A 72,089-nucleotide genomic window follows, 5' to 3' on the forward strand; every position below is an offset into this window, starting at 1 on the left:
CATATATACATGGAAGAAGTAAACACCTTATGCACTGACACTGTCTCAGTGTTTCATATGCAACAAGTCAACAAGAAAAAAATCCCACTGTTTACATCTTATTCCTTTTTTCTTCACCTTCCTTTTTCTGTTACAATTCAGGATTGTATTTTATACATAGAACCCCCCCCCCCCCTTCCAAAAAAAAAAAAAAAAATCCATCTCTGAGATTGTTTCTGATCAGTCGAGAAATATGTCTGTGAAGGTTCTTAGTCATCCAGGTCATCATGGTCTAAAGAGCTTGGAAAGGAAAGCGTCTACGCTTTCCTTAGGTCAGTCAAGAAACACAGACTGGAGGTCATCTATAAGTCAGACTTTTTTTACTGAATATAAAATGAAGAGAGACGTCTCCAAAGCTTCCAGGTACAACCTCCATAAACTGCACTTATATTATTTATAAGTGTCTGAAGCTACATTTGAATCGACACAGATGAATAAAGTGCTTATGAATCCAGAACCATCTGTATCAACTGTTGAGAAAACTGGTCACATGGTGGTTATATTGCCTTTTCCCAGGAATTACTTGTAGTGAATTGTTACTGAATTTGCACAACAAAAGAGAGAAACACAAATGTATAGTTATGCAATGTAAAAATTTAAAGAAGCCCAAACTCAAAATATTTAAAGCCTGCAGCTCTCTTCCTCACAAAGCCCAACAACTTCTAAAATGTCTTAATTTTCTGTTCCAAAGATTTCTTCCATCAGGCTAAACATGATTAAAATGTGTGTAATGGAACAAATACAGTGTTTGATTATAATGCAACAGATTTTAAAGCAAAGTCCTGTGGGTATTTAAACTGTAACATATTAGTAGAAACTGATAACTGCTCTTGAAAAATAGGCACCTCAGAAAATAAGATGAAAACAGACATTTTTTCAGGAGAAAAAACTAATATATGTACAATGTATGAGACAATTTACCTGATAGATTTAACATTTACAATAGCTAAGTGAGAAAAAGTATGAAACACCACAGTAAGTCCATTATTCTGAGTCAGCACAGAGGTGGATACTAGAGTCAGGCTTCACTCTAAACCCAGCATATACAGGTTCAGTGAAGGTGGTGTTGAAGGTGTGCAGGTGGATCAGTTTGTCAGAGGAGACACTGTAAAAGGACACAGTTCCTGCAGAACAGTCCACATACACTGCTACTTTCTGAGAAACAGCTGAGGGGAGAAGAGGAATAGATCTTCCAATGTAATCATGATTTCCATAGTAACGTATATCATCACGACAGTAGAGACTCCAGGATTGGTAAGTCCTTCCAAACCTGCTTTCATCCTCTTCTCCTTTCCTTCTGATTCCTCCGTAAGCTACAGCAACATGAACCTCTCCACTCCACTCAACCTCCGAGTAACAGCGACCACTCAGACTGTTGGTACACAGCAGCTGAGGCCACTTATCAAACCTATGATCATGATCAGGATACAGCTGGTCTTCTTTCACATGTGTCACCTCCTTCTTGTCGTCAGACAGTTTGAGGTTCCTGTGAGCTGTGTTTGGATCCAGCGTCAGATCACAGAAATCTAAAAGGGCCAATAAGACACAGTGCATAACCATTTAACTCTAAGAACTCATTAGCAAATTATTCATTAGAGCCAATGTGTAACAGTAAATGTGGTCCTTATATTTTGTGTCTTTATTTATGTGGTCTGTAGCTTAAACATTCAAGGATGCAGGCAGTGTGATGATGAGCGTAAATGAGAAAAAAGAAAAAATTTGTCTTAAAAAACAAAATTATCAACAATATTTATTTGAAAGGGAAGTGAATTAGAATAAATATTAACATTAAAATACAAGCATACAGGCTTTGCATTTACATTCACTTCACTTGCATTAATGTCTAAGGTGCACCATCAACACTAAACACAAACATGAAAGCGATGTTATGTAATTTATTTTCATTTTATGTGCACATTGAAATGTGTGTAAATATTTTGCTGGGCAACCAGGAGTGCCACAGTTGTTTTACATCGATTTCTACACGGTGAAAATATCTCCTGTGGTGATTCTAGATTGAAATGGTCACATTTTATTTTTCCCACACATCCCCACATTCTCTATATGATGATAGGAGAAGCTGTGATACTGTTGTGGATTTTTATGACATATATATCATACACTGGACATATACTCACATATACACTATGTAATCATATATACATGGATACTCTCTTTCTCTCTCTCTCTCTCTCTCTCTCTCTCCCTCTCTCGCTATATACGTATATATATATATATATATATATATATATATATATATATGCACCAGAGTGTTTATATAATGGAATCACTGTTATAAGCCTTTAACCTGCATGTCTAAAATCACAAGACCCACATCTTTAGATCAAATATTATTCACAAGTATATTAATGAAGTTGGTGCTACTTGTTGAATGAGCATATGTGATCAATACTGTCTGAAATGTATTGATTATGACCAATAAGTAACCTTTGATTGTATTATGGCCAATGGTAACTAGTCCAAACAAAGGGTTAAATAAACTTGGCCCCGCTGAGCTGCACCTGGAAGCCTCTCTGCTGCCAGAAAGTGATGAAGCACTCATCTCTATCCCATGAAAGTAAACAAAACTTGCCGACCTATGAGTGCACCTGGGATACTTTTGCCCATCTCCGGTTGCCAAAATTGTGAAAAACCCTTCTTTAACGGGTATAGCAGCCCACCCCTGGCAGCGAACTCTACTTAGCTGTCAGGAAGATTAATTGTTTTATCTTTGCTGTATGTTTGATATCTGTAGTTTTCCGGAGTATTGGTCATAAAACTGTCATAAAGGACCCGATAAAAATGATTGATGTTGGGAACAGTGCTCGGAGAGTTATGGAGCAGTGCCAGAAGGTTATGTAAGACAAGTGTCGGAGATTTAAGAAGAACAAAGGGCAAAATTGACAATTGACTGGGGAAAAGTATTGACAAACATGTTATATCGATAATTGGGGTTAATGTTGACATTTGTAGAGTTGAGAAAATACATATTAGGCTAATTTTTGATATTGAACAGGGAAAAAGCAAGGAATGGAAAAATACCCAACATCAGGAGGAGGGGTCCCTGACCCTACATAAAGAGGAGGGTCGAGATGTCCCGGGCTGCAGTGTATTAATAAGGTGATGGGTAAAAATAATCTTCTTTGTAGTTTAGTGTTAACACAGCCAAATTTATACATTTGCCTGTCAGTGGAAAACAGGTCATCATCACAATCAGTCAGCATCACCAGTGCATTTAAATTATGTTCTTCATCCCAGTACATTAGCTAATGCTAGTTAACACTAATGAATTACAACCTGACTCATGAAGCCAAATTTTGTTTGAAGTAGATCAATAATTTAATTAATCTAAACTCCCTCCCTCTCTGGTAACTTTTATTTTGCACCAAACATTATAAACTAATCATGAGGTTGGTGCTGTTACAGCTCGTCCTCTATCCAATTTTACTGCAGGCAAAATTATTTCTGAATAGAAAATCCTAGTTGACTGTGTGGTCTCATTTCTTCACCAGATAATTAAGAAATGGTTTAACTGGTTTTCACATTAGTTTATAGAATAAGAACCAATATGCAAAACTTTGTGATGTTTTAAGATTGGATCAAAAATGAGTTTTAGTTGTGGAATTTAATTAAAATTCATAATTAAAGATAATTAGCAGAGATGCATAAAAAATGTGACAAAATGTAGAACACAGTGCAGCATGATGTACAGCTAATAAATCAAAAACACACTTACATTTTCTTAGACCTGGTCTCATCCACTGGTCTCCTTGAGGCTCCACACTGAAATAAGCACATTATCATTTCGTGCAAAAACATGGCCTTTATATTCTCTGATTCATCTTTTCTAGAGAAATTATCTTGTGCTTTATTTGATCTCACAATAAAGTGAAAATGATCATACTTTCTCATTTACTCATTTAAGGTTTTATTTTTGTTTTTATGTATCAACTCAGTTAGAAAAATTATTTGGTCTGTATCAGGTGAAGTGTATAAAAGATGTAAAAAGCCAAAATCCTGTATAAAGAACACTCTGTATAAAACAGTGCACCCCTGTAGAATCACCTCAACAATGAGTAGTAATTGAATAACTTAAGAAGAATCATTTACAGAAGAATTGTGTTTTTCACATGACTATATCTGCACTGCATGAAATAGCAAGTGCTTATTTCATTTTTATTTGACACTAGGAAACTCAAAATCCTGTTTCAAAGCTTACAGTGGATCAGCATTTATTAGCATAAAGGTACACAGTAAGCTCCAGACTGAGAAGACAATCTGACCCAAAACACTGGCAAGGTATAACAATAAATGTGGTAAGGAGGGAGCAATGAAACAAAAGTGTAATATGATGTCATGATGGATTTTTTGGAGTTTGGAGTTTTGGGATGTTTGGGTTTTTTCTGGTTTTGTACTTTTGATTATTCTTGGTTTCATGATTATATATTCTGTATTGGTTTCTTACTTTCTTGTAGCAGCATTTCTTGGTTTCAGTCTGGTTTATTTTCTGCCTCCCTGTGTTTCTGTCACTACAATGTGTTTGTTCATTCTTATAATCACATAGGTTTTAAGCTATTTGAGTCTGAGTCAGCTTCTGTCTTTGTCATTGTTGTTCCAGCATTGGTGGGAAATACCCTCAAAGTCTGGTTGGCTTCCAAGGTTTCTGGGAGTGTGTGACATCCAGCTTGTCCTACACAACATCAAACAAAGCTAGAAGCTGGTGAAGAATTAACTTTTATTTCCAATTTTTTCAAAAATAAATATTTAAAAACATTTATTAATTTTTGTGGGCTAATTCTGACCAGTCACAACAAATCTGAGCAAACATGTCATTCTGTGCAACCTCTACACCATTAAATAAACTTTCCTTAACTTTATTTACCACCTGTACTACTGTGGATGACAGATATTTTGAAATGGCCACGAACTTTTACTCAGTCTGAGTCTGTGGTTTTGGTTCCACTGAACCTGCACATCTTTCTCCTGTTGTTTATGAGATGTTTCCACCAGAAGTGTCAGTGGGAATAACAGAGCAGGAGGCATCAGAGCAGCATGAGCATCATGGAAAGTCTTTATAGTTCATTCATCATCATGCAAATATGCTGAGGATCAGTGATGGGAATAACAGCTTTACTAACGGTGTTACTTTTTCAGTAACAAGTAATCTAACTAATTCCTATTTCTATCATTGCAACGCCGTTACAGTTACTAACAAGAAAATGCAGCGTGTTTGGAGTGTGCAGTTAGTGTGTTGTCTTGCATAGTTAGTTTGTAGTGTAGGTGATAGTTTTGTATTGTGTGTCAGAACAATGAGGCGACTGCTGAATGTCACAGGTGCTGCCAAAAAGCCACCAAAGGCAGATTACAATGTAAACAATTTCTATTTGCATTTAAAGTTATGAGATATGATTCATTAAACATGTTTGTGGTTATTACAATAAAAAATATACGTTTTTTCTACTCTCCTGATTTTATGTTTTTTGTGTGATTTTAGATTAATTGTGTTAATACAATATGCCAAAATAAAAAAATAAAAATATAGTAAATTCAGACATGTGAGGTTGTGCTGAAAAGAATGATACCAAACAAGGCAAGACAAACAGTTTTTAAAGGTGAAATGTGGAGGGAAAATCAAAAGTAGTCAAAAATGGCCAGTTACACCCTGGACCCCAGAGGGTTAAACATTTTTTTAAGTAACACAATAGTTACCTTTCCTAGTAATTAGTTACTTTTCTAATATTGTAACTCAGTTACTAACTTGTGGAAGTAACTAGGAACTATAACTAATTACTTTTTCAAAGCCCAACACTGCTGAGGATATTGTGTGTTCAAAGTCAGCTATCCAGTTGTGTGGTGACTTCACTTAGAGAACACTGTGTCGAGCTTGTCTCCTGCTTCTACAATCTAACACAGATATCTTTGTATTTATTTTAACCATGACTTCAATTCCTTCTGAGTATACTGTGACAGTATGGTTGTAAATATACACTGATTTTTTTGTTTATTTAAATTGGCAAAAAGAGTCGAATGTCACCCTGTCAAAGTTAATTGCCTGTCCAGTTCATTCAGACTGCTGCCGACACTGTCATGGACCTGGGGCTTCGATCCAACGTTTGTGTTTGGACTCTAAGTTCTGACTGATTTTTATTATTCTCTGATTTTTATAATTGAGAGTTTTGATGGTAGGTGTGTTTGATTTAGTGCTCCTGGGTTTCTTCATTACTTATTATGAAATTGTGCTTTTTCTGCTTTTCGTGTTCCTGGTTATAGTAATTGCTCATTTTGATTCCTGGAGTTTCAGATTGTTCCCAGCTGTCTCCATGTTTATCTACCTTTCTGTCTCTGTCAAGTTCATGTGTCTCTGTCACAGTCTCGGTATCCTGTTATTTCCTGTTTTATTTTGACAGTTCCTCGTCTCGTGTGTGTCACGTTCAGTTTTGCTTCCCCAGTCTCATGAATTAATTTCTGTTCAGCTGCGTTTCCCGGGTGTGCCCACTCGGCCCTAATATCCATCTCACTCTGCTCTGTGTTGCCCCCTTCCTCGTGGTTCATGTAATCTCTGTTAGCCTGCTTGGTATCAGTTAATGTTGTTCGTGATATTGTTTTTGTTTGGTTGCTTTGGTTATTTCCAACCTAATTAGCAGTGTTGGGTAAGTTACTTTAAATTAGTAACTTAGTTACATTACTAGTTACTTCTATCAAAAGTAACTCAGTTACTTCAAGTTACTCGTTACTTTCAAAGTAACTAGTTACTAGGGAAAGTAACTTTGGTTTTACTCAGAATTCTCTTGTTAATGTGTTGCTTCTGTAACTGGATACCCAGCAAGATTGCCAGTCTTCTAGCTTGCTTACTTGCCACAAGTGCATTGTGCCACCTACCAACAGAAAGGAAAAAATAATGTGCACATTTCCACGAGAGAAATCCCACGCCTGGACCATCGTTGACCGCTGCCATGATTCTAGCCTGCTTTTTACATCAAACACAAAAACTGCAGTCGTGGTGCTTTTGATTGTACTCAGAACTCAGAAATTCTGCCTTCTGAATAGGAAGATGTAGGTAACACCAGACTGCAGATGAGCTGCACACAGAGCTGGACTGGGACAAAAAATCGTCCCGGGCATTTTGACTAGAGACCGGCCCACCATTATAGGAAAAATCATAAAGCCTTTGAATGAAAATAAACACTGTTGTGACAGTGATGTACACTGTTCTGATGGTATATATGTATCAATCTATCAATCGTTTGTTGTAAGACTCAGATAATTATTTTTTTAAAAGCGAGACATTTTAAATGAGAATAAGAAAGAAAAGTATTTCTTTGTGCCCCCCTTTCCCTGTTAATGCCCTACCTGGCCCCCTGGCAACACTTTGCTAGACCCGCCCCTGCACAGTTACCAGCTGTCAGCTACTCAGAAAAGGATCCTGGTGTTATTTGTCTCTCAGAAACAGTTCATAACTTCCCTTCAACTCATTCATGTCACCTAAAAGGTAAACCTGTTTCTCCATCACCTGTTCAGCTCTGATGATTCAGTAAGGACATCTCCTGGTTTCATCTGCATGTTTCCCTCTCACCAGATAACCAAACTGATATCATGACCAGCAGCTTTTACAGCTGTGGCTCCAACAAACATCAGCTGATACTAGAAATTAATATTAAATAAATTCTAACAACAGCTGATCAAGCTTAAACGTGCTGCTGTTGTTTAACGGGACATCCGCTGGTTTCCTCTTTCTGGCGTAAAGTGGGCGATAAATAAACAAGAGAGAAAAGCCGATCAGCTGATCAGTGATCAGTTTCATGATTGAAGTAGAAACAGGAGAGGGAGGGGGGAGGATGAGAGAAGAAGAGGCAGCTGTGCAGCGTAAACACAGAATAACTCCAGCTTTGTGTCTTTTTCATTGTAGCTGAATTACGGGACAAACTGTGTTCCTTCTCAGCCCAATACAAAACGCATAATATTTTCTCTGAATACGAGACGATTCTAATAATTAACCGTATGAACAAAATAAAGTTCAACATCAGTAACATAGCACCCACACAGCTGTATAGAAACTCCGTCATGCTAGCTAGCACCCAGCACGAGTTATTGTAACTGACTGTAAAATGTCAGCATACCGAAAATAAACTCCACCTAAACTTGGTTTATATCTGACTCCGATAGACTGCAGGTCATAACTTCTTGCCTGAAGTTCAGTTCACCTGACACTCGGACCGGCGGCCGCTTCGGGTCTCTCCTCTTGCCTCCACTTTCTCTCATCCACCTGCTGGCCTCCACCACTTGCTAATGTTACTGGATCTGTGGAAGCTCCGCGATAGCCACCACACGAAGTAACGAGTAACGAGCCTATCTAAATCCCAGTAACGAGTAACGCGTTCCTGGTTTTGGCATAATAACTAGTTACCGTGCTCGTTACCACAATAATAACGTACTTACTGTAACGCGTTACTTAATAACGCGTTAGTCCCAACACTGCTCCTAACTAACCATCCTCTGAGACTGATTTAAGACTTATGTTATTACCGAGCGGCAGCACGTCAAAGTTTTTTCCAATCTGCTGATGTTTTTCGCCTTTTTGCTGGCTCCATTATGTGCCTCCAATGTTGGTGCACGCTTGTGACGATCCCCAGAATCACCTCAGATCTAGTTCACGCAAAAAACTAAGTCCTGTGTCTTTTCAACAGCTCAAATCACATAATGAGGCAGTGACATCATTTCAAAGAAACAAATCCTCATTTGTCTTTGGTCTATGGGCCTCTTTGGGCCTCAACACAGGCTTCATTTGGACACGCCCCCTGTGCACAACACAGCAGATAAATTTCATCATTACATTAACTGCAGCTAATTGCATATTACTGTGACATATGTAGTTTGTACCTGTAAATCCAGGTAGTTGTGGTGTTGCTTGTGTTGGATGCACATTTGCTGTAACTGGCTTGGAACCAGCTGTAAAAATGCATCATGTTGACTTTGCTGTTAACTGGTCTCATCATTAGGAGGCGCTGTTTGTATTTGTTCTGTGAAAGCTGTAACAGTGACAGACTTGGTTAAATTAAGGTGTATAAGTCATTTAGATTCTTGCAATTACACAGTGGTTTATTTGGCTTCATGAACACATGATCAGATTATAGAGCTCATATGGAATCATGACACAAACATGGTTTTACCTGCTTTTAGTTACAGGCTTTGTAATTCAAGCTGAGGATACAATGGTGTGATACAAAGATTTACAGCACACGAAGCAGAAACATTCAAACCATCACCATATCTGAACTAAATCAAAACAAATATCCTGCTACAGTTTAATAATGAACCAAACCAGCAACAAAGAGGAAGAAACCAAGATGTTCCTGACTCTGGTAAAGGAGAGGAAATGAAACACAGACTGCTCTCTGCACATGTCTAACCTGCAGGTAATAATCTGTTGGTCATTTTTCTCCCATTTCAAACCCAGAGACTGTAAACACTGAGCAGAAACACAGAGTTCACCCCAGAAAATCTACATGTGCAGCTAAGAAGTGACTTTAGTTTTAAACTTTAGTGTTTTATACAAATAAAATTAAATGTCTCATTTTCCCTCTGACTGACCCACTCGTGCTGCCCTCCTGTGGTCATAGCTGCAGACATGTCACAGTCTTCAGTCTTTCCCCCTGAAGCCCACCTCTCATAGCACAGTAGGTTGTCATTGACCCAGAACCAAAAACCCAGAGTGCAGGAGTAGCGCAGTCCCAGCCACACGAAAGGAGTCGAGGCGTTTTTGGCTCTTTCCTGGACCCATCGCTGCTCCTCAGGGTTGCTGATTGAAACCAGGTTATGGTGTTTCTGTCTGCAGTAATTCAAGGCTTCCTCCCAGGTTTTATTTTCCCTGATCAGAATCAGTTTATCTGCCATAAAAATCAAGGAAAACATTAAATCAGTTAAATCTGGAGTAAAAATATCGTGATGTTTGGTCCAGTTTCACTGGAAGAACAAAAGAAAACATTTCAGTGATTTTTCAGACGAATCAGCCGCTCCAAAGAGAAATCACTGTTCCAACTGTCAGCTAAACATCTTCACCTCTGACACAAGTTCAACATACATGCATAAATAAATCCTCTCAGTGATTCCAGCTGTTCATCTATTGGACAAACAGCTGAGATAAATCTGTTTAAACTCACCATCATAGCAGAAGAAAGGCTTTCTTTGGTCACATCCAGCAGAGCTCCATCTTCCTGATCTCTCTAACAGAGTCGTAGCACATGTCCTGTTGTTTAGTCCATCATTAAATGAGTCCATGTCCCAGTATCTGAAAGAGAAGTTACTCCCATCTGACCACCTCCAGCTGTCTCTGAACAGGCCGATCCACAAGGCTTCAGACTTCTGCAGATTCTTAAACTCTTCACTGTATATCTGATCGAGTCCACTGGCCAGGTCGGTGTGATGCTGTCTGCAGTAGCTCTGAGCCTGAGTCCAGGTCACAGACGTCTCATTCAAATGAAAGGTTTTATTGCCTTTCATCGTTTCTGTCGAGTCAACAGAAAAACACAAAAACATCTTTATCAACTAATTCGTCTCATTCTTAAAACTCTTTTTCAGAGACATATGATATAACACAGATTATAAACTAGATTATAACATTTTTAATAAATATTGTATTATTATATTACTGTCCACAAATTCTCACCGTTATAGCAGATGAACGGATATGTGTGAGTATATGGAACATCTACACACTTCTCTGATTTCATCACACAGTTCTCAGGGTATTCAGAATCATTTGGCTCTCCATCTCCCCAACAGCTCTTATTTTCAGTGTATTCCTCCCCTGGCAGAGACCAGTGCCACGTCCTGTTGTCTCTTCCTGGCTCGCTGTACAGTCCAATCCAGGCTTCTGTTTGATTCTGTGCAGAGTCTTGAAGTCTTCTCATGTCTGTCAGGTCAAACACTTTGGCCAGGTCTGTGTAGTTCTCTCTGCAGTATGCCCGTGCTTCATCCCAGCTCATCTCTTCTTTAATAAAGTGATACTCATACAGCTGACATGTGATGAAGACACACTGACCTAAAACAGAAGAAATACTGTTGAATATCTGCTGATATCAACTGATATAAACTGATATCATGACCAGCAGCTTTACAGCTGTGGCTCCAGCAAACATCAGCTGATACTAGAAATTAATATTAAATCGATTCTAACAACAGCTGATCAAACCTGCTGCTGTTGTTTATCCACTGGTTTCTTCTTTCTGGCGCAAAGTGGGCGATAAGCAAGAGAGAAAAGCTGATCAGCTGATCATTGATCAGTTTCATAGCGACAGGAGAGGGAGGGGGAGAGAAAATGAGGCAGGCGCTCCATATATCGGTTGTTAAGCTTAACGCGGGAATGCTTTACAAACATTCAGAGATGAACTTACACACTTGCTTTACTTCTCTGGGATAGTTTTCTCTGAGATGAAATGCTGGTTTGGAAGCACGTAGCGAGGCTCCAAATGCTCAACCAGACCACCGACAGGTCTCGTACACCACAGCCACTCTGTCACGTGACGCATACTGCCCCGACGTCCTTAGGTTATAAGCTGAGTTATCCCATGTTGCAAGTTTTGTGAGGTGCTTTTAGAATAGAATAGAATTCAACTTTATTGTCATTGCACATGTCACAAGTACAAGGCAACAAAATGCAGTTTGCAACCATCCAGAAGTGCTTTAGCCATGATATAGATATATTACAAAATATATATTAGCAGTAATATAGATATATAGAAATATTACAGAAATGGGTCTGTTATAGGTATGAGGGTACAAAATATGGGTCTATTGTGGGTATGTTACAATGTACACGGTATGAAGGTATGTTATGAATATGCTATAACTATAAGTATGTACAGGCTATGAAAAGGATATAAATAAGAAAACCATACAGAAATATGAAATATGCAAGTTATAAACAGTTGTAAACTGTTTTAGAATTGTAATTATCTTATTTTACAGAATAATTGTCTATACAGCATTTACAGTAGTGCAGTTAAGATAAGTGAAATATGTGGATAATTTCTACAGAGGCTATATAAAGTGCTAGTGGTTGTGAGTGGTGGTTCAGTCCATTCTATTATTGTGTGTATGAGGGTACGGTTGTCCATTGTTTTGTTTTTTTCTATTGTGTGTGTGTAGGTGGTTGTGGGTGTGTGTATGTTCAGTCCACAAGTTTAATGTGAGTCAGATGTCAGGAGGCAGAGTTCAGGAGTCTGACAGCTGTAGGGAAAAAGCTGTTCCGGTACCTGGTGGTCTTAGTCCGGAGGCTCCTGTAGCGCCTTCCAGAGGGCAGGAGGGTGAAGAGTCCATGTGATGGGTGACTGGGGTCTTTGATGATTTTCTCTTGGAAGGTTGGCCACCTAGCTTTAGCATCAGGGGGATATACACTGCAATGAGTATGATAGAAGTGAGTTCTCTGGGGAGATAATAATTTGTGATAGTTACTATATCAGATTACATTTTCCATTTCCAGTAATCCAGTAATTTAGGTCAGGATCGGACAGTACTGATACGTAATATCGGGTCTAACTCTAATCAGTTTATGACCATTAATATGCAAATTGACAAACTATGGTCTTTAAGAACTGAAGGATACTTTTAGCACTGTAAACATGATAAAAGAAGAACTGAGAACCTCAGAGCTACAAACTATACAGAAACTAAACAATCTCATAAGAACTCATAAGTACAAGAAACCCAGACATAAACCACTCAGAGAATCTAACCCAACTTTGAATATCATTTACTGACAGTCCAAAGCAGAAACCCGGCTCACTGACCCAGGACTGTGACAGCAGGTCTTTGTGGTTTGTCTTCCAGCTTTTCAGAGCTACAGACTGAAGTTTCTGTCCGTTCTTCTTTGCAGAATCTTTGCAGTTCAGCCAGATCAGATGGAGAGCATTGGTCTTGCCATAAATTTTCAGCAGTATTATAATCTGGACTTTGTTCTAACACATGAATATACTCTGATCTGAAACCACTCCATTGTAATTCTAGCTCTATGTTTAGGGTCATTTATCTGTTGGAAGGTGAACCTCCACCCCAGCATCTAACTGTCATGGTCATTGTGAGTTGCTAGGTTTTTCCACTGGTGTCAGGTTTGTTCTCTATCCACCCTTTTGGCTGTGGAGTTGCCAGCTTCTCACCTGGGGCTCATCTACAATCATTAGCAAGAGAGCTTCTTAAACCGGTGCTGCCTGCTACTCTTGACCAGCTCGTTCTGCTGTTCACACCTAAGCTTCTCATAACCACAGACTGAACTCACCTACTGCCGTGATCTCATTCTTCTGCTGTGGTTCTTCCATCTTACCTCCTTGCCTGCCTGCCCTGACAATTCTGGACATGCTGGTAACATTCCCGCGGACAACCTCCCCAGGGCCGTCCGACCTGGACCTCCAAGTAAGAAAACACCATCTCCGACATACTCACCTTAGCCTTCTGATCCTTACCTGTCCAGTAACCTCTTCTCCCTCTGTTGCAGAATTCCCTGTTCCATTGTTCACTTCCTGAGACTCCCACGAGATCCATCTCTCAATGGCAACTGCCTTTCATTCTGGTTTCTGCTCTCCACTGCAAAACCACAATCCCTATGTTGATGTACGGGAGGGGGGTTGTAAAATAATGTCTTGTAAATAGTTTATCTGCATGCTGCATTTTGGTACACTCTTTGTGTGAGCCATGGGTTCATGAAGGTTCATGACACTAATAGGTTTGTTTTAAGGATATTTAGCTCCATCCATCATCCCTGCCGAGGAAATCCTGGCACCACCATGCCTCACTGTGGGGATGATGTGTTCACGTTCCTATGGAATATTAGGTTTTTCAACTACTCTTAGTGTTTATTTCCAAACACTCCATCCTGCACAAAGTGCTTAACAGTGTAGATGCCACTAAAATAAATAAATTTCACAACAATGATGCCATAAAATATAGAAAAACAGAAATAAAATCAACAACAACAACTAAGGCTGTTAAAACCAAAACATTTTAGTCAATGTGTGTTAAAAGTCATAAAAATGTGTCTTTAGTAATGATTTAAAATGTTCCAGCGTTTGTGCAGATCTAATATTTAGAGGCAGACTATTCCAGAGTCTGGGACCTGGAGCGGATTCAGAGCGGATTCAGAGCGGACCTGCCACAGAGCCATCTCTGTGGCAGGTCCGCTCTGTCACCACGAGATTTAAGTTTAGACTGTGGAATAGTTAAGGTTAGTTTTAAACTGCACGTCGTGGTTTTTTCTGAAGCATAAATAAATAGGAGCTCAACAGGTCAGCTGGGGCTCGGCTGTTGAGTGATTTAAAAACAAAAAGTAAAATTTTAGATTGGATCCTGTAAGGAGCAGGAAGCCATGTAGAAAGGCCCAAACTGGGTTAATATGCTCAGACAGCAGACGAGCAGCTGCATGTTGGTCCAACGGGTGACAATAAATAGAAGCCTGGTCTAAACCAAAGCAAGTTTAGTTTGGTCTGAGAAGACCGCCTTATGCAGAGCGAAGGGGGCTGAATGCAAATGCATCACACACATTTTAAATATTTAATGGTAAAAACTTTTGAACACCATGGATAATTTTCCTTCCACTTCACAATCCTGGGATACTTAGTGATGGTTTATCACACAAAATCCCCCATAACACATTCAAGGTTGCCGTGGTAACATGATAAGCATGGAAAAGTAAATGGGATAAATTGTTGCTGCTGTCCCTTAAAATAGTATTTTAAACTGTCTGGACTTCCGTAAAGCTCAGCACTGCATGTTTAAAAGCATTTGTAATCCTTTATTTAGGATTTTTGTGATGCTACCGCAGAATTGTCATTTCATACGCCGGCCATGTCTGTCCTGTCTATAAGAACTGAAAATAAAATAAAATAAATAATAACATCAAAGGTCGATCAAATGGACCAGTATGGCAAGGCTGTGATGATCCACTTGGTAAAGTAAATGTGTTGACTATCTTTGTTGGCCTTCAGACAACAATTCTGATGGTTAAAGAATCAAACGAGTCAGGCAAAGAAAAACAAAGAAAATTGTCATTTTATCCCATCTGTTTAGCTCACAAACAGTATTTTAAAACATTTCTGTATCAAATGTGATGTTTCGAACATCGCCCACATAAGTGATTGTTTTATCATCATTTAATTCAGTTTGTGCGCAATGCTTAGTTCATTTTCCTTAACAGCCAAAATCCTTTAAAAAAGCCCTAAAGAAGGAAGAAAAACTGTTATGCACTCTACACATCACCCTGCTGTTCCCACAAATGCCAAATAATGTGAAGGCTTTTAAACTGTATTGATATGCAGCAGTTTCTAACAATGACCACTGCCAGAGACATCTGATGATTTGTATATTTGATTTTTCGTACACTTCAGACCACTTCACTGTCTCACCGTGTGAATCAGTGAGACTTTTTATACTCAGTGTCCGAGTCAGTCAAAGTGTTCCTGTTTGCACCGCAAAAAGTTACCATTTAATGTAAACAAAGTTTATGTAACATTAAAAAAGACTTGACCTTTGCATTTATGTAATGAATGGAAGGTGAGCGTGAGAAGTCTGAGTCATGCAGATTTGACTGTTCCTGCTTTCAGCACCTGGATAATTTGTTTGTAATGCAAAATAAACCAATAGCATCTCTGTGCTGCTTTGAGGAAACAAACATTAGATATGATCAGCTTCTGTTCCAGCAGAGAGGACCACGCACTGAAAGCCAGCTCATTTTAATGGTTGGTTTTTCTTACTTTAATGACTACATCAGAGCACAAACATGTTTCACAGCAGCCTGAAATAAGTAAACAGGAAAAAGTTTACTTATTTCTCATTTTTATAACTGAACTTCCGCGTTATTTAAATACAGACAGTTGATTTAAGAAATTAATAACATGTAGCTGATATTTCATATCATAGCTACTGTGAAATAGGTCTGATCTGAAAACACTCATTGAGTTAACAGTTACTATCATAGTCCGTTTGAGCTTCTGGTAGTTTTCTTGTGTCTGCCCCTGGGCGGAGCTGTCATCTCCTCACCTGGAGTTAATCTACTGAGCATATTTAACCCTTTAAGACCTACCATAGAACCAAGTCCGCCAGAGCTTATCTTTATATTTCTACATGCTGTAGTGCCATTTTGGGGAGTATTTCAAGTTGCTACACAACCATTATTTCCCAAATTTTAATAATATGTATGCATTAAGTCCATAGTAACCACATAAACTGCAAAAAAAAGTGCAATAAAATATTTAAAAAATTGAAATTGTTTTTTGTTGTTTTATTTACATATATTTCTAATTAGAGAAAATTCAGAAGGTTATCGATACTTCAAAAAACTGTAAATGCAAAAAGTTGCACAAAATAGTTTCCAACCACAGGAAATTGAGCCTGTTGGCCAACAGATGGAGATCTTTGATTTTAATGAGCTGCTTCTTCCCCTCATCATTGCAGAGGCACTCTTTCAGCCATGCGTAGCCCTGCACGCACACACGTATTGATCAGCAGGGTAACAGATGGCCTCATTGTGCTGCTCCGAGCTCAGATTGATGGTGTTTGTGCTGCTTGTACCTTCATGCGGCTCTGGAGCTCTCAGGGACACCCTTGGTTTTTTTGCCCATCAGTAGGTCACAAGCTAAGGGGACCAGGTCATGGCTTCGTCACCTGACAGATACACAGACCTCATGTTGTCCCCAAGTTTTAAAACTTGAACTAAATCTTTAGTCCTACTTGGAACTGTTCGTGGTAAATAAACCAAGCTAAGTGAGATGGTCGTTGAAACTGCTGGCCCAGATGGTCTCACCCACCGCACCCCCACCATTCTCATGGTCTACATGGTAAAAGGAATGATGGGACAAGCACAATCACAGCGATATCGGCTGCAACTGAGGTGGATGGCAGCTGGGGTCATTGCCAGTTGCAGTGGAGGACAGACTGTGCAGACCCAGATCACAGTCTGCTGGGTCATCCTCTAAAGCTGGTGGTGGAACCTACGTAGGTGAGCAGTGATGAGCTTGATCCAGGACCCAGGTATTGTCCAGGGGCTCGCAGCAGCGATAATGCTTTAGCTGGTCATCTTTCACTTTAGACCTTGGGTTCATCTGGATCCAATAAACTAGGTCATCCAATTGTCCCAGGACAGAGAATGGTCCTTCATACAGTGGGAGGAACTTTTTGACCTTGTTCCTTTAATGAGATAACACACATTATCTCCAATCTTGTACTGTGTCTGGAAACAGTTATTGTCGTATTGTCTCTTTGCACAAGTGAATGACTCCCACAGGGCTTCCCTGGTGATGAGGTGGGCTAGCTCCAGCCACTCACGCATCTGCTACACATACTCTGGAGCTGAGGGTTGGTTGTCTGGATCGTGGGGTGAACCTGCGACCGCTGGCTTGCTCAATTCTAAGCCAAACATCATGAAGTTTGAGGTGAAGCCTGTATTAATGTGCTTGGTCGCCCTGTAGGCCATAACAACATACAGGATCATCAGGTCCCAGTCCCCATGGCACAATGTGGAGGCCATTATGTTTTGGAGCATTGCTGGCCATCTGTAAGGAAGAGGACTCCCTTGTTTATGTATTTATTTATTCAAATTGATGTATTATATACTGTGGTGGAAGGTTGGGATTTAAAAACATACCTGTTAGTGGGAAAATGGTTTAGTCTGTGACAGCTGAAAGGTATTTAACACTGCCAGGTGTCATTAGAGATTATTGTTGTGCAGTGAAGAAGCTCGACATGTGAATTGTTTGTGAGAAGAGCTGCATGAAAAATAAATACTTGTTGTTCCACTGCATTCGTTTCGGTCTTCCTCACTGTAAATCCAGTTGCTAAGGGCCGCCCTGTCACAACATCCGGTTGGGGTTTCAATTCAATTCGATTCGATTCAACTTTATTTATATAGCAGCAAATCACTACAACAGTTGCCTCACGGCGCTTTATATTGTAAGATAGACCCTGCAATAATAGATACAGAGTAAAACCCAACAATCATATGACCCCCTATGAGCAAGCACTTTGGCGACAGTGGGAAGGAAAAAGTCCCTTTTAACAGGAAGAAACCTCCAGCAGAACCAGGCTCAGGGAGGTCCAAGGTGTGGACTGCAGCTGTAAAAGCCTTTTGTTCTGTGAATGTGTTTAAAAGGGACCTGAACTGTTCATTATGAGAGACAACTGTCAGTGCCGCCTGACTGACGTCTCTCCTCATGGGAAATACAGTGTTGGGTTTTAACTGCTCATCGTGTCTGCAGGGTTTGTTAATAAATTTCCACGACACTGTAAATTTGGTTCTTAAGTGACGAGTTTACAGTTTCAGGTCGGTGTTACAGTCTGTATGTAGAGGGTAATACAGACATAAAGTTTGATTCTATATAGATCAGTGTTTGTTCGAGTAACCTGGTGACTTTTATGACATGTCACATACTCATGTGATGACTGAACTTTGACCTTCACACAGAAACTCTGATCAGCTGAACCTGCAGCCGGGCAGGTCGGGACTTCCTGTAAAGTCACATGTTGGTCGTGCAGCTCCACACAGAATCTAAATAAAGGCTTTACTGAAGCATTGATGCAGATGAGAGTAATAAGATCTCTCCTTCATCTGTGCAAATAAAGCTTCTTCTTTTTCTGCAATATTCATATTTATTATATTTCTAATGCTGTGATTTTTACTGTTTGCTCAGACCCAGCAGACTGAAGGATCAATGTATTTTTAAATAGATCAAAAAGTGCCCAGCAGCGCCCCCATGTGGTCACTCATGACCCGTATTTATTTGAAACTTTGCGACTCCTTGCAGCAGCTTCCACATCCACACTCATGATGTTAACAGGTCTGTTTTATTTTAAAACTGTATGAAGGAAAAATAACGTTTAAATAAACTTTATTTTCTGTTGTGTTTAGGTTTATGAAACAGTACAGATCACATGAGCGGTGATCTGTCCCTCATTTAATGTTTTGATGAGGATGGTCAGTCTAAAATGTCTCACAGGTATTGAGCTGGGTTAAGGTCATAGTTTATGATTAACACCATCTTCATGTTCATTAAAACATTCAGTGAGTCCACAAGCTCAATGGATGAATGAGGGAACCTGTAAGTCTATAAAAGCCTTTGTACATGTGTTGGTTTGGTATGCCAGTACAGTTATACAGCCCAGCCTGAGCCCACTGTGATTTCTGCCAGGCAGCTCTTCTGTGTTGTGCCATGTGTTTATGACGTGGCTGTTTGGTCTCTCCGATGTAGAGGTCTGAGCATTCCTCGCTGGACTGTACAGATTAGTGAAGTTCAAAATGTGCTCTCAGAAAGTGACCTTAGGTAAACATGTGACACCTGTTCTGTTGTTCACAGGATGGCGCTGCAGCATCATTACCAACATATTCATCATTAAAACATTCACAAAATTAGATTTCATAATTTACAGGAAATAAAACGCGCAGGGGCTTTTATTTTCAAACACAAACAGAACTGATTGATTATTCAGAAGCTTGTTTCTTATTATAAATTATAAACTCTTCACTTTCATACAGTTTATTATCTTGTGTTTTTCACTCCTGCAGTTCATCAAAAATTCAGCTGTACATATTTTTGTTATTAATGAGCTTCCACAAATCATGAAATTACTGATGAAGGTTCAACATTCAATCAATATTTAACTGTTTTCATTTCAAAATAAACCATTTCAGCACTTCCAGGTAAAACTTCATTGTTGTCAGTTTGTGATCTAAATGTTTTTACAGTGTTTATGAGGAGATGATTATAGATGTGAGAGAGTGAACCAGTGTGAGACATAATGACAGACGTGAGGACATTCAGCCTGTTCATAAATCAACATCAAATAGAATAATCTTATATATATTATGTTTCTATTTGAGCAATTTATAAGTAATTCAACCCCCAGGTCAAAAGACGTGAAAAATGCACCATACATAAAAGTTATATTATATTGAAATGTACCTGCTTAATGGTCCATTACATAACCATGTGGAGACCTCACAGCACAAACAACCTGTTATAGGATCTGTGATCTATTACTATATATAATCTATTTTTATCTGTTATGTTTCCAAATGTCAAGAAGTCACAAGCACAGTTAGATCAAACCAGGCTACATTTAACTAAGGAAGGTTTATTCATCAAATTATTTATGAATAAAATGGAACATAAACAGCAACCTGACCTCATAACTGTCACACGATGTTAAACAGAAGCTGTGAGCTCAGCTCTGCAGAGTTAATCATAATGAAGGAGTCTAAAAAGATTTTAGATGCAAACTGCTCTTCATATTTTGTCCACCAGATGTCACCAAAGAGAACTGTGTTGGAAAACATTTGTTTTTTAACTAATTTTCACAGAATAAAAAATAATGCAAGATAAACAAAATAAGAGGCGGAGGCCAAAAGACACAGGAGGCTTAAATCAGAAACTTAGAGAATAACAGTGCCAATCATATCAGAGACAGATGGCTTTAACTTATCAATGTAGTAAATAACATGAGATATGTCAGAATGAGGGATGCTGTCAAACTTGAGTGATAAGCAGCTGTGTATAGTCTTGTTTTTAGAAACACTGCCACTGGGTAAATATAATTATCTTTAAACATGCTTCTTTAATTTTTGGAGAAATGGAGGAAAAACATTTAGAAAAAGCCTTTTCCGTAATCGACTGATCCTCATTAAAAGCTTGCAAATGATGAGTCAAAATGATGGAAGAGAGTTTATTTACATGTTGCCTAAATAACCATCATTTAAATTACAGCTGCCAAGTGCTAAGTCTGGCATCACTGGTTTGACATCTGAATGTAATGTGCTGTTACAGATTAACTGCCTTAGTGCCAGTGGGATGGCATAAGATGCCTGCCTGTAATCTTTTTGTGTACAACTTATATTTGATTAAAAAACACAGAGTTCAGTGAATCAGTCACTAACAATGCATCACCCTCAAACCAGTTTCAGCGATACTATTGTTCCAAAGGGAGGACATGTGGGGAGGCCAGTGGTGTATAAATATCATTTTCCATAATCAAAGGATCTGTTTGGGGAAATTTGATAAGTTTACAGGAAAGTTGCTGATCTCAGAGTTACATTGTAATAGAAACTCCTCCTTGTCATGGTCCAGGTGAGTGCCGGCTTTTTCCACAGCGCCAGTGATTCCACCTTAGGCCGGAGTCGCCGCGTCATCACAGACAGACAGTACTTGGACATAATTTGGCTGCCGGCTTCAAAGACCAGCACAATCTGGGTTGGCCTCTGGAGCTCTCTTTGACATCTGTTTCTCTTCATTGCCGTGACTCTCCAGGTTAACTCCAGGTTAATCATAGTATTGTTGTAGTTCACAGAGATCATAGTTTTGGCTTTTGCTCCCAGTTTATTCCTACTGAAATGTTAGTTTGATTTTGCTCACAGTTTTTCACGAGTAAGACTCCAGACTTAAGTTATAGTTACTTTATTGTTGAGTCTCATTGGTTAAATCATCAGGCACCTTGTGTGTAGTTCAGCCGTTGTGTTTTCACATTACTTCACTGTAAATAAAGTGTGTGTTCCTTTCATTCTCTGTGCCTCCTGTCCGTTCATTCTCCTGATGTACGCTCGGTTGTTAAACAGTGAGATTATCTAAACTGTGACATGAGTGCAGTGTAAACACGCTAACTTCAGGAACTTATCTCAGCTGCTGCAGGACATGTCAAACATGTCTTTGGACTGTAGGAAGCATAAAGAGATCCCAGCAGCCAGTGGACCGAATGAGATCCAGTATTAAGGACAAACTGCTTGGATCTCAGTCTAACAGGCTGGTTTATCAGTCTACTTTAGGCTTCACTGACACACGTGGACCATCACATATTTGTAGTGACTGTCTTCACCCCACTGTGGCCTCCTGAGGACCGACCTCTCCACTTCCACTGCCTAAAGAACAGAAAGGACACAGAGCAGAGCAAAAGGACAGACACATGTGAGTGTGATCCTCCATCATCTCCTCTGCTGTGTAACCAGCAGCTCCTCACCCCTGCTTTCAGTGTTTCTCTGTCTTAGAGCTCAACTGCTTGATCTATAAGGTGGTTTGCTTTTTGCTAAAGAGACACAGAAACACAGATTCACATACCTTCTTTTTAGCCGTCTTCTACCATCTATGTTTGTACAAACCCCAGCGAAAGCCCACAGCAATAGAAATGATGAACACAACAATGACGCATGGCTCTGTGATTATTATTATGTTAGAGGATTTGTATTCTGTCAATAAGAAAAGACAGAAACACAAAATCAAAACCCAACACATCTGAAGAAATTTCCCACCAACGTTGCCGACCCTGAACTCTGACCTGGATCTTTAGTACTGATTGTTAGATTGGATCACCTGGAGGGTTGCCCTGCTGTGATTGGTTGTTAGGTTACAAGTGTTACCTTCTGTCTTCTCTGATGGTGGCATTACTTTGATTTCTTTCTTCATTTTTGCTTCACTCATAACACTAGAGGCAGGTATCAGTATGTATCTACAGCACTGACCTCTGACATAGAGCTTCACTTGTTTCATCAGCAGGATGTTTCCCTCCCTGCTGTAGACGGTGCAGGTGTAGATGTTGGTGTCTTTCTCTGTGGGGCGGTCCAGGAACAGACTGAGGTCTCCAGTTTTCACCAGGTTTGCATACATCTCTGTTCGTCCTCTGTAATCCTTACTCTGTTCAACTGGTTGGTCCAGGCCATTCTGAAATACATGAACCTTATGATCACCACTGTCCATCCACTCCACTTTAGCGCCTTCAGCCAGATGAAGTGTGGTTTTGCAGGGCAACTGGACAGACTCCACCCCTGAATCCACCTCCTCTCTGTCAGCTGAGAGAACAACAAAGCACAACATGAGCTGTACAGACAAAGGAAAATGCTGAAGTTCATCTTTTCTGCTAATTTGACCCTGCAGATCAACCAGGAGTCTTTTCTGAAGAACTGTGATGCAGGATTTAAATTGAAAGTGAAGAACTGAAGATCACAGATGGACTGTGTGATATTCAGCTCCTGCACAGTCAAAATGAATTTATATAGTTTTGTGATGACCAGTGGCTGAACTGTGGTCTAGTTCAAAAAGCAGTAGTTTGCTTCTGTGTATGCCTGTGATGATTATTGACTCTAGAGACTTCACTGAGCTTTGAGGGCACCACCTCCACGTGTGCTTCACTCTGTGTTTTCTGGCATGTGAGTTAGACACTTAGTCAGAATTACTTGATGTCACACTCTGGCAGAGATGGGCAGTAACGCGTTACTTGTAACTTGTAATGCGTTACTGTAATCTGATTACTTTTTTCAAGTAACGAGTAATGTAAGGGATTACTATTACAAAAACGGTAATTAGATTACCGTTACTTTCCCGTAGGAACGCTGCGTTACTGCGTTACTAAAACCGTGAGTTTTTTGCGAGAATGTCTCATGACAGTGACGTAAGCGAGTGCGACGTTCGTGGCAACAGCTGTGTGCAGATCAACAATGGATAATATATCGAGTGCGGGAGAGAGTATGAGCGTGCAGCGTTTAAAGCGTGGAAGTACTGACCTTACTTTGAGTTTGATTCCATAAAAAGTGACAAAAACATTAGTGTCCACTGTTCACTGCGTGGGAAGAAAACTTCTTTTTAAACCCCTAAACTTCCAAGCAAGCACTGAGTGCGCTACGACGTAATGTGAAATTCCCAGAGAAACTCGCGGATTCTTCCACTGACCGCTGCGGCACACCTGCACCAGGGTAAACCTCCGCCTACCCCACACTTCCTGCTTTACAGGTGAAAATAGAGCAACTAGCCTTTGACTTTATTTATTTTCTGCTGTGTTTTACTTGCATCTATTTGAAAGAGTGAGTGTAAACACAAAAAAATATTTTGTTTTATGTGCTGGAATGTGCAGAAAATAGGTTTAAATGTTAAACAAATTTCTTCCAGTCAGAGAATGTTGCATATAATTTAATTTTTGTTTGATGCATAAAGTTAAAAGATTAAAACTAATAAAACAAGTTTTAAAAAGAGACTTTTCCATTTGATTACATTTTGTATGATGGATTATGCAGAAAAAGTAAAACTGGGCTGAAAGATCTATCGCTTTATCACCTATTCAGGTTGTAAATTGGGTTTTTAAAAAGTAACTAAGTAACTAAGTAATTAATTACTTTTGAAAATAAGTAATCAGAAAAGTAACGGGATTACTTTTGGGGGGAAGTAATCATTAATTAGTTACTGATTACTTTTTTCAAGTAACTTGACCAACACTGCACTCTGGTATCATTCAGAATTGTTTCTCAGCATGCAGCACGTTTTGAATTTCCCAAAGGGCTGAAAAAGAACCAACAAGACTGCAGGAATGAAAGAAAACAGAAGATAATCTCCTTGCAGATGAAATAAATGCAGCTTCTAATGTAGTTATTCTTACATTTGAACCATTGGTCTGACCAAACAGTGAATATGATCAAAGGCGGATTCAGATTTCCATGTTTTGGTGGGAGGTTTGTGTTCAGCTCTTGCCAAGGTTTGGGTGAGTGAGACAGAACGACTCATGAACTGCATTATGGGTACTGTAGTATAAGAGGATAAACAGACATAGACCTCTGAAGAGTATTGACCTTTGACCTGGAATTATAGGTGTTGAGGTTTGTGGCTGACCTTTGACCTGCAGCTGTACATCTGTCAGTCTCCGTTCTTTCCTCCCATCACTGAGGGTGCAGCTATGTTTGCCGCTGTCGGTCAGTTGTGGTTTTCTCAGAGTGAGGCTGAAGTCTAAAGAGTCCAGAGCATCAGGCCTCATCGATGTGCGCCCGCTGTAACGCCGGTTTTGTCCTTTAAGATCATCTCCTTCTTCTCGTCGCAGGTGGACAGTTGTGGGATTGAGATCATTGCGGGTCCACGTCACTGTGGGATTGTTGTCAGGTATAAAACCTGAATGCTGACAGGGCAACTGGACAGACTCTGCCTCTGCATTTCCTTCTACCTCCACAGCCAGAGCATGCTGGGAAACTGAGGACACAAAACAACAGAACACAAATTAACTGCATGCTGTGGGTTTCCCAGTGTCCACGCGGCGAACTGCAGCTCACATGAACTCATAGATGGTTTAGTCGTCTTAGTGATAATAAAGTATAACAGATGTTGGCTCCTGGGAACATTCAGGTTTCTTCTTCTAGTTCCCTGTGATGAGTGGAGAACATCATCAGGAGATCCGACCCTGAAAGTTCACCAGAGGATCAGCCACAGCTGAACACTGTGGATTTTACATGTTGGATTTATCATTTTGGCTTTTTCTCTGCTCATTTTTACCGTGTTGGATTTTAACCTCCAAGGATTTGGTTCCCTTCCTGTGTGATTATATTGACACAGATCAGAGATAAGTGCATCTCCAGGCCTCGATGTGCTCCTCATCCTCTCTCCTCTCCAGGTCAACATTAGAAATCACCATTAGTAGATTCATTAGAATAATTTAGGTGATTTGATAGACTGGTGAAACCTTAAAACCTAACAGATCCTTGGTGCCTATTTTACAGGCGACTAAACTATAACCTGGTTAGTAATCAAATTCACAGATTTAGAGCAGCTGATGATGGATGTGACTGAAGGTGCTTGACTGCAAGGCCATCCTGGCAAGCACAGCTTTAGTGAAAGCAGGATCCACATTTGGACAGCTAGCAGTCAGAGCTGGGTGAGTCTCCTGCCCTGCTCCACCCGAGCTGTTTCCCTACTGGCAGTAATACTTGTGGGATCAGAGACTTCGACCTATAAGCAGAGAGTCGTTCCAGACTTTCCTGTACTGGGGTTCATAGTAAAATCTACAGCATCAAAGACCGTCATTATTAACAGCCCGTGGTGCTCTTTCCTTATTCCTCCTTATTCTGTATTTAGTTTAGGAATGGTGCGAAATTCTCTTATGGATACAAATTTTGTGACTGTTAAGTTACGTCATTGAATTTACATGTAATGTATGTACACGTTTGGCCCCGTGTAGATCCAAAATATATTAAAGCTTGTGCACCGAATTTTAAACTCAGTAAAGGTGGATGCTGTACAATCTCTCCACCCTAAGAACAAACAGGTCAAATCATCAAACCCTCCAAGTTACCAGCATATTCATGCCTGTTCTGACCACAGCTGTGACTAGATTATAAATAATGATCCCAATCACTGCATCATTAACAGTAACAGCATTTCACATGTATAAATACAGTAAATGATTCATATATAAGACCTGTGATAATAACATTACCGTTCATGAGGAGCAGAAATAGCAGAAACATCTTCAGCCTGGTGTTTCTGTTAAATCTTCAGCAAACACACTGAAACAACGTAAACTCACTGACACTCAGAACAGCTAACATGTCACCAGAAACTGCTGACGCACAAAGAAAAGTTTACTTTCACTTCCAGAACAGTGTCTGTGTGTGAACCACAACTCAGGAACAATGAGACATGAGAGTGCTGCAGACACTGGAAACAACATCTCACCGATTTCATAGTTAGACAGTAAAAGGTGTTCAGATTTTTTACAGTGTAACTTTAGATAACACCTGTTTGTCCAATTCAAACATCAGATTAAACTTCAAAGTTTTCTTTACACACAAACTCACTGGCTTCACTTTAAGTTAGTGATGAAGTGGACTGATGTGTCTTTACTACAAATATAAACACATTTCATTGTTTCTGAAGACGATCAAAGTAAAAAAATTCAATAACACTCTATGAACTCACATCTTGACTCAGTTCCTGTTCTTGCTTCCCATCTTTAAACTTCTCCTTTTCTGTCTCAGTTTGAAACACAGGCCCTTTTATTGTTGTTAACTAAGTGTAAGGACGTGTGTGTGTGATGTATCGTGGGCTGTGATATAGTGCCTCAAGTGGCCTGTGTGGGTAAGACAGGAAGGATCCAAGAAGAAAGACGAGGGACCCTCAGAGGCGCTCTGTGTGTAATAATCTAGCTGATCCTTGTGAAGGAAACGCTCCATATGTTGATATTTTATCTCCCTGTAATCAGTCAGCAGGTTATATTTTCTTACACAGCAAACTCAGAACTGCAGTTGTGACTACAGCACAGAGCTCATCTGTAAGTGTACCAGGGTTACAGTCCATCTCGGTTAAATGCTTGCAGGCTGCTGCCCTGATGTCTGTACTGTTGTTTGACCTCTTCAAAAGCTAAATCATACTCACACAGAAAACAAGCCCGAGGACACGCTGATGTAATGTGTCTGTAGCTAGCAGGAAATCTCACTAACTGAAGGATTGCAGAAATTGCTGAATTAATCTAAATTCAGCTAATTTAATCCCACCCCTTCCTTCTTTTTCTACCAGTAATCCTGTTTTTCCAATCAAAAATCCTTCCTTTAAACATTTTTTTGATTAAAAAAAAAAAAAATCATTCTGAGTTATAGTTTACCTGTCCTGACGTCTACAGCTGAACAGGACTAGAACATTTTTAGATGTAATAAATAATAAAGAATAGAGTGTTAACTTAAGTAAGATGTGGTCTATAATGGGTTTACCCTGAGTGAAGGAGATGCAATGTTAGATCCTGTATTATTATATGGTTATAATAACTCTGCATCAGTGTCAAACTGACAGTGAAGTGAGTACGACCACATGTTAGAAGAGCATATATTCATATTCAGAGCTTGAGATGTTATTAAAACTTTATTTTTGTGATTAGGAGTTTGTTAGATGAGGCCTGTATTTAAAAAGCAAACTGAGGTCACGAATAATACGCACACACAGACAGCCATCACAAGTTTACAGATATTTATTACAAACTGGGAAATTCAAGTAGCTCCTCGTCATCATCATCATCATCATCATCATCATCATCATCCTCTTCCTCCTCCCTAGGGACAGACAGAAAAGGAGGAAGGCTGGATGCTGCCAGAGCCATGACAGAGGGGGCTAATGGGTTAATGGATATATAATATGGCCGTGCAGTGAATTTATTCAGCTCAGTTATTAAGTTAATTAAGTTAATTTAGCAAATTCTAAATTCTAAGACAAATTTTAAAAAGTCATTTCTAAATGAGACATTACTTCATTAATAACTCAGAGTCAGAGAAATATATTTAAATATTTAAATATATTTAAACAGTCAATAAAAACATTTTCACAATTAAATGAAGTAAACCTGATGAATGTCAGGAAGCATTAATACTCAGCTTATTGTTTCCACAGTGGGCGTGTGGTTAATTAAATAATTACTTAGTTAATTTAAACATAATATTAACTAGACTAGACTTTTTCTGGAGAAATACCAGTGGGACTGTTTCCGATGGTGGACTCAACCGACTGTGAGGTAAAAAGTTGGTGATAAAGAGGCCGACTAACAAAGTGGAAGTGAGATGGATGATAAACACATGAACAGCTACTTTAACAGGTCACACGTGTGCTGTTCCTGAGACAGCAGGTACTCTGACCTCATGGAAACGCTCATCACCATCATTGCTGGAGAACATTCACAGTGTGTAGTAAAGCCTCTGCAGCAGGGAAGCTTTTAGTAAATATGAAAATGTTCACAGTTTTCTGTGTGACAAAAAATAAAGACCTCTGAAAGTGTAAAGTTGTTGTGTAATCACTATATAGAAAAAAAAAGATGTCATTGTGAAAACTGTCCCATTTTGTACTTGAACTGTAACTATACTCTTTTTCATCATCCGATTCATCAACACTCTCCACAGTAACGTCACTCTTAACCAAACACAGATCAAACTGATTGATCAGCCATCAGAGGAGTCGGATCAATGTAGCTGCTTCTGTTCCTGATGTCCCCTGTTTGATCCTGGACCTGAACTCTCCCTGCAGAGGAGACACAAGACTGTCAGACACACACACACACACACACACACACACACACACACACACACACACACACAGACCAAATGAACCAACTAACCTTTGAGAAACAGCCTTTTCCTTCTGAGAAGTTTACAGCCACGCTTGACTTCACATCTGTATCTCCCACTGTCTCTCTCTGTGGGGTGTTTCAGGGTCAGACTGAGGTCTCCAGTTTTTAGAGGGTCTTCATTCATTGATGTTCGGTCCCTGTATTCCTCATCCTGTTTGTCAGGCTGGTCAGAGCCGTTCTCATACACGTGGACCTTCCTGCATTCAGGTTCACAGTAGTCCCACTCTACTGTGGCATCTTCAGGAAGGTTTTCTGTGGTTTTGAAGGGCAGCTGGACAGACTCCTCCTCCTCCTTCACCTCCACCAGACAGTCTGAAAGGACAACAAACAACATTACCTTTATAGACAGCAGCTGCAGGTGTTCAGAGTTGTAGATAAGGCTGAAGGACAGAAGCAGATCAGAGCAGAAGGAAACAGGACAGAGATCTAGAAAGTGAAAGCAGCTCTTTAAGCTTGTGGAGACGATCAGATTGTGATGGTGCTGTGAGGTTTGTGTTCATGTGCTGCTTCACAGTAATGTCTGCTGTCAGTGTGGATTTAAAGTGGCTTCTGTGTCTTCTGTCAGGCCCTTTCATTCCTAACATCCATTAATGCTACCAATTAGGATAATTAGGTTATCCTAATTGGGCTTTCATCAAGTCAGCAAAGATGCACAGAAAAGAAGATCAGACACCAACTATGGAGGATCAGAAAGACAAATGAAACAACATTGTCATCCCCTATGTAGCAGGTTTAACAGAGAAACTCAGGAGAGTTTTCTCCAAGCACGACATCCCAGTGTACTTCAGACCCAGCAACACACTCAGACAAAAACTGGTTCATCCCAAAGACAAAACTCCTAAACATAAACTTAACAACGTGGTGTATGCTGTACAGTGCAGCGAGGAATGCCCAGACCTCTACATCGGAGAGACCAAACAGCCACTTCATAAACACATGGCACAACATAGAAGAGCCACCTCCACAGGACAAGACTCAGCAGTTCATCTGCATCTAAAGGATAAAGGTCACTCTGTCGAGGATGCCAATGTTCACATTTTGGACAGAGAGGACAGATGGTTTGAAAGAGGAGTGAAAGAGGCCATCTATGTCCACTGTGAGCGACCATCTCTGAACAGAGGCGGTGGTTTACGACACCAACTGTCTGCCATCTATAATCCAGTTTTGAGTTCCCTCCCCAGACGCCTTAACGCCCACTCACATCCTGGGCCATCTGACCTCAGGAAATCACATGATAGGGTGGGGCCAGGTTTAACAATGAGCTCACCCGAAACCCTGGCTGATTGTGACCCACACCCGCTTTCACACCTTGGCTCATGTGATTAGTTAGAGGATCATCAGGGGGTCCTTTGTCCCTCTCGGGGGGGCAAACTCCCTCTGGGTTTAAATCTGGGACTCTCCACCAATTGACCCTTAGAACTGAAGAAGCTTCTCGGATGAGAGGTGAAACGTCTTCAAGCAACTTAAAGAAGTCCAGATGCTTTTCTTTCCAAGCTCCTTAAACTACGATGACCTGGATGACTGAGAACCTTCACATACGTAACATCCACTTGGTTCAGTGATCACACAGTTTACTGCCCACTGACTGGACTGAGTTCCTTCTAAACAAATAAAAATTCTAATAGCAAAATATGGAGGTTTCAGATAAAAAATATAATGCAATTTGTCCGTTTTAATTTTAATTCAATTATTCTCACAGTGAGGACAACCATTTCTTGTGTAATAAAAAACTCATTTATTTTATTAAATGCAAAAACATTACAAAGTAAGTGCAGTCTTTGGTGAGATCGGGCAGTAGGAGAAGCAGCAGATGCTGCTTTCCAACACTAAAAGGAAAAGTGGTTGACAAACAGGGAAAAGATCAAGAAAGAAGGATGCTGAAGTATTTTTGTTCCAGTTTGCTGCGGTTAAAACAAGTTATGTGGTTAGTGAACTAATTGCAGAGTCTTGAAAACCATTAACCGTGGGCAGTTTGTGAAGGATTGCATGTTAATGATGTTCAATGTCATGAAAAGAAGATGCTGTTCACCAAACATTGCTCTGTCAGCAACACTGTGGCAGAGATTAATCCATGATCAGGTAACATCTGCGAACAGTTACAGAACAAAGACCGAAGCTTCACTGCATACTCTGTGGAGCTTAATGCTTGCGTTTTAAACTATTCGAGTACTAAAGTGCTGTTCCAATGAGATAACAGTACCAGTAGTCATCCCCAGATCATCTGGGATCACTACTGGTACTCACCTGCCTAAATAATATAAGCAGTACCACCAAGAACGTTGTGTTTTTTCATGTTATGCTGTGCTAATGAGGCCCCACCCAATTCCAAGAGTAAGCTGAGGCATAGCTGCTCTGCCTATTGTCCTATTTGTGTTTTTGGTATGGAACACTTTCACTCGAAGGATTCTTTCTTGTTTTGTTGCTGAGCATTTGATGCAGTGCAGTCATGGGCTAGAGAGGCAAAATGCTCCTAAAGCATTGCACCATGTTTAGCATGATTAGCATTCTGTGTATAGTCATCAGTATGATCATTTATTTTACTTGTTTAACTTGTAGAAGCCACTGTGGTTTATTTTGCGAGTAAGTAAGTGAAATTTATTTATATAGCCCTTTATAAGAAAAGAAGCTATTGCAAAGTGCTTCACATGGGGAATATAAAAGCATATCAAACAAAACAACATATTACACACAAACATTACCCACATGCCTCTCTAAACAGATGTGTTTTAAGCTGCCTTAAAAAAAAAAAAAAGCACCACAGAGTTCATGGTGTGAAGCAAGGCAGATAAACTTTCCCACAGTGTTGGAGCTGGGCTTTTTAAAGCGCGATCCCCCTTCATTTTCAAATAGGTCTGTGGACAATTATAAATTCTCATGTTTTAATAATCGTCTGTCAGAAATCAAACAATGGTTAAATGACATTTTCCTCCAGTTAAATGCAGATAAAACGGACACTTTGATTATTTCACCTGATCACATGCTCTCAGAAATTAAGCAGCATATCAGTTTTTTAAACCCCTCATTTTAGTCAAGTCTCAGTGTCAATGGAAAATTGTACTTAGTAGTCAGTATAAGCTTTTAATGATATAAGTTTGCATATGATAGAATACTGTATGTTGACCTTTTGATGACTTAGACTGTTGTCCACTACAAGACTGTTTTATAAATTCTTTCTCACAGCGATAATAGCTGAACAAGCAGGAAGAGGAGAGCTGGACACTCTTATCTGACGCTCCCTAACGAGAAGAGAGGCCGCGTCTTTCTGTATCCCACAACACACATGCATACACCTGAACCACTCTTATCTTCACTCCCTACGCACTAACTTTCCTCTGCCTATGAATAGACGTATTCACTGTTGTATTATTTTTGTATATAAATAAAGACAAGTGCAAGAACAGAGCGCGCATCACAGGGCCCCCACTCTGGTGTGAGCGTTCTGTGACCGCCCTTGTATACAAGTGAAAACCACAGCGTCTGTGTGTGTTTCTACCCTTAGACTCTTAGCTGAAGAAGTGTCTTTAGAGTAAATCTCTTGACATTTATTTTGGTCCTTCGTAGCCGGGGCAGAAACATCAGAACTGTTATCTGTGACTCTGTTCCAGGATCTGGCATACTGTTTCCTGACGCCGTGGAGCCAGCACCGAAGTCTGTGCACAGCCCTCTTAGACGAGGCCGAAAGCCCTGGAACGTGTGAATTCGGGTCCAGGCCGGTGTTTTTAGTCTGGTCCACGGCGGCGGGATTCAGTCTGACGATCCGAATCACCAGTGAGACGTCTGAGAGGTGAGAAACACTACTTTGGTTAGGAATCGCCATAATGAACCGACAAATAAAATAGGTTAGGAATCGCCTTAATGAACCGACAAATAAAATAGGTTAGGAATCGCCTTAATGAACCGACAAATAAAATAGGTTAGGAATCGCCTTAATGAACCGACAAATAAAATAGGTTAGGAATCGCCATAAGGAACCGAATTAGTAAAAGCGCGCAAATGTCTATGTGTGTGTATGTGTCTGGAAGTAAGTTGATTTTACAGCACAATACGCTGCTGAACTACTTCTATTTTATTTGTTTTCTTTGCTGAGGCTCACGTACTGGTGACAAATGAGAACGGTTGAGTTTTATCTCGTAAAACTGATACCGCTTCATTTTTTAGAAGTGAAGTAGAAGGGCGTATCAGCAACCACTCTGAAGTCAAGCGTGCCAGTGACAGCCCAGCAAAATCTTTGACAATGGGGAATAAACAAGCAAAATTAACACCTGATGAGGAATGTTTAGAAAAACAACAAACCGGAGCAGGTAGAATAAGTGCAAATAGGTGGAGAAATCCACAAAAAGCTAAAAACCACAGCTGGGAAGGGAAATGCAATCCCTCAGCTGTTACCCAGTTGAAAGCTGTCCTGAAACAAGAAATTACATTAACAAAAGACCCAAAGAAGAAATTAAAACGTGAAGAAGAATATAAACTTTTCCAAGCATGGGAAACTGAAGCTGAAAGGAGAACTGAAAATAAGAAAAAGAAAGAGGAAAATAAAAATCTATTTAAATGCACTTTCATTGAAGGATTACTACCACCCATTAGGTCTCATGTAGAAAAGAATTGGGTAACGCAAGATACGGGCACAGCAGATGAGGCGTTTCAATATGCTAACCATGCACAGACAGTGGTGAAAAAGAAAGAGAAGGTCTCAGTTTTTGCCCTCGACGCTGACACTGTTCTCACAGCTTTCAGTGGAGGCTACAGGGGAGGTTTCAGAGGCCAAAAGAGAGGGAGAGGAATGCGTAGGGCAGGAGCAGGGGGTAGAGACAGGTTTAGACACACACCAAACAGTGACTTTAGTACTACATGCTGGAGGTGTGGAAAAGAGGGACATTTTGTACGTGACTGTAAGAAACAAAGAAGCAGTTCAGACTAGGAAGAATATAATAATCCCTCGTCAAGTAAAAAATTAGAGATCCAAGTATAAGTTTAAAAAGGGCTGGAAACAGACCCAACTGAATACATATAAATGCAAGAGGAATAAAGTTAAATAAAACAACTGTAATGTCTCAAATTGATAAAAGCAAGGATAACAACCTGTAAACTGGTATTAACAATGAAACATAGGATGAAGACCATGCCCAGAATGAATAGAACGAAAGAAAATACATAACTCACACAAACACATATTAAATGAAATAGAGAGATGCATAAGGTATATTAAGGTTTTGTCATTGTTCAGCCAAGGAAAATGTGTGAAAAGGAAAATGTCTCCAGCTTGGGACGGGGTGAAACTGCAGATCACCCCCATCCCTCGATGGATGCAAAATAAAATATAAATAAAATATTGTAATATACTATTGCTGTTATATAAAAAGATAATAACATTAACATAATATTAATATGAAGAGGCACCTCAGTCAGCTATGATGTGAGGTGGATAATTGTTAGAAGTAGTCTGCATCAAGCTTAAGGTTTGCTCAAATTCAGTATAATGACATATGAGATGAAGAAAATAAAGAAAATATGTAAACTAATTAAGTGCATAGAGGCACTTGACCTGCTTGAAAACCTGTCATCCTAGATGAGACATTGCTGAAATATAGAGCACACCTATACTAACAACTAACAAGCTAAACCCTGTATACAACAGCTAAAGCTACACAATTGAGAAGCTGAATTAAATATATGGTCACTGCTAAGCTGATGAGCAGGTTACACATTTTTTAGAGCAGGAGCTGCATAAGAACACATCAGAGGGAGGGAAACAGCTATCAAAGCTCAAACATGAAGCCGTCTGTGGGCTCAGTTTTTTTGTTTTTTTTTTCCCTCACGCTTCTGATTTGTCTTTGGCAGCAGCCTTTTTGCATCCTGACTCGTGTGTAAAGCGTTCAAGCCATCAGTAACTTGTTTTTGTTTTGTTTTGTTTTTTGTTTTGTTGGGTTGAAAAATGACTAAATTTGTGATCATACTTGTGGATCACAGTGGCACATAATGGTTAGGCATATGATTTACTAATGCAGATGTAATAACTTTATTCTAAAATTCAAGGAGAACAAACAAGAACAACATCTTCAGTTATGTCTTGTTGTTGTTCTCTGTGCAGTGTGCTGAGTTTTGTTTTTTGTTTCTTTTGTTTTTTGAAATGTTGCTTGAGTGATGAGTACTGTAACTTCTGAAGTGGCTCTCACCATGTGTCCTTGATGATGATAAGTTCAGAGCCAGCTGAGAGCTGGGTTGTCTGTTTTGTTTTAGGTGACAAGCCAGAAAAGTTAAAACTTAGTTTCTTGTTTTGAAAAAAAAAAGGGAGAAAAGGGAGGTTTTGTGTTTCTCAACCAAGAACAACTACAATTTCATTTTCTGTTTTTGAGAAAGGAGAATTTATAATAATAATAATAATAATAATAATAAAACAAAGAGTGATGTTTTGCTTAAGTGTTGAAGCAGGCTAATACTGCAACATACCGTCTAATGCATGATCTGCGAGCAATATATGAAATCATCTTATTTATCTTTAAATAAACTCCAATTATGGAGACCTGAAGTCACATGCTTAGGGCACACCCTCAGGTGAAGGCAGAAAGCTACTAAACAAAGAAAAGAAGCTATACAAAATGCGCCACAGCCACAAACTAAGCATTCATATTCTTTCTAACTCTTAGTGAGCCTGAGTTATGACCTTGGCTCCCTGTTTTTCTGCTTCCACCAAAGGTGGGGGTGACGCTCCCACGGCATGTGCTCTGTTCTTTTTACTATCACAAAGAGGAAAAAAAAAGAGAGAGAGGCCCCTACTCTCTGAATACAATATTCTTTTCATAACTCGGCAGTATGAAATGTCATGAAACAGTGTAACTCACTCACAGTAAATCAGCAGCATAGGATAATACAAACCTATCTAATAAATCTAATGATTTTCACATTCTTTTAACTCAGAAGTGTGATGTGGCCTACAGCAGTATCATGATTCACTCATTTTGATTATAGGTATAATGTAATATATAACAGCATAATAATCTCACAACTGCTTCAAGCACATTTGCCTTTCTTAACACACGCGAGTGAAAGGCAACTGTTGAGAAAATGTTCTTTTGGGTGAGACAGTCCCAGAGGCCCTGCATGCAAGCTACTAACACACATACATGCAATGAAGAACAGCTTACACTACAGCCAACACATGTGCCTATATCCCTCATTAGTGTTAAAACAGGGAAAACTTAATAGTTTTGTTATCAAATGCTGAAGTTTATCCACTACTAACAAATAAACTCTCTGGGTTGCAGGACAACAACTTCAAAAAGAACGAGACTGGTATGACCAACCAGTGATGAAACAACAAATTTAGTGGTTAAGAGTCAAATGGTGAGATGTTTTCTGCTGATTGAATCATACAAGTGATTACTGAAGGAAGGAAAATTCCTTTTTTGTGCTTTTAAACGTGATCTTACGAATTTTAATATCTACCTGTGTTGTCCTGTCAACTTGGTGGGTTATGAGTTAATTATATTGTGAGGAAAAACAAAAAGGGGGAGAGAAGGCTGACACAGGGCCTGGCCCGGTGTTTCTCCCCTCTCTGAATAACACAGCCAATACAACATCATTTTCCTGTTCGTCTGTTTTTGTTTTGTTTTTGTTTTTTCTCTTTATGTTTAATTACAGGCTGCTTTGCCGGTCCTGAAAGCCGAAGCTGACCTGGACTCCTGCTCTCCCCTCTACCATCTCTGACCCTGACCCTGACCAAATGCTGCAGCAGCTGGACCTATAACAACAATCTAAAAATGTCAACAGTGCTACAGGAAAGCGATCTCATGCAGCAGAAACGGAGAGCGTTAAATCCAAGGCCCGTTTCACTACACGGGGGAGATTTCCAGACAGCTTCAGCTGACAGAGCTGTGACGAGACGCCCATTAAGCCCGAATGAAAAGTAAGGCCGAGCAAAAGAATGCTGACCTTGATAACTATGCATTAACACTGTACAGGACAGTGACGGACCAACACGGATGATCGGGCAGCAGAAGAAAGGGCGTGCCAGAGACAGGAGGAGCAACTGAGGTCAAAAGGCACCTCAGAATGGACAAAACACAGAAGAAGAAAGGACTGCCCCAATTGGGGCCAAAACCAGGACAGACTGAACTTTGAGCAGCAGCAGCAATGGTCGCAACCGGACTGAAAAGGAGGAGGGCAGGACCCCAGGACACGCTTCAGGCCGTGGTTTACCCAAAACACCAGAACAGGAAAGTGATAAACACGCCAACATACACTAACATACACATCTACACACACTGACTCAGAATGAAGAGAAACACACACCTGAACAGACGTGCACTTGTTGATTGAGTGAGAAATGACACACACACACATCAGACAATGTACACTCATCAAACATGACTGATGCCCTGAACGCCTTGAGACAGATCCAGCAGGCCCAAAATCAGGCCTATGTAAATAATACAAGTGACTGCTAAAAAGACTACTACTCCCTTTTCACTGTGTAATACTTTTTGTTAAAAACCAACGGTGCAATAGACTTCAATACTTGAAATACTTGAAATACTTGAAATACTTGCAATTCCTTTGTATTCTTATTCTTATTTATTCTAGTTATCCCTTTTAGTATTTTTACTTTTATTTTGTGTTTTTGTAACATGTATCCTGCCATGTCTAAAACTCATGATTAACCGCATAATTGTTTCCACTGTTGCTGCATACATAGCCGTGACAAATGATGATGATGATGACCCCGACCTGTTGGAACATGAAGACTTTGTGTGATTAATGATGGTGTGATAGAAACTGTACAACAAGATGTTACATACTGATATCTCACTTGAAAGTTATACTGACAACAGGAGGGAATGTCAATGGAAAATTGTACTTAGTAGTCAGTATAAGCTTTTAATGATATAAGTTTGCATATGATAGAATACTGTATGTTGACCTTTTGATGACTTAGACTGTTGTCCACTACAAGACTGTTTTATAAATTCTTTCTCACAGCGATAATAGCTGAACAAGCAGGAAGAGGAGAGCTGGACACTCTTATCTGACGCTCCCTAACGAGAAGAGAGGCCGCGTCTTTCTGTATCCCACAACACACATGCATACACCTGAACCACTCTTATCTTCACTCCCTACGCACTAACTTTCCTCTGCCTATGAATAGACGTATTCACTGTTGTATTATTTTTGTATATAAATAAAGACAAGTGCAAGAACAGAGCGCGCATCACAGGGCCCCCACTCTGGTGTGAGCGTTCTGTGACCGCCCTTGTATACAAGTGAAAACCACAGCGTCTGTGTGTGTTTCTACCCTTAGACTCTTAGCTGAAGAAGTGTCTTTAGAGTAAATCTCTTGACACTCAGAAACTTGGGTTTTATATTTGATAGTTCAATGTCTCTTGAGAAACACTCTAAACTACTTGTCCAGAACTGTTTTTATCACCTAAGAAACATCTCTAAACTCAGACTACTGGTGTCAAAGGCAGAACTTGAGATGATTCTTCATGCTTTTCTCTCTTCTCGTTTGGATTATTGTAACGGTCTTTTTACTTGTCTCAACAAATCAGCTCTGGATCGCCTTCAGTCTGTACAGAATCCCAGGGGAAGAATTTTAACTTTAAGAGGTCACACATTAATCCAGTTTTGGCTTCTCTTCATTGGTTGCCAGTAAATTTTAGGGTTCATTGTAAAATTTTGGTTGTAACCTTTAGAGCTCTGTACGGTGAAGCTCCCCAGTATATCTCTGACCTGTTGAAACCTCATGCTTCATCCCGAGCACTTAGGTCGTCAGGTCAGAGGTTACTGGTGGTACCACGTACTAGGTTCAAACACGTGGGGTTCGGGCTTTACAGGCACCAAGGCTGTGGAACTCCCTGCCGTTGTCTTTACGCTGTCTAGACTCCATTGACTCCTTTAAAAAGCAGCTGAAGACATTTTTATACAAACAAGCTTTTAATTAATTTTTTCACTGTTTTATATTATTTTATTTGTATTTCTGATTTTATTGTGAAGCACTTTGTGATTTTTATCTGTGAAATGTGCTGTATAAATACATTTTACTTACTAATAGTCCGAAGACCACTATCAGTGGATCTAAGGATCAGCTTTGGAGAGTAGGGCTGAAAGTGAGTAGTTTTGATTTGTCAGCTGGTGTCTGTTGGGTCACTTTTGTTTTTATTTTATTTTTATTTTTTATTCATTTTCTGACCTTTGACCTGTATTTAAAGCACTGACCTTTGACTTTCACCTTTCTCTTCAGCAGGATGTTTCTCTCGCTGTCGTAGACGATGCAGGTGTAGATACCTGTGTTTGCATCTGTGGGGTATTTCAGGGTCAGATTAAGGTCTTTAGATGTCAGCAGGTCTTTATTCATCTCTGTTCGATCTTTATAGATCTTGTCCTGTTCTTCAGGCTGGTCAGAGCCATTCTGATACATGTGGTCCTTCGTGTTGTACGTGTTTGTCCCTAACATTTTTAACAAAGGGGGAAATGCAGGACGTACTCCATCAACTCACAAATGCGGGAATTCTGATGAACCAAGAGAAAGAGAGAGGAACTGAAAAGAATCCGAACGATGAGCTGTTTTGATTTCAGGGAAAGTGTCCAACCAGACTACAAGGGGCACATGGCCAAGAGCGCTGGGGGTTACGCGGATATCTGTTCAGGGTTGGAAAATTGCGTGAATTTAGCAGTGGGAACATTGTAAACACAAACAAGTTGGGTTTTTTTTAGTGAAGCAGCACCTTAAGTGAGTGCGCTATCCAGGAAACTCAGTCAGTTGAGTGGGCTAGTCGGCAGGTTTTTAGTAGAGATGGCACAATACCACTTTTTTATGTCATATCATAAATTTGGGTATCTGTCGATATCGATATGAATCAGAAATATATATTTTAATGTCTTCCTGCATTTTGTACAAGTTCATAGTTCATCCTAATCTTTTCATTTAAACTTTTATCAGAACTTTAAATCTAAGTATTCAAAGTTATGTTCAAAAAGTAATTTAAAATGCAATTTTATCCAAAAAAGAAGTGCAATATCAGCACAAAATAATGTTTACATTCAATAACTTAAAAAAACAAGTGGTACAGTGAACCCTTTTATACTTAACGCTTAACATAAATAGACATCCAAGCCACAGAACTGTTTAGCCTGCAACACTGCGTTTTGCAAAGTAAAACTTGAGTCAGACTTAGCAATGACAACACAGAGATGTCTAACCTCCATAAATCGGTTGTTAGGCTTAGCGCGGGAATCCTTTACAAAATTCAGTGATGAACTTACACACTTGCTTTACTTCTCTAGGATAGCTTGGTCAGAGATTAAATCCCGGTTTGGCAGCACGCTCTATCACATGACGCATACTGCTCCCACTGCCAAGGTTACTACCTGGGTTACGCCATGTCGCAAGTGTTGTCAGGTGCTTTTATGATATTTAATGGATTAATTGCATTTTTTTATTTCTCTCCGATATCCGATCCAGTAATTTAGGTCAGGATGAGACCGATACCAATACTGGGCAGGATAGAACAGCACAAAGAAGTGTGTGTGATGTTTCGGTGTATGTACCTTAATCTCTAACAATACTAGTGATGACAGTTCTTTGACAGAAACAGTTACTGAACTGGGAAACATGACTTGATGGATTTGATGATAAAGCAGAGAAACATTTCTCACACTGAATGGCTTACTTCCTGGTTTTGTTGCTGACCTTTGACCTGCAGCTCTATATCTGTCACTTAGTTCTTCATTACATTCATACACTGATTATGGCTTCAGTGTTGGAAGATGTCAACTCAATGTCACTGGTAAGATGATTATAATTGCTATTTTTATCTTTATTTAAATAAACAAGAAGTGAATGATGGGTGTTAAGAAATGTATTATTTTGTACATGGCAATAAACATGAGTTAAAGTCCACATGGTCCTGGGACTGACAGCAGCAGCTCTGTTTGTCTGCTGGCATTATTTTTGTTTTACAAAGGAAAAAAATCTCTCACTGTAACGTCTGTTTTATTGCCAGAAAATAAATTATATACAAGGTAATGAAGCCACATATAGGGGAAGTTATATAGATATGTGGATAGATACAGTGTTGACAATGACTGTTGACAGTGTTACAACTACTCGCACTTTCAATTCAGTTTCCACCCACATGTAAGCTACAAGATCTACAAAACACTGCTTTTGCTTATTATTACTTTCTTTTGGTTGTGTGAAGGGAACCTGCAAAGTAAGAATTTCATTGCTGGTGTACATGACAATAAACTTCTTGAATCTTGAACACTTTATTGATCTGAGGTGGGAAATAGTTCTGTTTTGGATGATCAGTTGAATTATGAAAGCTAAAAAATGTAAACATTGGAAATATAAACAAAATAAGTCAAAATAAGCCAAATAAAGTGAAATCATAAATTAAATATTTCAAAGTTAAAATAACACCACGAGGAGATTAAGACTCATCATGAAGATCGATCACTCCCCAGAGTGGGACACAAGCTCTGAGGACTGTGGTTCACGCCATCATCTTCTGATTGGTCAGCAATCAAGGTGAGTGTGTGACAGTTCATGTAATCAAAGTTGGGCTAATAGTCAGGTCTCTCTCCTGACACATAAGATTGATGCGGATGAAAGCTTTACCCTTGAAATACACAAAAACTTTACAAAGGATGTAAACATATTACAGTGATTATCACACCAAACATTAAATGAAACAAACCCCAAAACCAGAGTTTCTCTCAAAAAAATCAAATTTATCAACACACAGAAAATAATAGTCATTAAATAATAATTCATGTAGTTCATTGCTCGTGTTTGGTTAAATTCAGTTCAAAAAATAAATAAATACAAAGTGGAGAATAATCCAGTCTGTGTTTTATCGTCAATCCAGAGAAAATAGTAAAAAAAACCAAACAAACAAAAAAAAACGTTACGTTGTTTTTTCCTCTGTTCCTCCTCTGAACACAGTGTACAGTTTATCCTGATATAAACAGTTTCATTTTATTGTTTTATATAAACATTGCAACACATTAACAGATGAAGTCCTTTTTCATTTATTTAGAAAAACAGCTGATTTTAAATTCAATTGGACAATATTTAAACTGACAAAGGTTTAAAGTTAATTACACACATATATACATGGAAGAAGTAAACACCTTATACACTGACACTGTCTCAGTGTTTCATATGCAACAAGTCAACAAGAAAAAATCCCACTGTTTACATCTTAGTTCTGTTTTCTTCACCTTCCCTTTTCTGTTACAATTCAGGATTGTATTTTTATACATAGACCCCCCCACCTCCCCCCTTCCAAAAACAAAATAAAAATCCATCTCTGAGATTGTTTCTGATCAGTCGAGAAATATGTCTGTGAAGGTTCTCAGGTCAACCAGGTGCTTATGAATCCAGAACTATCTGGATCAACTGTTGAGAAAACTGGTCACATGGTGGTTATATTGCCTTTTCCCAGGAATTACTTTTACTGAATTGTTACTGAATTTGCATAACAAAAGAGAGAAACACAAAATATATAGTTATGCAATGTAAAAAATTAAAGAAGCCCAAACTCAAAATATTTAAAGCCTGCAGCTCTCCTCCTCACAAAGCCCAACAACGTCTAAAATGTCTTAATTTTCTGTTCCAAAGATTTTTTCCATCAGGCTAAACACCATTAAAATGTGTATAATGGAACAAATACAGTGTTTGATTATGATGCAACAGATTTTAAAGCAAAGTGGGTATTTAAACTGTAACATATTAGTAGAAAACTGATAACTGCTCTTGAAAAATAGGCACCTCAGACAATAAGATGATAACAGACATTTTTTCAGGAAAAAAAAACTAATATATGTACAATGTATGAGACAATTTATCTGACAGATTTAACATTTACAATAGCTAAGTGAGAAAAAGTATGAAACACCACAGTAAGTCCATTATTCTGAGTCAGCACAGAGGTGGATACTAGAGTCAGGCTTCACTCTAAACCCAGCATATACAGGTTCAGTGAAGGTGGTGTTGAAGGTGTGCAGGTGGATCAGTTTGTCAGAGGAGACACTGTAAAAGGACACAGTTCCTGCAGAACAGTCCACATACACTGCTACTTTGTGAGAAACAGCTGAGGGGAGAAGAGGAATAGCTCTTCCAATGTAATCATGATTTCCATAGTAACCTATATGATCACGACAGTAGAGACTCCAGGATTGGTAAGTCCTTCCAAACCTGCTTTCATCCTCTTCTCCTTTCCTTCTGATTCCTCCGTAAGCTACAGCAACATGAACCTCTCCTCTCCACTCAACCTCCCAGTAACAGCGACCACTCAGACTGTTAGTACACAGCAGCTGAGGCCACTTATCAAACCTATGATCATGATCAGGATACAGCTGGTCTTCTTTCACATGTGTCACCTCCTTCTTGTCGTCAGACAGCTTGAGGTTCCTGTGTGCTGTGGTTGGATCCAGCGTCAGATCACAGAAATCTAAAAGGGCCAATAAGACACAGTGCATAACCGTTTAACTCTAACAACTCATTAGCAAATGATTAATTGGAGCCAATGTGTAACAGTAAATGTGGTCCTCATATTTTGTGTCTTTATTTATGTGGTCTGAAGCTTAAACATTCGAGGATGCAGGCAGTGTGATGATGAGTGTAAATGAGAAAAAGAAAAAATTCGTCTTAAAAACAAAATTATCAACAATAATTATTTGAAAGGGAAGTGAATTAATAGAAGCATACAGGCTTTGCATTTACATTCACTTCACATGCATTAACGTCTAAGGTGCACCATCAACACTAAACACAAACATGAAAGCGATGTTATGTGATTTGGTGATTTTCATTTTATGTGCACATTGAAATGTGTGTAAATATGTTGCTGGGCAACCAGGAGTGCCACAGTTGTTTTACATCGATTTCTACATGGTGAAAATATCTCCTGTGGTGATTCTAGATTGAAATGGTCGCATTTTATTTTTCCACACATCCCCACATTCTCTATATGATGATAGGAGAAGCAGTGATACTGTTGTGGATTTTTATGACATATATATCATACACTGGACATATACTCACATATACACTATGTAATCATATATACATGATTAGGACCAATAAGTAACCTTTGATTGTATTATGGCCAATGTTAACTAGTCCAAACAAAGGGTTAAATAAACTTGGCCCCGCTGAGCTGCACCTGGAAGCCTCTCCGCTGCCAGAAAGTGATGAAGCACCCATCTCTATCCCATGAAAGTAAACAAACTTGCCCGCCTATGAGTGCACCTGGGACACTTTTGCCCGTCTCCGGTTGCCAAATTGTGAAAAACCCTTCTTTAACGGGTATAGCAGCCCACCCTGGCAGCAAACCCAACTTAGCTGTCAGGAAGATTAATTGTCTTTGCTGTATGTTTGATATCTCTATTTTTCCGGAGTATTGGTCATAAAACTGTCATAAAGGACCCGATAAAAATGATTGATGTTGGGAACAGTGCTCGGAGAGTTATGGAGCAGTGCCAGAAGGTTATGTAAGACAAGTGTCGGAGATTTAAGAAGAAAAAAGTGCAAAATTGACAATTGACTGGGGAAAAGTATTGACAAACATATTATATCGATAATTGGGGTTAATGTTGACATTTGTGGAGTTGAGAAAATACGTATTAGTCTAATTTTTGATATTGAACAAGGAAAAAGCAATGAATGGAAAAATACCCAACATCAGGAGGAGGGGTCCCTGACCCTACATAAAGAGGAGGGTCGAGATGTCCCGGGCTGCAGTGTATTAAACTCTATTCCAAGAATTCTATTCTTTTCCAAAGCCTGAAAAGCTGGCCTTCCACATCATTGGCTTACCATATTGGCCTAAAAGTTTGCGGCCACAATACATGAGATGATGGGACTTCATTTAACAGTATTACAGTATTTTTAATAAGGTGATGGGTAAAAATAATCCTCTATGTAGTTTAGTGTTAACACAGCCAAATTTTTACATTTGCCTGTGAGTGGAAAACAGGTCATCATCACAATCAGTCAGTATCACCAGTGCATTTAAATTATGTTCTTCATCCCAGTACATTAGCTAATGCTAGTTAACACAGATGAATTACAACCTGACTCATGAAGCCAAATTTTGTTTGAAGTAGATCAATAATTTAATCTAAACTCCCTCCCTCTCTGGTAACTTTTATTTTGCACCAAACATTATAAACTAATCATGAGGTTGGTGCTGTTACAGCTCGTCCTCTATCCAATTTTACTGCAGGCAAAATTATTTCTGAATGGAAAATTCTACTTGACTATGTGGTCTCATTTCTTCACCAGATAATTAAGAAATGGTTTAACTGGTTTTCACATTAGTTTATCATCAATAAGAACCAATGTGCAAAACTTTGTGATGTTTTAAGATTGTATCAAAAATGAGTTTTAGTTGTGGAATTTAATTAAAATTCATAATTAAAGATAATTAGCAGAGATGCATAAAAAATGTGACAAAATGTAGAACACAGTGCAGCATGATGTACAGCTAATAAATCAAAAACACACTTACATTTTCTTAGACCTGGTCTCATCCACTGGTCTCCTTGAGGCTCCACACTGAAATAAGCACATTATCATTTCGTGCAAAAACATGGCCTTTATATTCTCTGATTCATCTTTTCTAGAGAAATTATCTTGTGCTTTATTTGATCTCACAATAAAGTGAAAATGATCATACTTTCTCATTTACTCATTTAAGGTTTTATTTTTGTTTTTATGTATCAACTCAGTTAGAAAAATTATTTGGTCTGTATCAGGTGAAGTGTATAAAAGATGTAAAAAGCCAAAATCCTGTATAAAGAACACTCTGTATAAAACAGTGCACCCCGTAGGATCGCCTCAACAATGAGTAGTAATTGAATAACTTAAGAAGAATCATTTACAGAAGAAGTCTTGTGTTTTTCACATGACTATATCTGAACTGCATGAAATAGCAAGTGCAGATATAGTAAGACAATCTGACCCAAAACACTGGCAAGGTATAACAATAAATGTGGTAAGGGAAAAATGAAACAAAAGTGTAATGTGATGTCATGATGGATTTTTGGAGTTTGGAGTTTTGGGATGTTTGGGTTTTTCTGGTTTTGTACTTTTGATTATTCTTGGTTTCATGATTATATATTCTCTATTGGTTTCATACTTTCTTGTAGCAGCATTTCTTGGTTTCAGTCTGGTTTATTTTCTGCCTCCCTGTGTTTCTGTCACTACAATGTGTTTGTTCATTGTTATAATCACATAGGTTTTAAGCTATTTGAGTCTGAGTCAGCTTCTGTCTTTGTCATTGTTGTTCCAGTATTGGTGGGAAATACCCTCAAAGTCTGGTTGGCTTTCAAGGTTTCTGGGAGTGTGTGACATCCAGTTTATCCTACACACCGTCAAACAAAGCTAGAAGCTGGTGAAGAATTAACTTTTATTTCCAATTTTTTCAAAAATAAATATTTAAAAACATTTATTAATTTTTGTGGGCTAATTCTGACCACTCACAACAAATCTGAGCAAACATGTCATTCTGTGCAACCTCTACACCATTAAATAAACTTTCCTTAACTTTATTTACCACCTGTACTACTGTGGATGACAGATATTTTGAAATGGCCACGAGCTTTTACTCAGTCTGAGTCTGTGGTTTTGGTTCCAGTGAACCTGCACATCTTTCTCCTGTTGTTTATGAGATGTTTCCACCAGAAGTGTCAGTGGGAATAACAGAGCAGGAGGCATCAGAGCAGCATGAGCATCATGGAAAGTCTTTATAGTTCATTCATCGTCATGTAAATATGCTGAGGATCAGTGATGGGAATAACAGCTTTAAAAGTAATGACATTACTAACGGTGTTACTTTTTTCAGTAACAAGTAATCTAACTAATTCCTATTTCTATTGTTGCAACACCGTTACAGTTACTAACAAGAAAATGCAGCGTGTTTGGAGTGTGTAGTTAGTGTGTTGTCTTGCATAGTTAGTTTGTAGTGTAGTTGATAGTTTTGTATTGTGTGTCAGAACAATGAGGCGACTGCTGAATGTCACAGGTGCTGCCAAAAAGCCACCAAAGGCAGATTACAATGTAAACAATTTCTATTTGCATTTAAAGTTATGAGATATGATTCATTAAACATGTTTGTGGTTATTACAATAAAAAATATACGTTTTTTCTACTCTCCTGATTTTATGTTTTTTGTGTGATTTTAGATTAATTGTGTTAATACAATATGCCAAAATAAAAAAATAAAAATATAGTAAATTCAGACATGTGAGGTTGTGCAGAAAAGAATGATACCAAACAAGGCAAGACAAACAGTTTTTTAAGGTGAAATGTGGAGGGAAAATCAAAAGTAGTCAGAAATGGCCAGTTACACTCTGGACCCCAGAGGGTTAAACATTTTTTTAAGTAACACAATAGTTACCTTTCCTAGTAATTAGTTACTTTTCTAATATTGTAACTCAGTTACTAACTTGTGGAAGTAACTAGGAACTATAACTAATTACTTTTTCAAAGCCCAACACTGCTGAGGATATTGTGTGTTCAAAGTCAGCTATCCAGGTGTGTGGTGACTTCACTTAGAGAACACTGTGTCGAGCTTGTCTCCTGCTTCTACAATCTAACACAGATATCTTTGTATTTATTTTAACCATGACTTTAATTCCTTCTGAGTATACTGTGACTGTATGGTTGTAAATATACATTGATTTTTTTGTTTATTTAAATTGGCAAAAAGAGTCGAATGTCACCCTGTCAAAGTTAATTGCCTGTCCAGTTCATTCAGACTGCTGCTGACACTGACATGGACCTGGGGCTTCGATCCAACGTTTGTGTTTGGACTCTAAGTTCTGACTGATCTTTATTATTCTCAGATTTTTATAACTGAGAGTTTTGATGGTAGGTGTGTTTGATTTAGTGCTCCTGGGTTTCTTCATTACTTATTATGAAATTATGCTTTTTCTGCTTTTCGTGTTCCTGGTTATAGTAATTGCTCATTTTGATTCCTGGAGTTTCAGATTGTTCCCAGCTTTCCCTGTGTCACTCCATGAGTCTCTGTCTCCATGTTTATCTACCTTTCTGTCTCTGTCAAGTTCATGTGTCTCTGTCACAGTCTCGGTATCCTGTTATTTCCTGTTTTATTTTGACAGTTCCTCGTCTCATGTGTGTCACGTTCAGTTTTGCTTCCCCAGTCTCATGAATTAATTTCTGTTCAGCTGCGTTTCCCGGGTGTGCCCACTCGGCCCTAATATCCATCTCACTCTGCTCTGTGTTGCCCTCGTGGTTCATGTAATCTCTGTTAGCCTGCTTGGTATCAGTTAATGTTGTTCGTGATATTGTTTTTGTTTGGTTGCTTTGGTTATTTCCAGCCTCATTAGAGCTACAGAGTCCTGCATGCAGGGTCCACTCATGTCCTGTTCATATGACAGAGTGAGGATGAAATCAATTGATGCTGATTTTTAGTAAAAGTTTCATAACATTTTCAGAAAAACTAAAAATAGAAGTCAGAGCTGACTAAAAACAGGGAGGTGCAGCTCTGACTGTGTGGAGCACGATGTGCTGTGACGTGGGTGTTTTGAGCCACACTTTAAAGAAGTGTTTTAAAACATCTGTAATTAGGAAGATCGACACAGTCTTGAAGCGTCAGTATCGAGGGTCCCATCCTTATGTATTTGTTACATTCTCCTTCAAGCTGTGTATCCTTCCTTGTGTGCCCACAGATGGGCTTTTAACTGCGATTGGTTCTGAGTCACAGCTGCCCATTTAACTGGACATACAGACTGTATTACTGGCAATCAGGTCAGTGGTTACTTTACAATATGCTGGAGAAAAAAAATATTTTTAGCTTTATTTCCTCTTTTCCTACCAGAGTATGTCCAGTTTCACATGTGGATCCTCTTTTTGAGCAGACAAAAGCTTAATTCCGGTGTCTGCTGGGTGATTATAGCTCAAGTCCAACTCTTTCAAATAGGAGGGATTGGAGAGCAGAGCTGTGGCCAGAGAGGTGAAGCCTGTTCCTGTGATCCGACAGCCTGACAGCCTTCAAACACATACAACATGTCACATCATTGTAAGGAAATGCTCTGAATTTGATGATGTACATGCAGTCGAATTAACAGATTCTGATTTCAGTTAAAGTTGTTACAAAAACAAACAAACTGGCTTTTCTTCACTCAGTTAAAAGAAGAACAGAAAGCATTGACTTTCTGTTCTTTTTTGCTATGATAGACAATCATAAATAAAGTTATATTTTTCTGATTGATGAAGTGTGTGTGTTTCACTTTCTACTCTACTGTTCTCTTTCAGAGCTTACACCACAACAGAAACAACATCTTAAAATCTATAAAATAATGACAGTTGTTGTGAAATATCCAAATCTCCTGAAACAAAGAGTCAACTAACCTGAGAGTTTCCAGCGCACACTGTGGACTCCCAAGTCCAACACAAAGCAGCTTCACTCCTGAGTCCTGAAGGTTGTTGTTACTCATGTCCAGCTCTCTCAGTCTGGAGGACTGGGAACTTAGAATTGAGGAAAGAGCTTCACAGCTTCTCTCTGTGAGGTTACAGCCACTCAACCTAGAAACATATCAATATATCAGTGAACTTTCCAAACTCTAATAAATAAACACTTTTACGCAGTCTCTTGCCAGGACTAAACTGGATACTAAGGCTGGGTTTTGATTATCAGTGTATCGATTAAAGTCGATTCTAGCTTGGATAACGTGATATCGATTCATTAAAATCCTGAATCGATTTTAAAATATAAATTTATTTCTCACGAAATGCCAGAATCTCAGGTTAAACAGTTCACACTTCATGTACAGCTCTCTCTCTCTCTCTCTCTCTCTCTCTCAGTGTACTTCAAGAACAATTTCCCATCTAAGAATCTGTGTTTTATCCCCATTCAAATCGAATCGAATCTAATTGAATCGAATCAAATCGAATCGAATCGTGGATCGAATAGATTCGGGACCTTGTGAATCGGAATCAAATTGATTCTAGAAATCAGTGATGATACCCAGCCCTACTGGATACTTACTGGGCTTTCTTACAGGCTTTGACCACTGGCAGAAGCTGCAGAAGAGCATCTTCTGAAGCTGAGTATTTCCTCAAGTCAAACACATCCACGCCTGTTTTTGATGACAGTAGGATAAAGACCAGAGCTGACCACTGAGCAGGAGAGAGAATAACTTTAGACAGATGTCCTAAACTCAGGTGATGTTGGATCTCCTTCACTATAGAATCATCATTCAATTCATTCAAACAGTGGAAAAGATTGATGCTCTTCTCTGGAGAGAGAGTGCCATTCATTTTTTCTTTAATGTATTTGACTGTTTCCTGATTTATCTGTGAGCTGATTCCTGTTTGTGTGTGCAGGCCTTGTAGGAGGTCCCAACTGGCTGGTATTGAAAGACCCAGGAAGAAGCGAAGAAACAAGTCCAGATGTCCATTTGGACTCTTCAAGGCCTTGTCCACAGCACTGTGGTAGAAGTTTTGTATTAAAGACTCTCCAGTCTGCACTGATGCCATTTGTTCCATTTCCAGCCGGTTGATACCAGAGTTGGTGAAGGTCAGATGGACATAAAGAGCAGCTAAAAACTCCTGAATGCTCAGATGGACAAAACAGTAAACCTTATTTTGGTACACTCCTCCCTCCTCTTTAAAGATCTGTGTGAACACTCCTGAGTACTCTGAGGCCTCTCTGACATTAATGCCACACTCTGTCAGGTCTGATTCACAGAAGATCAGGTTTCCTTTCTGCAGCTGCTCAAACGCCAGTTTCCCCAGTGCTTCAATCATTTTCCTGCTCGCTGGACTCCAAAGAGGATCTGTCTCAGCTCTTCCATCATACCTGATGTTCTTCAGTTTGGTCTGAACCACCAGGAAGTGAATGTACATCTCAGTCAGGGTCTTGGGCAGCTTTCCTCCAGCCTGTTTGGTTTTTAACAAACTCTCTAAAACTGTAGCAGTGATCCAGCAGAAGATTGGGATGTGACACATGATGTGGAGGCTTCGTGATGTCTTGATGTGAGAGATTATGGTGTTGGCCTCTTCCTTGTCTCTGAGTCTCTTCCTGAAGTACTCTTCCTTCTTTGGGTCAGTGAACCCTCTGACCTCTGTCACCATGTCTATATACTTAGCAGGGATCTGATTGGTTGCTGCAGGTCGTGTGGTTATCCAGATGTGAGCGGAAGGAAGCAACTTTCCACTGATGAGGTTTGTCAGCAGAACATCCACTGATGTGGACTCTGTGACATCAGTGAGGATCTCAGTGATGTGGAAGTTCAGAGGAAGTCGACACTCATCCAGGCCATCAAAGATGAACACAACTTTGAACTTTTTAAAGTTAAAGATTCCTGCTTCTTTGATCTCAGTAAAGAAGTGATGAATAAATCCCACTAAGCTGAACTTTTTATCCTTCAGTAAATTCAGCTCTCTGAATGGGAAAGGAAAAATGAACTGGACGTCCTGGTTGGTCTTGTCTTCAGCCCAGTCCAAAGTGAACTTTTGTGTCAGGAATGTTTTCCCGATGCCAGCCACGCCTTTGGTCAGAACTGTTCTGATTGGTTTGTCTCTTTCAGTTGAGACTTTAAAGATGTTTTCACACCTGATTGCTGTTTCTGGTCTGTTTGGTTTCCAGGAAAACATTTCAATCTGTCTGACCTCATGTTCAGTGTTGACCTCTCCGATCCCTCCCTCTGTGATGCAGAGCTCTGTGTAGATCTCATTTAGAGTGATCGGGGTTCCTGGTTTAGCGATCCCCTCAAACACACACTGGAACTTCTTCTTTAGGTTACATTTAATCGTATTCTCACAAAGTGGATCAGGATTTTCTACAGAAAAGCACCAGAAACATCAGTGTTATGATTATAGAAAATATGACAATTTCATTCATGTAAAGAACGAATTTATGAAGAGAAATCCTCTTACTGCTCTGCAGACAGTCAGCCAGCTCCTCCTGTTTCATTATTCTCAGGAGGTTAACTGCAAGTTTCCGAAATGCATCTCTGCTGCTCCTTCTCTGCTTCTCTTCCTCACTGTCAAACACCTCCTCTTCATCCCTCTGACACTCCGAATAATCTGGATTCAGATCATTCTGCATCTTCTTTAGCTCGTTCTTCACAAACGTGATAATGTTGTGCTCTAGCATCTGGAAAATAAATGACAAAATTCATGAAAATCAGATCTTCAAAGTAAAAATAATTTTTCACAGATTTGTTTTATGTTTGTTTTGAATTTGAAAAAAAATGTTAAAATATATGCAAGTAACACGTTAAAATAAAACTCCTGTCAGAGAAAAAAATATAATTCAAAAATGTTATCGTTGTATAACATTTCTGAATATTTTTTTTGTGGATTGTCATTTTGGTTCTTATTGATATAAAAACAGTGATTATTAACATTGAACTGAAAAAATGTGATAAATAAATACATGTATTTATGATGTATACGAAAAGCCTGCTTTGATCCATCAATTTTAAGTAATTTTATCATCACATGATGCTTTTTATTCACAATTTTAGGGGGAACAATCTTTTGCCTCTCAATTCATTGATGATATAAACAAAAACTCAGATCTTTGGAAAATTTAAATCAGTGTTTCGCTCACATCGTAATCCTGAGACTCCTTTCATCAAGGTCTCAAATGATCTGCTGCTCATTAGCTCAGTTTGTGATACAGTGAATCAAAGTAGTTTAATCATTTCCTCGTCCTTCTGCACATATTTTGTTTAATTGCCCTTATTGCTTCTGTTCTTTATCAGCAGTTTGAAACTTAGTTTTAAAAATGCTTTTTAAATAAAAAAGCAAGTGAAAATATTTCACTTTTGAATTATTTGTGGAAATTTGGCATAATTTTATGATGAATATTGAACTGTGCAAAATTAAAATAATTACAAACAGAGGTTGGTGTACATGTACAAACCTTAAATACTGAGTCCAGATCAGTTTGATGCTGCTGGTCATGCTGAAGACTCTCCTGACCGTCTCTGTGGAGACACCATGATGAAATCAGAACTATTTTGCACATAAATGCAAGCTAAATATTTCTTCTTCTACTGTTTGGGGATCATCCTGATTAAAAAAGTGCTACTGTGCTGTCACAAACCTATTATGTTAATTTTTAGACTTATTTATTTATTCATTTATTGGACTCCACTAGTCCAAAATCAGCAGGTCAGTGATGGTTCTGTACTTGAGTGTGTTCTTGTAATGACCATATTATGGAAATGCCCTGTACATTTCATCATCATAAATGATGGGCGATCGTGGGACAAGAGTTAGGAGTTCGCGTTGTAATCGGAAGGTTGCCGGTTTGAGCCCCGGCGGTCAGAGGGCCCGGTGGCACCAGTGTCCGGCAGCCTCGCCTCTGTCAGTGCTCCCCAGGGTGGCTGTGGCTACAATGTAGCTTGCCATCACCTGTGTGTGAATGTGTGTGTGAATGGGTGGATGACTGGATATGTAAAGCGCTTTGGGGTCCTTAGGGACTAGAAAAGCGCTATATAAATACAGGCCATTTACCATAAAGATGAAAAAGAATTTAAAGAAGAAGAAGAAAAAAATCAGATTTGTTGTGTTGAAGTGTTTTATTGAGAATGTGGCTTTTTCGTCTTTAAAATACCTGCAGCAAAGAAGAGCATCTTAGAGCAGCAGCTGATTTTTTTTTCTGAGCAATTAAAAATACACTTAAAAGAAAATCATATGATGACACTTTGAATCCGCTTACACTAGGATACATCTGTGGTCTTCAGTTGAAGATGATGAACTACAAAAGATCATCTTACAACATCCTAATGGATTTTGTCATGTTATTTCATGCAGATCATATAAAAAAAGAAACACTGGTTATATTCCACTGGGAATATAAAGGAAGAATTGAAACTCTTTAACTTAATATTTAGAGAATTCCAGCAGCTCGTGGTTTTCGCCACCACACAGACAGCTGTGGATCACTTCACCTTTCTAAGCAAAACTGGCACCCACAGTATGGAGCTGACACATTCCTTCTGATTACTACATAAATTATAATCAGCATGATGGCCAATGCAGGGAATGCAGGGCTTTTATGATGTCAAGCCCAATGTAGTACACAGGTACAAGGTAACTTACTTCTCAGCAGGAGCGGGTTTTGTTCCTTTAAAGTTAAAGATGAAAAACTTTGATTGATCACTCTTCAAAGACACACAGCTGGGTCCAGGTTCAGATTTAGGGGCATCTGGTGCCTCAGTGATCCTGAGCAGAGAAAAAGACCATCAGGCAGAGGAATTACATTTTTAGCCTTCAGACAACGAGAAGTACTGGATAAACTTAGAGCTAGTCACAGTAGTAATATTACAGTAAGGCTAAAATCTTTGATGCTCTTTACAATGAAAGACTTTGTTCACTTTAGTCTGTGTGTTTATTCAGCTGTCTTTACTTCTTTTTATAAACACAGTTTCTTCCCTCAGGCTGTTACTCAACACTGTGAAAAAACAGACTGATATATGAATCATTTCATGAGTACATTAATCTAATTAACTTGTATAGATTTTATGCAACTTATTTTTTCTTACTTACTGTGTGTGTGTGTGTGTATAAAGTTGGCCAAATAAAGTAAAAAATGTTCAAAAAATAAATAAATCACGGTTTAAGAGTCAGAATAGTTCATTATGTAAACATCCCCTTTTTTCACTTGAACTATGATCACACAGTGTATTCTCCATTTTGCGCCAAAACCTGTTTTGACTTTTCAACAACAGGTGTTTAAATCCACAGCATGAACACAGCAAAAAAACCCAAAAAAACAATACAATTAAATTAAAAATAATGATGATAAATTACTTCACATGTGGTAAACCAAACCTTCTCACTGATTACTAATAGAGTTTTAGACATGTTTATCACTCTTACTTCACATCAGGAGACAGTTTCCTGCTTTTAAAGTCAGAGCAGTCTTCCTGTGGATTGGTTCTCTTCCTCATTGTTACAGAGCTGAGTCCGGGTTGATGTTCAGGAGGGTCTGGTCTGAGGAGTGAGGAAAGGAATTGGGAAGGGTAATATATCCACCATTTTTACTCTCCAAGTGGAACATATGCTGGACAAACTTTGCAGGGTTAAACTGAATTAACAAAGAGACCAGATGATGCTGGTAAGCAGATTTGTTGTAGAGAGTTACTGCATGTAGCATGAAATCATTTCTCTATTTGTTCTTTAAGCAGTGAAGATAATGTTAGGTTTTGAGAGGGATACCTTTCCATGTTGGTAAAAACCTGCAGTCGCCTGATGGAAGAGAAAAGTGAGAATAAAACAGATTATAATTTAGCTTTTTTCTGTTTATTGATGATGATGATGGTGGTGGTGAAGCTCTTATTTGTCACTTGCAGCTGCCTTCAGCGAAATAGGACCTCTTCCGACCAAACATACATTACACAAACGTTACATCGGGAGACAGGTGAGAACAGGTAGCGTATAAGAAAATAATGAAATGTGCAAAAATAGGGGAGTGCAGGAGAGAAAGACTGAGCTCCTATGAGATCAATATAAGAACAGAAAACAAAAACTCCTTAGCACAAAAAGCACATGAATCTTCACAGCATAACACCATGAAACACATCACAAGCAACAAGGGTGGATAAATGGGGTGAGAGTTTGCCAGTGTAGACAGCTGGCAAACAGCAAGGCTCTGCACTGGCACAGTCGATCCTCTGTCTGCATCGGAGGGGGTCAAGCATTGGAGGCATTCATTGAGATATTTGATAGCTAGAACGTGGTGATCTGTTTAAATATATTAATGCTTAATAATAATTATGATGTGATATGATAGATGATATTAAAAAAAAAACTGAAATAAAGTGAGCTTTTTTGTCTGACCATCAACAAGTCAACAAACAATCATTGTGATTATTAAGCTTTTTAAATAGAACAAAAATATAAAAACATACATAATTTAAATCAGATCAAAGGTTAACTTTTTCATCATGTTCCTGAACACTGTCTGTCTGCAGGTCTTTGCTGTCTGCACTGGGATAAGATCTGATTCTGTTCTTTCTCTATTAAGGTCTTGTCTTACTCCCTTACCCACTTTATGCTTCAGGAGTTTGAATCTGTATTTAAGTAAAAGTATTTTCCTGCTAAATATCATAAATCACATAACACACATTTTAGAAATTATCCTCTACTTCAGCTGTCTCAGCTTTTCTTTCATTCTTGTTTAACTCTCTAAAGTGTTACTTCCTCACACAGTCATTTTTAAAACAAATACAAAGAAAAATAATTCAAAGCTTGCCAAATGTCCACCATCACTGTGTTTTACTCTGCAGCTCACTTCCTTGTTTTTTCTCCTTGATGTTAATGATTTGAATATAGGTGCTCATTGTACCCGGCTGACACGCCCACACTGTCCAACTGGTTAAACAAGTTTTTAGTCTCACTGTTTTGTTCTGATGTTTTGCTGAATTTCCTGCCCCTGGCTACTGAATTTCTTCTATCAAGTGAAAGTTTTGAACAGCAAAACATAAATTATCCAGTTACTAAATGGAGTATAACATTTTAATCAAATAATAATTGTCTTAAGATCTGTAGGACTCTGCGTCCCGACAAAGTTTTGAATAACACATTTCACTACGAGAAATGATCCAGCCACCTGAATCAAAAACATGATAAATTACACAGAGAGCTCATCACCCAGAGGCATTAACATTATGTCAAAGCACATAAAACCATCGTCTGCTCAAATGACTCATATCTGAAAACACAAAACACCAAATTCATGTTTCATATTTCACCTTTAGTCCTTCCAACGGAGTCTGTTCTGCCTGCAGTGGGAAACCTTCAGTCTCCTCAGTCCAGAAAAAGAGGTTCTCAAACGTTTTGTGGTCAGGAGCCTCTTTCAGAGGACAACATTATCCCATATAATCAGCTGATTTGGTCTTAGCTTCACATGATGATGTGTACTGACAGAAATATTTAACCATGTCACCAGATAGCTGGATGGTTACTAATTCATTTGTAACAGGACAGAAGACACAGAATTATAGTAAAGAAAAATAAAAGATACAATACATACGTCTGCCTTGTGTCACTTCTTTCACTCTGTGCCAGGTTTTATCAGTCATTAAGGAACCAAGTGTAGTTTCATATGCAAACACAGCTGTCACGCCTGGCTGCCTGGGATCAGGTTACATCAGCCAGTTTGTTCCTTTGTTTGTGTTCACTTCAGCTTCAGTTCAGTTTTCAGTAACTGCAAAGAAACACACAGTTATTATTTGGGGTGGTTTCATGAGTAATGTTTGAAGACAGCAGTAAAACGGGAGAAAAAAATTATTAATAATTATGTGTGTGTGTTGACCTTGAAACAAAAAATATGATCCTCTGTAATAGGAGCTAATGTGAGCCCATACTTACAATAAAAAGTACAAAGAGGAAGTTGTTCACAAAAACCAGTTGCCACAGATTCATTTACTTCCCCCAGGCTGTCACTCTGATGAACACTGTAAAAAAAAAAACCCCACTGATTTATCAATCATTTCATCCCTTAACTTTCTTTTGTTTTGTTTTTTGTTTGTCTTTTAAAACTGATTCAGTGGTAGTTTCGCTGCACTCCTTACACCAGTGCAATTTTCAAAGATGTCACTAGATGGTGCATAGCACTCAGGAAGAACCGAAAACTTGTCAGAGAGAAGTCCTGAAGTTAAATCCTGCGGTCGAGCTGAACACGAGTTTTTTGCATCTCTGTTTAACGGTTGGTGGAGTCTCATGTTTGTTCCTACAGTTTCACTTTCGTTCTTGTTTCAGTTCCAGCCTGAACTTTGAACTACATGATCACACAGTGTATTCTCCATTTTGTGCCAAAATATGTTTTGAGTTTTCAACAACAGGTGGTTAAATCCACTGTTTCCCCTGTTCACAGGGCCTGCCTGTGTTAGAGACTAAAACATGACACACATCACACTGTAGTGGGCTTTCACAACCAAACCTGACAGATCCTGGAATTATATTTTTATCTTCTGTGGACAGATAACTGATCAAAAAAGCAGACTTGAACAGACTCAGGACTGATGACTCTGATCTGTACCTGTGTGAGGTGAACACTGATCATGGCTTAAACTCTGCCAGCTGTAAACTTAGTATCACTAGTAAGTTGATTTTTTTATCTGTTACACTCACTGTATAGATAGTTCTTTTTTTAAAAAAAAAATCTTATTCATTTATTAATGTATTTATTGACTTTTACAGATTGTTTTGATGAAGTGCAAACAGGCCGCTGTTGCTGGATTAGCACTGGGATTATCAGCAGCTCTTCTGACGATACACGGCCTTATGTTGAATACCTCAGAGAGACAGCCAATAACAGTAGCAGGACACCTTCTGCAGGATGAACTTTCTATCACGATGAGTTAAAAGAGCTTCAACCACTAAACCCCTTAACAAACTCTTCAACATCTCTTTAGGTGTGGGTATGGGGTGACAGTGAGCCAGCGTACACAGCGCATCCAGTCCTGCAGCATATCTGCGCTGGTCCAGTCGACCTGCCATTTGCATTGGGAGGGGACACACTTAAAAAGTTAAACCCAGAGCAATATGAACATAATTTTATTTGAAATATGGTTTTTCTGGGTTTTTATTTCCTAAGTTGCTTCCTGACACCTGTCGCTTGTCATGTGTTTCTATGCTGTTCATGTGCTTTTTTGTGCTGAGGTGTTTTTCTGTTCTCAAACTGTTATCTCATTAGGAGTTTATTCTGGGTGGAGCTTTTTTTCTCCTCCTCTCACCTCATGTTGTGTATTATCATTGTTTTTCTTATCACCCTACCTCTCGGATCTGTCTCCCCAATTTGATGTTGTGTAGAGTGTGTTACGTCGGAGGGTTCCTTTGTTAGTGCGCATTAGCCAACCAGCATGCTGCCTGCTGTAACCCATAATTTCCTTCGTGATTAATAAAGTATTTCTGATTCTTTTACTTGGTGATCCAAAGCCTGGCAAATGAAGCATCTAGCCGCTAGCCGTGATAGATAACTCGACCATTGTACGAGCCCAGGGAGATGGAGTTTGGGATTTGGATGAGATGTCCATCCTCATCCCTCCGCAGATGAACTTTAAACTTCCGTACCCCATACCACAGGTTTAATAAGTGGATGTAGCACATCACATCACAATATCTTTTCAATTATAGTTCAATGTCTTTATTAGGAATTCTTCGTGTCCTAAACTTGAAGGCGAGTGTTGTCGTTTTAATTTGAAGAGATGGCTCTATAGTCCAGTCTTTCCATGTTGGGTGGCCAGAGTTTGAAAGGACAATTTCCATGAAACATCTAAGCGGGGCTTTCAGGAAAAACCACAGTTCAATGGCTCTTCTGTTTGGCGGGGGAGATGAAAGAGTAAATGTTGTGAGGATTCACCCAAGAGGACGAAATAGCAACTCCTCCGCAACGTACTCTGTTGTAGGGGATGGACCATACGGTAGTGCAATTCCTCCTGATCGGTGATTGGTCAAAACTTTTTTTTTGACACATTTAATTGATTATTTATTTATTTCACATTTTAATTAATTATTGCCACATTTAAATAATTATTTAATTGTGTATTTGATTAATTCATTTTGGCACACTTGACTCCTTCAGGTCTCACCATGAAATAATTTTATCTGTCAACCTCACCCATCAAACCCAGGGGGCGGGGTTAACGGTGATCGAGTCAAAACCATTGCTTTGGCCATTGTTTTTAGCACACAACAACCAGCATGTGAAAACTAACAGAACTGAACTTTGAAAAACCCTGTTTGTGTGTCACCAAATACAGTTTTAACATTTTTTTGCCGAGAATGTAGTGGTTTAATCTTCATATGTCTGGTCGGTTTATCAAGATACAGCCTCTTTGCAAAAGTGCTTCGATGATTTCGGAGATGCCTGCCCAGTCTCACGGCAAAGCGTGGGACAGACCCGCTCACCTCGCAAGCAATCGAGCTGTTATTACCGCCGACAAAGCGCAGGCCCCGGTACACAGCTGTAATAACCCCCGCTGACACTGACTTCATTTACTGAGGTTATCAGTAGCGGTATTAGATACAGGCGACACGGGCGGTTGCCCGGGGCGGCATCGTGGTGCGCCTGCTGCTTGCGGCACAGGGAGGGGAGGGCGAGGCAGCTGGGGATTCTCTGGCTGGCTGGAGCAGCTTCTAATAACCAACTCGCAAAATAAAACAAAATAAAAACAAACCAAGAAACACGAAAAGAGCAGACATCATGATACAGACTTATAATTTGCACCGATGTTTTTCCTCGGTGTGCCTGCTCGCTGCTGAAGTCAAAGTAAACTTTATTTGCACCTCCGCTACATACAGTCCAGTATATAGAGAGACAAGACGACGAGGCTCCAGTTACAGCAGTGCAAGTAAACAAACAATATATATAAGAAGATTAAGAAAATAAATATACACTTAGGACTGGGGGTAAAGGGATCAATAACAATTGAAAATTTATCATTTATATTTTCATGATTTAAAGTCTCACACACAACCCGTGGAAAGGGGAGGGAGACCTGCTGCTTCCAAATATTTCACATTTCATTCATAATGTTGTAAATCCAAGCCCATTATGTATTCATGATTTGAATCCTGGGTTGTGCAAAATCTCAGAAACAAACCCTACACAAAGTGAATCTGTGAACTAAAGTGTAGGTCTATTAGGTTATGTTGTGGTGATCCAAGAGTTGGGGGACGGGTGTTCATACTGGAGTGCAAAATTAAAACCAAGATGGACAAGAAAAGTTCAAAGCCATCAGGTGCTCAGTTTTTTTTAAAGAGAAAAGAAGAGGAGGAGAAACGAGCCAAAGATATCAGGTAAGCAGATGTGTCATTTGTACCTCAGATGGAAAAAAATCATATTTACACCAATGATAGAGAAGACAGAGTATTTATTCTCTTTATTTTAACTGTCCACATCAACAAAGCGTCATATTTCCTATGACCATTGAATGCACCTCTCAGTTCACCCCAGATGAGGGCACCTAGCTCAGCAACCAATCAGAGCCTACCCAGGCCGCATTGACCCTGTCAGCCAGGAAGTGAGGTGATCTGCTACTCAAACCGAGAAATCCACGGACAAAAAAGAGGAAAAACTCAGACTTGAGAGGAAGGAAAGCCAGCATATTTACCTGCTGGAAGTCCGGAGTCGAGTGGCTGGATGAAGGAGAGAAGCAACGTCGGCTAACCACTCACCTTTCATCCGGAGAGCTGCTGCAATTCCAACACCAGTGTGTGTTGGGCTTTTGTGACAGAGCAACAGTCAGGTTTTTTGGAGAGTACAGAAAAGTCCAAGGACCAGGATGATATTCCGGTTATGATAGATGGCGAGCCAACCTCTTTGAGGACGATCTACCCCAAAGAAGATACACACCCACACACTCATGCATTCCAATTACACTCACAAGGACCTTTGAAGTTGGCTATCGCCAACTTAACTCTAAATTCTTAAAGGGCCCCAACGAGTACTTTTATTTTGTTTGAGTGTGCACACGATTTATTTTATTTTATACTTTTTCTGTACAAATTGGACAAATATCTGTTATATCTTGTAACAATACAAGAGTGGCTACTCAAAAGTTAAGATTGTGTCCAGGTCATTATTGCTGCTCAATACTTTGGCTCCATACGAATTTGGTGTCTTCTGATTCTGGCCAGGGTCTTATTATGAGCCCAAGTAATTATTGTGCTGTAATTCACCTTTATACCTTAAAGTTGGTTACACATTGGATCATGGCAGGCCATGTATCCTGAAACAATAATATTCAGAATACTTTATTAATCCCTAAGGAAATTATGTGGGTTACAGTTGCTCCAAGAAGAAATGGTAAAAATAGTAACAGTAACAGACTAAACTCCAAACAATACATTATGTTACAGATTTTAATATTAATTAGTCCTTGTCAATTATTGATTTGTCCTGTTCTCATTGTATGACGAATTATGATGGCTGTTTGGTAGCCGTTTGCATACTATGCATACTCTCTCTCTTTATATGTGTGTGTGTGCGCCAGAGGGAGTGTTCGCCCAGGCCGCCAAACAGGCTAGGACCACCACTGATTATATACATACACGCTCCTAACCAGTGTTGGGTAAGTTACTTTAAATTAGTAACTTAGTTACATTACTAGTTACTTCCATCAAAAGTAACTCAGTTACTTCAAGTTACTCGTTACTTTCAAAGTAACTAGTTACTAGGGAAAGTAACTTTGGTTTTACTCAGACTTCTCTTGTTAATGTGTTGCTTCCGTAACTGGATACCCAGCAAGACTGCCAGTCTTCTAGCTTGCTTACTTGCCACAAGTGCACTGTGCCACCTACCAATAGAAAGGAAAAAATAATGTGCACATTTCCATGAGAGAAATCCCACGCCTGGACCGTCGTTGACCGCTGCCATGATTCTAGCCTACGTCACAGCGTCATGTGCGCTTTTTACATCCAACACAAAAACTGCAGTCGTGGTGCTTTTGATTGTACTCAGAACTCAGAAATTCTGCCTTCTGAATAGGAAGATGTAGGTAACACCAGACTGCAGATGAGCTGCATACAGAGCTGGACTGGGACAAAAAATCATCCCGGGCATTTTGACTAGAGACCGGCCCGCCATTATAGGAAAAATCATAAAGCCTTTGAATGAAAATAAACACTGTTGTGACAGTGATGTTCACTGTCTTGATGATATGTATCTATCAATTGTTTGTTGTAAGACTCAGATAATTATTTATTAAAAGCTAGACATTTTAAATGAGAATAATAAAGAAAAGTATTTCCTTGTCCCCCCCTTTCTCTGTTAATGCCCTACCTGGCAAAACTTTGCTAGACCCGCCCCTGCACAGTTACCAGCTGTCAGCTACATAAAAAAGGATCCTGGTGTTATTTGTCTCTCAGAAACAGTTCATAACTTCCCTTCAACTCATTCATGTCACCTAAAAGGTAAACCTGTTTCTCCATCACCTGTTCAGCTCTGATGATTCAGTAAGGACATCTCCTGGTTTCATCTGCATGTTTCCCTCTCACCAGATAACCAAACCGATGTCATGACCAGCAGCTTTACAGCTGTGGCTCCAACAAACATCATCTGATACTAGAAAGTAATATTAAATAAATTCTAACAACAGCTGATCAAGCTTAAAGGTGCTGCTGTTGTTTAACGCGACATCCGCTGGTTTCCTCTTTCTGGCGCAAAGTGGGCGATAAACAAACAAGAGAGAAAAGCCGATCAGCTGATCATTGATCAGTTTCATGATTGAAGTAGAAACAGGAGAGGAGAGAATGAGAGGAGAAGAGGCAGCTGTGCAGCAAAGACAGAATAACTCCAGCTTTGTGTCTTTTTCATTGTAGCTGAAGTCCGGGACAAACTGTTCCTTTTCACCTCAGTACGAAACGCGAAATATTTTCTCTGAATACGAGACGATTCTGTTTTTTAGGGCACGGTTGGCAACTCTAATAATTAATCTTATGAACAAAATAAAGTTCAACATCAGTAACATAGCACCCACCCAGCTGTATAGAAACTCCGTCATGCTAGCTAGCAGGCAGTACGAAAATGTCAGCATAACGAAAATAAACTCCACCTAAACTTGGTTTATATCTGACTCTGATAGACTGCAGGTCATAACTTCTTACCTGAAGTTCAGTTCACCTGACACTCGGACCGGCGGCCGCCTCGGGTCTCTCCTCTTGCCTCCACTTTCTCTCATCCACCTGCTGGCTTCCACCACTTGCTAATGTTACTGGATCTGTGGAAGCTCCGCGATAGCCACCACACGAAGTAACGAATAACGAGCCTATCTAAATCCCAGTAACGAGTAGCGCGTTCCTGGTTTTGGCATAATAACTAGTTACCGTGCTCGTTACCACAATAACGTAGTTACTGTAACGCGTTACTTAATAACGCGTTAGTCCCAACACTGCTCCTAACTAACCATCCTCTGAGACTGATTTAAGACTTATGTTATTACCGAGCGGCAGCACGTCAAAGTTTTTTCCAATCTGCTGATGTTTTTCGCCTTTTTGCTGGCTCCATTATGTGCCTCCAATGTTGGTGCATGCTTGTGACGATCCCCAGAATCACCTCAGATCTAGTTCACGCAAAAAACTAAGTCCTGTGTCTTTTCAACAGGTCAAATCACATAATGAGGCAGTGACATCATTTCAAAGAAACAAATCCTCATTTGTCTTTGGTCTATGGGCCTCTTTGGGCCTCAACACAGGCTTCATTTGGACACATCCCCTGTGCTCAACACAGCAGATAAATTTCATCATTACATTAACTGCAGCTAATTGCATATTACTGTGACATATGTAGTTTGTACCTGTAAATCCAGGTAGTTGTGGTGTTGCTTGTGTTGGATGCACATTTGCTGTAACTGGCTTGGAACCAGCTGTAGAAACGCATCATGTTGACTTTGCTGTTAACTGGTCTTATCATTAGGAGGCGCTGTTTGTATTAGCTCTTGTGAAAGCTGTAACAGTGACAGACTTGGTTAAATTAAGGTGTATAAGTCATTTAGATTCTTGCAATTACACAGTGGTTTATTTGTCTTCATGAACACATGATCAGATTATAGAGCTCATATGGAATCATGACACAAACATGGTTTTACCTGCTTTTAGTGACAGGCTTTGTAATTCAAGCTGAGGATACAATGATGTGATACACAGATTTACAGCACATGAAGCAGAAACATTCAAACCATCACCATATCTGAACTAAATCAAAACAAATATCCTGCTACAGTTTAATGATGAACCAATCCAGCAACAATGAAGGAAGAAACCAAGATGTTCCTGACTCTGGTAAAGGAGAGGAAATGAAACACAGACTGCTCTCTGCACATATCTAACCTGCAGGTAATAATCTGTTGGTCATTTTTCTCCCATTTCAAACCCAGAGACTGTAAACACTGAGCAGAAACACAGAGTTCACTACAGAAAATCTACATGTGCAGCTAAGAAGTGACTTTACTTTCAAACTTTAGTGTTTTATACAAATAAAATTAAATGTCTCATTCTCCCTCTGACTGACCCACTCGTGCTGCCCTCCTGTGGTCATAGCTGCAGACATGCTACAGTCTTCAGTCTTTCCCCCTGAAGCCCACCTCTCATAGCACACTAGGTTGTCATTGACCCAGAACCAAAAATCCAGAAAGCAGGAGTAGCACAGTCCCAGCCACACGAAAGGAGTCGAGGCGTTTTTGGCTCTTTCCTGGACCCATCGCTGCTCCTCAGGGTTGCTGATTGAAACCAGGTTATGGTGTTTCTGTCTGCAGTAATTCAAGGCTTCCTCCCAGGTTTTATTTTCCCTGATCACGATCAGTTTATCTGCCAAAAAATCAAGGAAAACATTAAATCAGTTAAATCTGGAGTAAAAATATCGTGATGTTTGGTCCAGTTTCACTGGAAGAACAAAAGAAAACATTTCAGTGATTCTTCAGACGAATCAGTCACTCTACAGAGAAATCTCTGTTCCAACCATCAGCTAAACATCTTCACCTCTGACAGAAGTTCAACATACATGCAGAAATAAATCCTCTCAGTGATTTATCTATTGGACAAACAGCTGAGATAAATCTGTTTAAACTCACCATCATAGCAGAAGAAAGGCTTTCTTTGGTCACATCCAGCAGAGCTCCATCTTCCTGATCTCTCTAACAGAGTCGTAGCACATGTCCTGTTGTTTAGTCCATCATTAAATGAGTCCATGTCCCAGTATCTGAAAGAGAAGTTACTCCCATCTGACCACCTCCAGCTGTCTCTGAACAGGCCGATCCACAAGGCTTTAGAGTTCACCTTAGGGTCTTTAGACTTCTGCAGCTTCTTAAACTCTTCACTGTATATCTGATCGAGTCCACTGGCCAGGTCGGTGTGATGCTGTCTGCAGTAGCTCTGAGCCTGAGTCCAGGTCACAGACGTCTCATTCAAATGAAAGGTTTTATTGTCTTTCATCGTTTCTGTCGAGTCAACAGAAAAACACAAAAACATCTTTATCAACTAATTCGTCTCATTCTTAAAACTCTTTTTCAGAGACATATGATATAACACAGATTATAAACTAGATTATAACATTTTTAATAAATATTGTATTATTATATTACGGTCCACAAATTCTCACCGTTATAGCAGATGAATGGATATTTCTGAGTACATGGAACATCTACACACTTCTCTGATTTCATCACACAGTTCTCAGGATATGGTTTATCATTTGGTTCTCCATCTCCCCAACAGGTCTTATTTTCAGTGTATTCCTCCCCCGGCAGAGACCAGTGCCACCTCCTGTTGTCTCCTGGCTCGCTGTACAGTCCAATCCAGGCTTCTGTTTGATTCTGTGCAGAGTCTTGAAGTCTTGTCATGTCTGTCAGGTCAAACACTTTGGCCAGGTCTGTGTAGTTCTCTCTGCAGTATGCCCGTGCTTCATCCCAGCTCATCTCTTCTTTAATAAAGTGGTACTCATACAGGTGACATGTGATGAAGACACACTGACCTGAAACAGAAGAAATACTGTTGAATATCTGCTGATACAAGCAGGAAACTCATGTTCCCATCAAGCTGTCCAGTTTACAGGTGAATCCTTGATTTTCTCAGTCAGAGTTCATTTGTTTAATGAGTCCTGATCAAACTAAAGGATTTTAGGTGGAAACAATCAGGAGCCCTGGTAAAATGATCACTCACCCATCAGAAGAAGCAGAAACAGACTCCACTGCATCGTCGCTCTGTCACAGGAAAATGACTTTTCTTTCATTTGGAGGAAACAATGAATCCAGCAGCTCTTCACTGTTTGATGGACACACAGCACTTTATATTAAACACAGATATCTAGTTTATCACACACTGCTATAATAAATATATGATTATTCTTAATAAATGATCATCTATTTAAAATTGTCCATGAAGAAAAAAGCAATAGTTCAAATGTGGTCCACACAGCACCTCTGTACACAGACATGAAATGAGCCTGCAGGTTTGAAACTGGTTCTTCTCTGGTGTTCATGCAGACAGCTCTGCAGTAAATAACCATCTGTACTAACACACACTCTCTTTGTACTCAGCATTTCAATATTAAGATACAGACTTTTCCCCTGACACAAAGACACAGTGTAGATATGAGTTATAAAAGGACATGTTTATATTTCATTATGGAAAATGAAACCACTGAACTTTGAACGATCTATTAAGATGAAAGAGGAAGTGTAAATATAATATCTAAATATAACTTCCTACTGTTTGTGGTGCAGGAGAGAGCTGTGACAGAAGCTACGACTCGATTTGACATCTCAGGTTTTAAACACCAGTACCTATTCGTGCATGGGAAGGGGATGTGAATATCATGTTTGGTTTTTTCCAGTAAATTGTGAAGAAATATTTAAATTATCAACCTTTTCCTTCTTACTTTATATTACTGGGTGCACTGGTTAGTTGGAAAATCTAAATTGCAGACATATGTGAATGTGGACATGAATGGTGGTCTCTGTCTATGTGTCAGTCCTGTAACAGACTGGTGACATGTCCAGGGTGCCAAATGATCACCCGGAGTCATGAACAATGGACATCACCGGGGTGCTGGGTTTCCTCCTTTTTAGTGCTCTGCCAGGTCTTTAATGCAGCAGCTTTTAGTTGTTGTTTGTTTGTGGGCCTTTCTGTCTGAAGATAAATGGAAGAAAGGTTTCGTAACTCATCCAAGTGACTTCTTCAGTCTCAGCTGTCTGCAGGTTTCCTCAACCTTATAAACAATACATTTATATAATGACTGAAACCAGCCCAATGAATGAACAATGAGCTGTGAGGTCAGTTTTAGAGATGGCACGGTACCACTTTTTTATGTCTGATACCGATACCATTAATACTAACTAAGAGGGTTGACAACTCCTAGCAAAAAAAATAGGGAACCACCCCCCACCCTCCGCCTAATGATGGTTAATCAACGTAACCAAGTTTGATTTAATGCACGTGTAAAACAACTGCACAGAAATCAATTATTTTTCTAGAATAATTAATTTGATTCAACATGTTTCTTCAACAGAATTGCAGACTGCTCAGATGGTACCTTCCCAAAGGAAAAAGTACTATAGCTTACTAGTGTATACATTAGACTTAATAGTTACTATATACAGTAATGGACTTCTATACATTTTACATCAAATACTCCCCTTTCCCTGTTAATGCCCTACCTGTGCCCCTGCCAACACTTTGCTAGATCCGCCCCTGCACAGTTACCAGCTGTCAGCTACTTAGAAAAGGATCCTGGTGTTATTTGTCTCTCAGAAACAGTTCATAACTTCCCTTCAACTCATTCATGTCACCTAAAAGGTAAACCTGTTTCTCCATCACCTGTTCAGCTCTGATGATTCAGTAAGGACATCTCCTGGTTTCATCTGCATGTTTCCCTCTCACCACATATCCAAACTGATATCATGACCAGCAGCTTTACAGCTGTGGCTCCAGCAAACAACAGCTGATACTAGAAATTAATATTAAATCAATTCTAACAACAGCTGATCGAACCTGCTGCTGTTGTTTATCCGCTGGTTTCTTCTTTCTGGCGCAAAGTGGGCGATAAGCAACAAGTACAAGGCAATGAAATGCAGTTTGCATCCATCCAGAAGTGCTTTAGCCATGACATAGATATATTACAAAATATACATTAGCAGTAATATAGATGTATATAAATATTACAGAAATGGGTCTGTTATATGTATGAGGGTACAAAATATGGGTCTATTGTGGGTATGTTACAGTGTACACGGTATGAAGGTATGTTATGAATATGCTATAACTATAAGTATGTACAGGCTATGAAAAGGATATAAATAAGAAAACCATACAGAAATATGAAATATGCAAGTTATAAACAGTTGTAAACTGTTTTAGAATTGTAATTATTGTATTATACAGAATGATTGTCTATACAGCATTTACAGTAGTGCAGTTAAGATAAGTGAAATATGTGGATAATTTCTACAGAGGCTATATGAAGTGCTAGTGGTTGTGAGTGGTGGTTCAGTCCATGTTATTATTGTGTGTATGAGGGTACAGTTGTCCATTGTTTTTTTTTCCCATTGTGTGTGTGTGTAGGTGGTTGTGGGTGTGTGTATGTTCAGTCCACGAGTTTAATGTGAGTCAGATGTCAGGAGGCAGAGTTCAGGAGTCTGACAGCTGTAAGGAAAAAGCTGTTCCGGTACCTGGTGGTCTTAGTCCGGAGGCTCCTGTAGCGCCTCCCAGAGGGCCGGAGGGTGAAGAGTCCATGTGATGGGTGACTGGGGTCTTTGATGATTTTCTCTTGGAAGGTTGGCCACCTAGCATTAGCATCAGGGGGATATGCACTGCAGTGAGTATGATAGAAGTGAGTTCTCTGGGGAGATAATAATTTGTGATAGTTACTATATCAGATTACATTTTTTCATTTCCAGTAATCCAGTAATTTAGGTCAGGATCGGACAGTACTGATACGTAATATTGGCTCCAACTCTAGCCAGTTTATGACCATTAATATGCAAATTGACAAACTATGATCTTTAAGAACTGAAGGATACTTTTAGCACTGTAAACATGATAAAAGAAGAACTGAGAACCTCAGAGCTACAAACTATACAGAAACTAAACAATCTCATAGGAACTCATAAGTACAAGAAACCCAGACATAAACCACTCAGAGAATCTAACCCAACTTTGAATATCATTTACTGACAGTCCAAAACAGAAACCCGGCTCACTGACCCAGGACCGTGACAGCAGGTCTTTGTGGTTTGTCTTCCAGCTTTTAAGAGCTACAGACTGAAGTTTCTGTCCGTTCTTCTTTGCAGAATCTGTGCAGTTCAGCCAGATCAGATGGAGAGCATTGGTCTTGCCATAAATTTTCAGCAGTATTATAATCTGGACTTTGTTCTAACACATGAATACACTCTGATCTGAAACCACTGCATTGTAATTCTAGCTCTATTTTTAGGGTCATTTATCTGATGGAAGGTGAACCTCCACCCCAGCCTCTAACTGTCATGGTCCTTGTGAGTTGCTAGGTTTTTCCACTGGTGTCAGGTTTGTTCTCTATCCACCCTTTCGGCTGTGGAGTTGCCAGCTTCTCACCTGGGGCTCATCTACAATCATTAGCAAGAGAGCTTCTTAAACTGGTGCTGCCTGCTACTCTTCACCAGCTTGTTCTGCTGTTCACACCTAAGCTTCTCATAACCACCGAGTGAACTCGCCTACTGCCGTGATCTCATTCTTCAGCTGTGGTTCTTCCGTCTTACCTCCTTGCCTGCCTGCCCTGACAATTCTGGACATGCTGGTAACATTCCCACGGACAACCTCCCCAGGGCCGTCCGACCCGGACCTCCAAGTAAGAAAACACCGTCTCCGACATACTCACCTTAGCCTTCTAATCCTTATCTGTCCAGTAACCTCTTCTCCCTCTGTTGCAGAATTCCCTGTTCCATTGTTCCCTTCCTGAGACTCCCACGAGATTCATCTCTCAATGGCAACCGCCTTTCATTCTGGTTTCTGCTCTCCACTGCAAAACCACAATCCCTATGTTGTTGGGGGTTTTTTTTGGTTTTTTTGTAAAATAATGTCTTGTAAATAGTTTATCTGCATGCTGCATTTTGGTACACTCTTTGTGTGAGCCATAGGTTCATGAAGGTTCATGACACTAATAGGTTTGTTTTCAGGATATTTAGCTCCATCCATCATCCCTGCTGAGGAAATGCCGTCACCACCATGCCTCACTGTGGGGATGATGTGTTCACGTTCCTATGGAATGTTATGTTTTTCAACTACTCCTAGTGTTTATTTCCAAACACTCCATCCTGCACAAAGTGTTTAACAGTGTAGATGCCACTAAAATAAATAAATTTCACAACAATGATGCCATAAAATATAGAAAAACAGAAATAAAATCAACAACAACAACTAAGGCTCTTAAAACCAAAACGTTTTGGTTAATGTGTGTTAAAAGTCATATAAATGTGTCTTTAGTAATGATTTAAAATGTTCCAGCGTTTGTGCAGATCTAATATTTAGAGGCAGACTATTCCAGAGATGGCTCTGTGGCAGGGCCGCTCTGTCACCACGAGATTTAAGTTTAGACCGAGGAATAGTTAAGGTTAGTTTTAAACTGCACGTCATGGTTCTTTCTGAAGCATAAATAAATAGGAGCTCAACAGGTCAGCTGGGGCTCGGCTGTTGAATGATTTAAAAACAAAGTAAAATTTTAGATTGGATCCTGTAAGGAGCAGGAAGCCATGTAGAAAGGCCCAAACTGGGTTAATGTGCTCAGACAGCAGACGAGCTGCATTTTGGTCCAACGGGTGACAATAAATAGAAGCCTGGTCTAAACCAAAGCACAGAGAATTGCATGAAGGCCAAGAAGTTTACTGAGAAGACCGCCTTATGCAGAGCAAAGGGGGCTGAATACAAATGCATTACACACATTTTAAATATTTAATGGTAAAAACTTTTGAACACCATGGATAATTTTCCTTCCACTTCACAATCCTGGGATACTTAGTGATGGTTTATCACACAAAATCCCCCATAACGCATTCAAGGTTGCCGTGGTAACATGATAAGCATGGAAAAGTAAACGGGATAAATTGTTGCTGCTGTCCCTTAAAATAGTATTTTAAACTGTCTGGACTTCCTGTAAAGCTCAGCACTGCATGTTTAAAAGCATTTGTAATCCTTTATTTAGGATTTTTGTGATGCTACCGCAGAATTGTCATTTCATACGCTGACCATATCTGTTCCATCGATAAGAACTGAAAATAAAATAAAATAAATAAATAATAACATCAAAGGTCGATCAAATGGACCAGTATGGCAAGGCTGTGATGATCCACTTGGTAAAGTAAATGTGTTGACTATCTTTGTTGGCCTTCAGACAACAATTCTGATGGTTAAAGAATCAAACGGGTCAGGCAAAGAAAACAAAGAAAATTGTCATTTTATCCCATCTGTTTAGCTCACAAACAGTATTTTAAAACATTTCTGTATCAAATGTGATGTTTCAAACATCGCCCACATAAGTGATTGTTTTATCATCATTTAATTCAGTTTGTGAGCAATGCTTAGTTCATTTTCCTTAACAGCCAAAATCCTTTAAAAAAGCCCTAAAGAAGACAGAAAAAATGTGAATGCACTCTACTCATCACCCTGCTGTTCCCACAAATGCCAAATAATGTGAAGGCTTTTAAACTGTATTGATATG

At 39.3% G+C, this 72,089-nt stretch overlaps 3 protein-coding genes and 2 long non-coding RNA genes across 8 annotated transcripts; 1 reads left to right on the plus strand and 4 right to left on the minus strand.

The window, feature by feature from the left end:
- Window positions 1–551: 551 nt before the first annotated feature.
- Window positions 552–57,101, minus strand: LOC102080650 (protein NLRC3-like). Of its 4 annotated transcripts, none has more exons than XM_025904198.1 (12): window positions 56,937–57,101; window positions 56,656–56,754; window positions 55,121–55,150; window positions 54,782–54,895; window positions 54,002–54,124; window positions 52,818–52,881; window positions 51,824–52,043; window positions 49,932–51,726; window positions 49,295–49,468; window positions 48,759–48,932; window positions 45,429–45,475; window positions 41,847–43,367 (listed from the first exon to the last, which is right to left on the minus strand). In XM_025904198.1, exons 3-12 carry the CDS (start codon window positions 55,126–55,128, stop codon window positions 42,826–42,828), a joined length of 3,261 nt encoding a protein of 1,086 aa, XP_025759983.1. In that variant the 5' UTR covers window positions 55,129–55,150; window positions 56,656–56,754; window positions 56,937–57,101; the 3' UTR covers window positions 41,847–42,825. The 4 variants fall into 4 exon arrangements, with proteins under 4 accessions (XP_025759984.1, XP_025759983.1, XP_019212671.1 ...); XM_019357126.2 differs by having other exon boundaries at window positions 56,656–56,823; XM_025904199.1 differs by lacking the exon at window positions 41,847–43,367 and adding an exon at window positions 552–1,565 and having other exon boundaries at window positions 56,656–57,101.
- Window positions 25,107–26,324, minus strand: LOC102081109 (uncharacterized). The gene is made up of 3 exons (XR_003217429.1): window positions 26,245–26,324; window positions 25,305–25,342; window positions 25,107–25,212 (listed from the first exon to the last, which is right to left on the minus strand). It is a non-coding gene; the product is annotated as an uncharacterized LOC102081109 (long non-coding RNA).
- On the minus strand, window positions 27,753–29,663 carry LOC106097372 (butyrophilin-like protein 10). The gene is made up of 2 exons (XM_025904306.1): window positions 28,903–29,663; window positions 27,753–28,805 (listed from the first exon to the last, which is right to left on the minus strand). The coding sequence occupies exons 1-2, from the start codon at window positions 29,246–29,248 to the stop codon at window positions 28,714–28,716; spliced, it is 438 nt and encodes a 145-aa protein (XP_025760091.1). The 5' UTR covers window positions 29,249–29,663; the 3' UTR covers window positions 27,753–28,713.
- On the plus strand, window positions 32,392–34,036 carry LOC112844685 (uncharacterized). The gene is made up of 2 exons (XR_003217414.1): window positions 32,392–32,753; window positions 32,828–34,036. It is a non-coding gene; the product is annotated as an uncharacterized LOC112844685 (long non-coding RNA).
- A 7,725-nt stretch (window positions 57,102–64,826) lies between the features above and the next one.
- Window positions 64,827–66,053, minus strand: LOC109201474 (C-type lectin lectoxin-Phi2-like). Its single transcript, XM_019357175.2, has 3 exons — window positions 66,003–66,053; window positions 65,476–65,841; window positions 64,827–65,212 (listed from the first exon to the last, which is right to left on the minus strand). The coding sequence occupies exons 2-3, from the start codon at window positions 65,834–65,836 to the stop codon at window positions 64,866–64,868; spliced, it is 708 nt and encodes a 235-aa protein (XP_019212720.2). The 5' UTR covers window positions 65,837–65,841; window positions 66,003–66,053; the 3' UTR covers window positions 64,827–64,865.
- Window positions 66,054–72,089: the final 6,036 nt, after the last annotated feature.

Source organism: Oreochromis niloticus, linkage group LG3, assembly GCF_001858045.2.
Source record: "Oreochromis niloticus isolate F11D_XX linkage group LG3, O_niloticus_UMD_NMBU, whole genome shotgun sequence".
NCBI classification, from domain to species: domain Eukaryota; kingdom Metazoa; phylum Chordata; class Actinopteri; order Cichliformes; family Cichlidae; genus Oreochromis; species Oreochromis niloticus.

What these genes read in the sequence shown, in the direction of transcription:
- LOC106097372 (XM_025904306.1), bottom strand. Translation starts at nt 29,248, where the DNA reads ATGTTGTTTGTTGTCCTTTCAGACTGTCTGGTGGAGGTGAAGGAGGAG. An exon ending in GAAAAGGCTGTTTCTCAAAG is followed by an intron (nt 28,806 to 28,902) that starts GTTAGTTGGTTC and finishes TCTCCTCTGCAG; the next exon opens with GGAGAGTTCAGGTCCAGGAT.
- LOC102080650 (XM_025904199.1), bottom strand. An exon ending in ATCTGGACTCAGTATTTAAG is followed by an intron (nt 52,044 to 52,817) that starts GTTTGTACATGT and finishes TTTATTTTCCAG; the next exon opens with ATGCTAGAGCACAACATTAT. An exon ending in GAGACCAGGTCTAAGAAAAT is followed by an intron (nt 1,566 to 45,428) that starts GTAAGTGTGTTT and finishes TGGCCCTTTTAG; the next exon opens with ATTTCTGTGATCTGACGCTG.
- LOC109201474 (XM_019357175.2), bottom strand. Translation starts at nt 65,836, where the DNA reads ATGAAAGACAATAAAACCTTTCATTTGAATGAGACGTCTGTGACCTGG. An exon ending in GCCTTTCTTCTGCTATGATG is followed by an intron (nt 65,213 to 65,475) that starts GTGAGTTTAAAC and finishes ATTTTTTGGCAG; the next exon opens with ATAAACTGATCGTGATCAGG.